Source organism: Oncorhynchus nerka, linkage group LG6 (assembly GCF_034236695.1).
Source record: "Oncorhynchus nerka isolate Pitt River linkage group LG6, Oner_Uvic_2.0, whole genome shotgun sequence".
In the NCBI taxonomy this organism is placed as follows: domain Eukaryota; kingdom Metazoa; phylum Chordata; class Actinopteri; order Salmoniformes; family Salmonidae; genus Oncorhynchus; species Oncorhynchus nerka.
Window position 1 is genome coordinate 13,756,854 of NC_088401.1, and position 72,089 is coordinate 13,828,942.

General features: G+C 46.0%; 1 protein-coding gene across 2 annotated transcripts; it reads left to right on the forward strand.

Moving 5' to 3' along the window:
• The first annotated feature begins 2,643 nt into the window (after positions 1-2,643).
• On the forward strand, positions 2,644-37,734 carry LOC115123535 (aristaless-related homeobox protein-like). 2 transcript variants are annotated; one of them, XM_065019113.1, is made up of 6 exons: positions 2,644-2,989; positions 3,445-4,021; positions 6,991-7,036; positions 10,913-11,226; positions 34,720-34,937; positions 35,893-36,020. In XM_065019113.1, the coding sequence occupies exons 1-6, from the start codon at positions 2,803-2,805 to the stop codon at positions 35,916-35,918; spliced, it is 1,368 nt and encodes a 455-aa protein (XP_064875185.1). In that variant the 5' UTR covers positions 2,644-2,802; the 3' UTR covers positions 35,919-36,020. The 2 variants fall into 2 exon arrangements, with proteins under 2 accessions (XP_064875185.1, XP_064875184.1); XM_065019112.1 differs by lacking the exon at positions 34,720-34,937 and having other exon boundaries at positions 35,893-37,734.
• The last annotated feature ends 34,355 nt before the right edge of the window (positions 37,735-72,089 follow it).

The window sequence follows — 72,089 nt, forward strand, 5'->3', positions numbered from 1 at the left end:
AGAGGTATGGAAAAAGGCCCACGGGAGTTTATAGAGGTATGGAAAAGGCCCACTGAGGTTTATAGAGGTATGGAAAAGGCCCACTGAGGTTTACAGAGGTATGGAAAAGGCCCACTGAGGTTTACAGAGGTATGGAAAAGGCCCACTGAGGTTTACAGAGGTATGGAAAAGGCCCACTGAGGTTTACAGAGGTATGGAAAAGGCCCACTGAGGTTTACAGAGGTATGGAAAAGGCCCACTGAGGTTTACAGAGGTATGGAAAAGGCCCACTGAGGTTTACAGAGGTATGGAAAAGGCCCACTGGAGTTTATAGAGGTATGGAAAAGGCCCACTGAGGTTTACAGAGGTATGGAAAAGGCCCACTGGAGTTTATAGAGGTATGGAAAAAGGCCCACTGGAGTTTATAGAGGTATGGAAAAAGGCCCACTGGAGTTTATAGAGGTATGGAAAAAGGCCCACTGGAGTTTATAGAGGTATGGAAAAGGCCCACTGGAGTTTATAGAGGTATGGAAAAGGCCCACTGGAGTTTATAGAGGTATGGAAAAGGCCCACTGAGGTTTATAGAGGTATGGAAAAAGGCCCACTGGAGTTTATAGAGGTATGGAAAAGGCCCACTGGAGTTTATAGAGGTATGGAAAAAGGCCCACTGGAGTTTATAGAGGTATGGAAAAGGCCCACTGGAGTTTATAGAGGTATGGAAAAGGCCCACTGGAGTTTATAGAGGTATGGAAAAAGGCCCACTGGAGTTTATAGAGGTATGGAAAAAGGCCCACTGGAGTTTATAGAGGTATGGAAAAAGGCCCACTGGAGTTTATAGAGGTATGGAAAAAGGCCCACTGGAGTTTATAGAGGTATGGAAAAGGCCCACTGGAGTTTATAGAGGTATGGAAAAAGGCCCACTGGAGTTTATAGAGGTATGGAAAAAGGCCCACTGGAGTTTATAGAGGTATGGAAAAAGGCCCACTGGAGTTTATAGAGGTATGGAAAAAGGCCCACTGGAGTTTATAGAGGTATGGAAAAAGGCCCACTGGAGTTTATAGAGGTATGGAAAAAGGCCCACTGGAGTTTATAGAGGTATGGAAAAAGGCCCACTGGAGTTTATAGAGGTATGGAAAAAGGCCCACTGGAGTTTATAGAGGTATGGAAAAGGCCCACTGGAGTTTATAGAGGTATGGAAAAGGCCCACTGGAGTTTATAGAGGTATGGAAAAGGCCCACTGGAGTTTATAGAGGTATGGAAAAGGCCCACTGAGGTTTATAGAGGTATGGAAAAAGGCCCACTGGAGTTTATAGAGGTATGGAAAAGGCCCACTGGAGTTTATAGAGGTATGGAAAAAGGCCCACTGGAGTTTATAGAGGTATGGAAAAGTTTATAGGCCCACTGGAGTTTATAGAGGTATGGAAAAAGGCCCACTGGAGTTTATAGAGGTATGGAAAAAGGCCCACTGGAGTTTATAGAGGTATGGAAAAGGCCCACTGGAGTTTATAGAGGTATGGAAAAAGGCCCACTGGAGTTTATAGAGGAAAAAGGCCCACTGGAGTTTATAGAGGTATGGAAAAGGCCCACTGGAGTTTATAGAGGTATGGAAAAGGCCCACTGGAGTTTATAGAGGTATGGAAAAAGGCCCACTGGAGTTTATAGAGGTATGGAAAAGGCCCACTGGAGTTTATAGAGGTATGGAAAAAGGCCCACTGGAGTTTATAGAGGTATGGAAAAAGGCCCACTGGAGTTTATAGAGGTATGGAAAAAGGCCCACTGGAGTTTATAGAGGTATGGAAAAAGGCCCACTGGAGTTTATAGAGGTATGGAAAAAGGCCCACTGGAGTTTATAGAGGTATGGAAAAAGGCCCACTGGAGTTTATAGAGGTATGGAAAAGGCCCACTGGAGTTTATAGAGGTATGGAAAAAGGCCCACTGGAGTTTATAGAGGTATGGAAAAAGGCCCACTGGAGTTTATAGAGGTATGGAAAAAGGCCCACTGGAGTTTATAGAGGTATGGAAAAAGGCCCACTGGAGTTTATAGAGGTATGGAAAAAGGCCCACTGGAGTTTATAGAGGTATGGAAAAAGGCCCACTGGAGTTTATAGAGGTATGGAAAAAGGCCCACTGGAGTTTATAGAGGTATGGAAAAAGGCCCACTGGAGTTTATAGAGGTATGGAAAAAGGCCCACTGTAAACTAAGGACTAGATTTAACATCGCCAAACGGGTTCCACTTAACTGAAGGGCTGAATTGTGATACGTGATTATTTAACTCAACAGGATAATACATATTTCAAAAGAAGATATGTATTATTATGCATATTATTATTACACTAATATTAATATTATGAATATTATGACTATTGTTATTAATATTGTTATTAATATTACTTTTATGATCATTATTAGCAGCCAATCATTAATTGTAGTTAAACAGTATGGGCCACACCTGCATAGAGTCAAATATGAGTTCAGTCCATGGGAGCAGGGTTTCATCGCGAGCTTTCCCCCGTTTCTCCAAAATTACCTTAATATACAAAAATACATAAAGCTGCTCTTTCCCCTACACATGAACCAATCAGGGACGATATAACACACGTCAATGTGAGCAAGCATATAGCGGAGCTAGAGAGCCAGCCAACCGTGTCTTTAATTAAAGGTTGGGTAGGGAGAGAGAGAGTGAGAGTGAGAGAGAGGAACGATCTCGGAGCGACAGACAGAGAGAAGAAAAGATAGAGCGAGAGAGCGAGAGTGAGTGAATGAGTAAGTGAGAAATACATTTAGGCTACTTCCAACTAAGCGTTTCACTAAACGGATCAAAAATGACTAGTCAATTCGAAGAAGATATCCACGACCGGGGAGACAGTAAGAGTAAACCGCTCACTCTGCTCTCCTCCTACTGCATCGACAGTATTCTGGGCCGACGGAGCCCCTGTAAAGTCAGGCTGATAGGGGCGCAAAGTTTGACAGCTCTACCCGGGAGACAGGAGGACGACAAGCAGATCGAAGGTAAGACAACCACCGCTAAACGTTCATGAAAACATGCATGGCTTTCCATCTGGGGAAAGGTTTGCTACATGTTCCGGGAAAACATTTTTGGTGTTGAATATAGGCAATACGGTGTGTGTCTTTAACATGTTAATAAACCATCGACAGCATTTGGGTCCATCAGAACCGAGAGTGTCTGAGGTTGTGTGACTGTGTTGAAAATATTATATTTGTCACTTTTAAGCACTTTTTCAGAGACCAAAAGTAAACTTTATCGTCGATACGATATACATACTCTAAGGTGCATGAAACTGTAGACAGAAATAATACATGTTCAAGTCTATTCGAACATTATCAATGACATTATCAATGACATTATCAATGATGCCTTGAGCGAAGCTTTGCGTTGAACAATGCGCAGGCCTGTTGACATATGTCGCTTCAACCTATCCATACTTCTGTCACCCTCCCCATAGGCTCAACTAAAGACCACCTATCAACAGACACAGACATGCACCTTCCACCAAAGCTGCGCCGACTCTACGGACCAGGCGGGAAGTACCTGGACCACGGACGGGTTTTAGTTCACGACCTCGATGAGAAATTGGATAGGGAAAGGCTTCTGGTGGACCAATCCTGCGAGAGTCTCAAAATCAACCAGGCTCCACAGGTGAGCATTAGCCGGAGCAAGTCATACCGGGAGAACGCGTCCCTAAGCCGGGGAGAGGGAGGTCAGAGCCCCGCTGGTGTGCCGGAGGATGGACCCGGGCTGAGACTAGGGCTTATGAAGTTCGAGGACGCGGGGAAAGAAGAGGAGAGCTGTGGGGAGGCGATGGGTCTCTCCCCGAAGGACGAGGAGAGGGAGAGCATCCACGCCGGGGATGGAGACGTGAGGGACGGCGAGGACAGCGTGTGTCTGTCGGCAGGCAGTGACTCGGACGAAGGGATGCTAAAACGCAAGCAAAGAAGATACAGGACGACATTCACCAGCTATCAGCTGGAGGAGCTGGAGAAGGCTTTCCGGAAGACACACTACCCCGACGTCTTCACCAGGTACAGTCACAGTCCAATAGCTGTTTGGTGTTTTTGCCTACTCGGTTGTCATTGTCAAGCCAAAAACGTGTAGGAGTGGGCAAGAGAACAGTAACACACTGTCACCCAGGCTACAGCACAAACTCAATTATTCATATGAAACGTGTCTCATATGAACGAAATCATTTATTCAACGTACATACAACAATGTAACCCAACAAAGTCTCATAACATTTTTTTAAATACACGATTTGGATAGACGTTTCTATTTCACCTTACAATTGATCGTGTAGGCTACATCAACGAACAGCAAGTAGCAGTAGGCTGTTATAATAATGAGAACAATAATAATAGTAATTAAGGAATAATTAAAGTTGGTAATAAAATAACATTGTTTTATCTTTACAGGGCCTGAGATACAAATACCAGAGGCAAACATATATCTCCGAAAATTGTGAAAGAATTTCACAAAGCTGGTGTATCTTACAGTTTTTACATATTTGCACGAACTGAGTGTGAGATTGGGTTGGACATGAGATCAATTCATGCATAAACCTGGCCTGCAAGTTATCATTTCTGATCCATATTTTAATCTAGATATGTCTGGGGTAACGACATTAAAACCCTTTATCATCATACCCTGAACAGGCAGTTAACCCACTGTTCCCAGGCCGTCATTGAAAATAAGAATTTGTTCTAGTTATAATTTGCCTAGTTATAATAAAGGTAAAATAAATAAATAAATAAATAAATAAATACAATTTATATTATTATTATTATTATTATTATTATATTTTTGTTTGTTTGTAATTTGACACTGGCGCATTGACAGGTATACTGTCCAGCCGAACCCGGGCCTTACTTATAAGGCCCAAAGTGGGAACACCAAAACCGTTTTGTCACATTTACCTCGTCTCTTTGTATGGATATTATTCTCGAAGGGAAAATAAACTGGTTTCAGCTCGATTTACCGTGTGCGTAATGCTGTTCTATTCAACGCAAATTACGTTTCTGGGCCTGCCCAAGCGCAAGGGTACAACACGCACGCACACACACACAAACACACACGCACGCACACGCACACGCACACGCACACACACACACACACACACACACACACACACACACACACACACACACACACACACACACACACACACACACACGTGATGCGCACCTCAACTCCGTTGTGTCACCTCAACTCCGTTGTGTCCCTCCATTAGCTGGTGCAGGCTACGCATCTAGAGGGAAAACACATACAATTCGAGCAAGTCTACACAAATCCACCTGTTACTGACTTTCACGCAAAGGCAAATCAGTTTTTCGAATGAAGCTTCATGAAGAACGGTGAGTGAGTCACTGCTTAGGCTGGTCTAGATGAGTGAGTCACTGCTTAGGCTGGTCTAGATGAGTGAGTCACTGCTTAGGCTGGTCTAGATGAGTGTTTTTTTTGTGGACATAAATGAGTTGGTGCTATTTATTTTTTGATGCAATTAAATGTATAGAGGTGAATTTCAAATATATCAAAAAAAAATTCTGCCAAACATGAAAGCCTAATATTGTTCTATAAAACAAATATATTTAACTAACCTATGTGTTTTCAGGACCCCATGAACATGTCGCTTTGAATATTTAGATTTGAGATGGCATTTATCTTATTATAGTTGTATACTATTACATAATGTAATATTACTATTCAGTGGTGCATTTACAACAGGATTCAGAATGTCAGACAAAATTAATTCCCATCCACATATATATATATATATATATCAGACAGGCAGGTGGATATATATATATCAGACAGGCAGGTGGATATATATATATCAGACAGGCAGGTGGATATATATATATATATATCAGACAGGCAGGTGGATATATATATCAGACAGGCAGGTGGATATATATATATATCAGACAGGCAGGTGGATATATATATCAGACAGGCAGGTGGATATATATATATATCAGACAGGCAGGTGGATATATATATATATATCAGACAGGCAGGTGGATATATATATATATATCAGACAGGCAGGTGGATATATATATATATATCAGACAGGCAGGTGGATATATATATATATATCAGACAGGCAGGTGGATATATATATATATATATCAGACAGGCAGGTGGATATATATATATCAGACAGGCAGGTGGATATATATATATATATCAGACAGGCAGGTGGATATATATATATATCAGACAGGCAGGTGGATATATATATATCAGACAGGCAGGTGGATATATATATCAGACAGGCAGGTGGATATATATATATATATATATCAGACAGGCAGGTGGATATATATATATCAGACAGGCAGGTGGATATATATATATCAGACAGGCAGGTGGATATATATATCAGACAGGCAGGTGGATATATATATCAGACAGGCAGGTGGATATATATATCAGGCAGGCAGGTGGATTCTGTTAGCCAATCGCTTTCAGCAAGGTAAATCATCTATAGGACACATTTAAGATGGTGAATGAAACATGTGACGTTTTAAACAATGGAGTAATCAATTTAAAAAAATATTATTTTAACACTGGCATCATGAAGCAAATAATACATAGGTTATTTGTGATCCATGTTTCTGTTTCTATGTGCGTTCATTGTTTTTAAGGCGAAATTGTGGTAATCAATGTGTGCAGCCTATAAAATTCTCTTTCAGCCAAGCACTCGATGTCTTTGTAAAAGTTTGGATAGCAGTATTTCCATTGACTAAAGAAACCCCGTTGTATAAGGGAGCTATTATGGCGAAGAAAAGACAGATTACAATACAATCAACCCGACAATTTCTCTCAAACCTTCGCAGGGAAAATAGCACAAAGGACCTTCATTTCGCTGTGGGTTTTCCATGTCTGAAAAATAACTATTTTCTTGTATTGTTACCAGTGGGGCTAGGACAGAAGAAGAAAAAACAGCCTAGTTCTTGGTCACAAAAGGTAACCTATTTTCCTGCCTTTTCAGAGAGGAGCTTGCGATGCGGCTGGATCTGACCGAGGCGCGCGTGCAAGTAAGTGGCCTTTTAACGTTTTATTGCTGCAATTATGGCTGTCTGTCGCTTTCAACTAAAACGCCTTAACACTTACACATTTCAAATGGGTAATTGAAATATATAGGCTACCACATTAGAAACGAATTTAAAGAACAGTACCACTTAGAATAAGATGAAATAATACCCTCTTTATTATTAGGCTGTTCTAGTTTATGTTATAATAATTAAAATAAAACATCCGATGCATATTTATACAATGTAGGCCTATAGCGTAATTTAAAAGCATATTCAGATTTACACACCTTCATAGACTATAGAATAATACTTTTACAAAGTCTATAATTATTTTTTATTTCCAATATGCTTACATTATTATGTATATATTTTTGTTGAAATGATGCATACACCAGGCTACAATTCAGACCTTTTTAGAAATGTTTTTTTACCTTTATTTAACTGGGCAAGTCAGTTAAAGAACAAATTATTATTTACAATGACGGCCTAGGAACAGTGAGTTAACTGCCTTGTTCAGGGCAGAACAACAGATTTGTACCTTGTCAGCTCTTGCAACAAGTCCAACGCTCTAACCATTAGGCTACCTGCCGCCTCACCTTACCAGACAGTAGCCGGAGAAAAGTCTTTATGAGAGTCTGAGTGATTTATTAACCCAAAATGTGTTAAATGACCCCAATCGCTGCGTAGCGAAGCTCCTTCCTGTTATTGGAAGTTATTACATGCGCCAAGGGACGTTTTAACGGCAATTAAGCGGATACTGACGATTTATAAAAGCGCACTTAGCGTGAGAGCAAACATGGGCTATTCTCGGGGAGAAAATTGTGTTTGAATTACCATTGCGGGAATGAGATAGGGGAGAGGGAGAGTGACAGAGAGTGAGAGAGAGACTATTTGCACACCATTACAACACTGTATATACACATAATATGACATTTGAAATGTCTTTATTCTTTTGGAACTTTTGTTAGTGTAATGTTAACTGTTATTTTTTTATTGTTTATTTCACTTTTGTTTATTATCTATTTCATTTGCTTTGACAATAAAGCACTTTACAATAAATTGAAATTGAGAGAGAGAGAGAGAGAAAGAGAGAGAGAGAGACAGAGAGAGAGAGAGAGAGAGAAAGGTATACGAGGTGGAGAGGGAGTGAGAGAGGGAGGGGGAGATGGAGATGGAGAGAGACAGACAGGGAGAGAGAAAGAGAGAGACAGAGAGAGAGAGACAGAGAGAGAAAGAGACAGAGAGAGAAAGAGACAGAGAGAGAGCGAGAGAGAGAGAGAAAGGTATAAGAGGTGGAGAGGGAGGGAGTGAGTGAGAGGGAGATGGAGATGGAGATGGAGAGAGACAGAGAGAGAGCGAGAGAGAGAGAAAGGTATAAGAGGTGGAGAGGGAGTGAGTGAGAGAGAGAGAGAGAGCGAGAGAGAGAGAGAGAGGGAGAGAGAGAGGGAGTGAGTGAGAGAGAGGGAGATGGAGAGAGACAGAGAGGGGTAGAAGGGTGGCTGGGATAATGTTATTTGATTTCCCATTTTGTGATTGCAATAGAGACTCATTGAACCGATGCTTTGCACTTGGAGCCAATGAGAGAGACCATTAAAGGTGTTTGCTCTCCCTTACCCCTACCCCTTTTCTCTCCCCTCCTATCCCATCTATCCATTGAGAGCGTGGCTTGGCCCGGGGCTCATAACCAAAGAGACAGTTCAAACACGGCGATGCTCCGTCTGGGGTTATAGCCGGTATAAAACAACAGATGTCCCCTCGCAGAACTGTCGGTGAACAAGGCACTTAACGGGCGCATCGGGAGGTGATAAAAACTCATAAATTCCCGAGGGGCCATGTAATGCTAAACACTTGTGTGTGTGTGTGTGTGTGTGTGTGTGTGTGTGTGTGTGTGTGTGTGTGTGCGTGCGTGCGTGCGTGCGTGTGTGTGTGCGTGTGTGTGTGTGTGCAGGGCTAATATCGTTCACTTTCTCTTACTGTTGACATTTGTAGACTCCTGTCTCAAACTAGGAAAGGGGGGGGCGTGGGAAAGGGGGAGGGGCGTGGGAAAGGGGGAGGGGCGTGGGAAAGTTAAATATTCTTTGAGTATGACTTGTTCCACATTTTGAAGAATTTAATTTAAAGCGCATTAGTCTAATTGCTATTGCACTCTGTTCAGCCGTTATTCTCCCCACCTTTTGTGAACACAATTCTTAATTACCGTGTGCCACACCGATCTCAGTCTCTCAGTTAGAGGGGAACTGATTTTAATGAGTTCACTTTAAACTAACTGACCGAGAGGGCGCGCGGGTTTTAGTGCACGTGTAATTACCGCTGACTTTCCGCCTGTTTGTTACCTCATCGACTGGGAGATGGGATCTTCCGTTTACACAGGAACTTCCGCCTGATCAGGGTCAATGTGTCAGAGGGTTTCCCTGGATTCCAAACAAATTTATGTCACCACGTACACTACATGGCCAAACGTATGTGGGCACGTGGTCGTCGAACATCCCATTCCCAAAATCATGGGCATTAATATGAAGTTTATCTCGCCTTTGCTGCTATAACAACCACAACTTTTCTGGGAAGGCTTTCCACTAGATGTTGGAACATTGCTGCCGGGACTTTCTTCATTTCAGCCACAAGAGCATGAGGGAGGTCAGCTAGCTAGCTAATGTTACCTAGTTAACGTTAGCTAGCTGATGTTGACACAAGCCATTTCGGTCTGCTCTAAATTGCTCGTAAATGTCTTGCAGTGAGACAGAAAAACATCACCCTGAAAATAATTGACAGGTATGTTTTCACCATTACTACAGACAAGTGTCTTGATTCTATCAGTTCAAAAGATATGACCCATATATTACCATATAGTAACATATATCACACTTTACACATATCTCTAAAATAAATTGTGGGCCGTACTCATGAGCCTCTAAACCTAAGGAGAATGCCAGTGCACCGGTGTAGTATCAAGCTGCCTTCATGCTGCCAACAGCCTGTCCCATGTCATCCCATTATGCTCTATTGGGTTGAGGTCTGGGGACTGACCAGGCCACTCAAGTAAACTGAACTCACTGTCATGATCCAGGTGATGTTTTTCCACTCCTCAGTTGTCCAGTGTTGGTGATCGTGTGCCCTCTGGAGCCGCTTCTTCTTGTTTTTAGCTGATAGAAGTGGAACCCGGTGTGGGCGTCTACTGCAAGAACCCATCCGTGAACTAGGATTGAGGAGTTGTGCTTTCCGTGATGCCGTTCTGCACACCACTGTTGTACAGCGCCGCTATTTGTCTGTTTGTAGCCCGCCTGTTAGCTTGCACGACTCTTGCCATTCTCCTTCGAACCTCTCTCATCAACCAGCTGTTCTCGCTCACAGGACTGCCGCTGACTTGATGTTTTTTGTTTGTCGCACCGTTCTCAGTAAATCCTAGACACTGTTGTGCGTGAAAAGCTCAGGAAGCCGGCCGTTTCTGAGATACTGGATCCGGCGTGCCTGGCGACGACGATCATACCGCGCTCAACGTCTCTTAGGTCACTGGTTTTGCCCATTCTAATAGTCAATGAAACAGTAACTGAATGCCTCGATGCCTGTCTGTCTGCTTAAAATAACAATACACAGCCAAGGGACTGTCGGAAGCGACCCATTCTAGTGAACAGGGTGGTGTACCTAATAAATACAAATGTCCAATAATCTGCACGGTGAGTGTATGTTACTGCATCTCTGCTGTAAAGAAAAATGACAGATTTAAGCTGGCAACTCTGGTGCCGGTATAATACTGTACATTTTAACAGGGTAAAGATTTACAGAGTATTCTATGCTCAATCTACAGAAACTAAACCTACATAATTACATGAGGCCTATATGTTCTAGCTAACCTCTGACCTCACTCCCACTCTCTTTCCACAGGTGTGGTTTCAGAATCGTCGTGCCAAGTGGCGTAAGCGTGAGAAGTCAGGTGTCCAGACATACCCCCCTGGCCACCCTTTCCCCGGGCCCCTGTCTGCCACGCACCCCCTCAGCCACTACCTGGATGGGGGTCCCTTCTCCACGCACCACCACCCCGCCCTGGAGTCTGCCTGGACCGCCGCGTTTCCTGGTCTAGCTCCTCACCATAGCAACCACTCGGCCCAGCACCAAGGGACTCCGCTGGGCCTTGGAACATTCCTGGGTGCAGCTGCCATGTTCCGTCACCCCACCTTCATCGGGCCCACCTTCGGCAGGTGAGATAATAGGTACCTCTACCTACGTAACCCTGTTTACCCATAGATATAGACAGAGGACTCAAGATATCAAAAACAAATAATAGCACGGGCAGCGTCATTGAGGATTTGAACTGTTTACAACAATAATAATTGGGTGGGGCTTCCTATGTGTTAAGGAAGGATCACATAATGCCATCCAGGTCAACAGGAGGAATCTGCCAATGAATTATATTCTACCTATAATACCACCTCACACCTGTACTGTCCTCTATAACACCACCTCACACCTGTACTGTCCTCTTCAACACCACATCACACCTGTACTGTCCTCTATAACACCACCTCACACCTGTACTGTCCTCTATAACACCACCTCACACCTGTACTGTCCTCTTCAACACCACATCACACCTGTACTGTCCTCTATAACACCACATCACACCTGTACTGTCCTCTATAACACCACCTCACACCTGTACTGTCCTCTTCAACACCACATCACACCTGTACTGTCCTCTTCAACACCACATCACACCTGTACTGTCCTCTATAACACCACCTCACACCTGTACTGTCCTCTATAACACCACCTCACACCTGTACTGTCCTCTTCAACACCACCTCACACCTGTACTGTCCTCTATAACACCACCTCACACCTGTACTGTCCTCTATAACACCACCTCACACCTGTACTGTCCTCTTCAACACCACCTCACACCTGTACTGTCCTCTTCAACACCACCTCACACCTGTACTGTCCTCTATAACACCACCTCACACCTGTACTGTCCTCTTCAACACCACATCACACCTGTACTGTCCTCTATAACACCACATCACACCTGTACTGTCCTCTTCAACACCACATCACACCTGTACTGTCCTCTATAACACCACATCACACCTGTACTGTCCTCTATAACACCACCTCACACCTGTACTGTCCTCTATAACACCACCTCACACCTGTACTGTCCTCTTCAACACCACATCACACCTGTACTGTCCTCTATAACACCACATCACACCTGTACTGTCCTCTATAACACCACCTCACACCTGTACTGTCCTCTATAACACCACCTCACACCTGTACTGTCCTCTTCAACACCACATCACACCTGTACTGTCCTCTATAACACCACATCACACCTGTACTGTCGTCTATAACACCACCTCACACCTGTACTGTCCTCTATAACACCACCTCACACCTGTACTGTCCTCTTCAACACCACATCACACCTGTACTGTCCTCTATAACACCACATCACACCTGTACTGTCCTCTATAACACCACATCACACCTGTACTGTCCTCTATAACACCACCTTACACCTGTACTGTCCTCTATAACACCACCTTACACCTATACTGTCCTCTATAACACCACATCACACCTGTACTGTCCTCTATAACACCACCTCACACCTGTACTGTCCTCTATAACACCACCTTACACCCGTACTGTCCTCTACCTGTAACACCATCTCACACCTGTACTGTCCTCTACCTATAACACCACCTCACACCTGTACTGTCCTCTATAACACCACCTTACACCCGTACTGTCCTCTACCTGTAACACCACCTCACACCTGTACTGTCCTCTATAACACCACCTCACACCTGTACTGTCCTCTACCTGTAACACCACCTCACACCTGTACTGTCCTATATAACACCACCTTACACCCGTACTGTCCTCTACCTGTGACACCACCTCACACCTGTACTGTCCTCTATAACACCACCTTACACACGCACTGTCCTCTACCTGTAACACCACCTCACACCTGTACTGTCCTCTACCTATAACTCCACCTCACACCTGTACTGTCCTCTATTACACCACCTCACACCTGTACTGTCCTCTACCTGTAACACCACCTCACACCTGTACTGTCCTCTATAACACCACCTCACACCTGTACTGTCCTCTATAACACCACCTCACACCTGTACTGTCCTCTATAACACCACCTCACACCTGTACTGTCCTCTACCTGTAACACCACCTCACACCTGTACTGTCCTCTATAACACCACCTTACACCCGTACTGTCCTCTACCTGTAACACCACCTCACACCTGTACTGTCCTCTACCTGTAACACCACCTCACACCTGTACTGTCCTCTATAACACCACCTCACACCTGTACTGTCTTCTTCAACACCACCTCACACCTGAACTGTCCTCTACCTATAATACCACCTCACACCTGTACTGTCCTCTATAACACCACCTGACACCTGCATTGTCCTCAATAACACCACCCCACACCTGTACTGTCCTCTATAACACCACCTGACACCTGCATTGTCCTCAATAACACCACCTCACACCTGTACTGTCTTCTAAACACCAACTCACACATGTACTGTCCACTATAACACCACCTCACACCTGTACTGTCCTCTATAACACCACCTCACACCTGTACTGTCCTCTACCTATAACACCACCTCACACCTGTAATGTCCTCAATAACAACACCTCACACATGTACTGTCCTCAATAACAACACCTCACACCTGTACTGTCCTCTTCAACACCACATCACACCTGTACTGTCCTCTATAACACCACATCACACCTGTACTGTCCTCTATAACACCACATCACACCTGTACTGTCCTCTATAACACCACCTTACACCTGTACTGTCCTCGACCTATAATACCACTTGAAACCTGTACTGTCCTCTACTTATGATACCACCTCACACCTGTACTGTCCTCTATAACACCACCTTACACCTATACTGTCCTCTATAACACCACCTTACACCCGTACTGTCCTCTACCTGTAACACCATCTCACACCTGTACTGTCCTCTACCTATAACACCACCTCACACCTGTACTGTCCTCTATAACACCACCTCACACCTGTACTGTCCTCTACCTGTAACACCACCTCACACCTGTACTGTCCTCTACCTGTAACACCACCTCACACCTGTACTGTCCTCTATAACACCACCTCACACCTGAACTGTCCTCTACCTATATTACCACCTCACACCTGTACTGTCCTCTATAACACCACCTGACACCTGCATTGTCCTCAATAACACCACCTCACACCTGTACTGTCTTCTAAACACCAACTCACACCTGTACTGTCCTCTACCTATAACACCACCTCACACCTGTAATGTCCTCAATAACAACACCTCACACATGTACTGTCCTCAATAACAACACCTCACACCTGTACTGTCCTCTATAACACCACCTCACACCTGTACTGTCCTCTTCAACACCACATCACACCTGTACTGTCCTCTATAACACCACATCACACCTGTACTGTCGTCTATAACACCACCTCACACCTGTACTGTCCTCTATAACACCACCTCACACCTGTACTGTCCTCTTCAACACCACATCACACCTGTACTGTCCTCTATAACACCACATCACACCTGTACTGTCCTCTATAACACCACATCACACCTGTACTGTCCTCTATAACACCACCTTACACCTGTACTGTCCTCGACCTATAATACCACTTCACACCTGTACTGTCCCCTACTTATGATACCACCTCACACCTGTACTGTCCTCTATAACACCACCTTACACCTGTACTGTCCTCTACCGTTAACACAACCTCAAACTTGTACTGTCCTCGACCTATAATACCACTTCACACCTGTACTGTCCTCTACTTATGATACCACCTCACACCTGTACTGTCCTCTATAACACCACCTCACACCTGTACTGTCCTCTATAACACCACCTCACACCTGTACTGTCCTCTATAACACCACCTCACACCTGTACTGTCCTCTACCTGTAACACCACCTCACACCTGTACTGTCCTCTATAACACCACCTTACACCCGTACTGTCCTCTACCTGTGACACCACCTCACACCTGTACTGTCCTCTATAACACCACCTTACACACGTACTGTCCTCTACCTGTAACACCATCTCACACCTGTACTGTCCTCTACCTATAACACCACCTCACACCTGTACTGTCCTCTATAACACCACCTCACACCTGTACTGTCCTCTACCTGTAACACCACCTCACACCTGTACTGTCCTCTATAACACCACCTCACACCTGTACTGTCCTCTATAACACCACCTCACACCTGTACTGTCCTCTATAACACCACCTCACACCTGTACTGTCCTCTACCTGTAACACCACCTCACACCTGTACTGTCCTCTATAACACCACCTCACACCTGTACTGTCCTCTACCTATAACACCACCTCACACCTGTACTGTCCTCTATAACACCACCTCACACCTGTACTGTCCTCTATAACACCACCTCACACCTGTACTGTCCTCTATAACACCACCTCACACCTGTACTGTCCTCTACCTGTAACACCACCTCACACCTGTACTGTCCTCTATAACACCACCTCACACCCGTACTGTCCTCTACCTGTAACACCACCTCACACCTGTACTGTCCTCTATAACACCACCTTACACCCGTACTGTCCTCTACCTGTAACACCATCTCACACCTGTACTGTCCTCTACCTATAACACCACCTCACACCTGTACTGTCCTCTATAACACCACCTCACACCTGTACTGTCCTCTACCTGTAACACCACCTCACACCTGTACTGTCCTCTACCTGTAACACCACCTCACACCTGTACTGTCCTCTACCTATAATACCACCTCACACCTGTACTGTCTTCTTCAACACCACCTCACACCTGAACTGTCCTCTACCTATAATACCACCTCACACCTGTACTGTCCTATATAACACCACCTGACACCTGCATTGTCCTCAATAACACCACCCCACACCTGTACTGTCCTCTATAACACCACATGACACCTGCATTGACCTCAATAACACCACCTCACACCTGTACTGTCTTCTAAACACCAACTCACACATGTACTGTCCACTATAACACCACCTCACACCTGTACTGTCCTCTATAACACCACATCACACCTGTACTGTCCTCTATAACACCACCTCACACCTGTACTGTCCTCTATAACACCACCTCACACCTGTACTGTCCTCTTCAACACCACATCACACCTGTACTGTCCTCTATAACACCACATCACACCTGTACTGTCCTCTATAACACCACATCACACCTGTACTGTCGTCTATAACACCACCTCACACCTGTACTGTCCTCTATAACACCACCTCACACCTGTACTGTCCTCTTCAACACCACATCACACCTGTACTGTCCTCTATAACACCACATCACACCTGTACTGTCCTCTATAACACCACATCACACCTGTACTGTCCTCTATAACACCACCTTACACCTGTACTGTCCTCTATAACACCACCTTACACCTATACTGTCCTCTATAACACCACATCACACCTGTACTGTCCTCTATAACACCACCTCACACCTGTACTGTCCTCTATAACACCACCTTACACCCGTACTGTCCTCTACCTGTAACACCATCTCACACCTGTACTGTCCTCTACCTATAACACCACCTCAGACCTGTACTGTCCTCTATAACACCACCTTACACCCGTACTGTCCTCTACCTGTAACACCACCTCACACCTGTACAGTCCTCTATAACACCACCTCACACCTGTACTGTCCTCTACCTGTAACACCACCTCACACCTGTACTGTCCTATATAACACCACCTTACACCCGTACTGTCCTCTACCTGTGACATCACCTCACACCTGTACTGTCCTCTATAACACCACCTTACACACGCACTGTCCTCTACCTGTAACACCACCTCACACCTGTACTGTCCTCTATAACACCACCTCACACCTGTACTGTCCTCTATAACACCACCTCACACCTGTACTGTCCTCTATAACACCACCTCACACCTGTACTGTCCTCTACCTGTAACACCACCTCACACCTGTACTGTCCTCTATAACACCACCTTACACCCGTACTGTCCTCTACCTGTAACACCACCTCACACCTGTACTGTCCTCTATAACACCACCTTACACCCGTACTGTCCTCTACCTGTAACACCATCTCACACCTGTACTGTCCTCTACCTATAACACCACCTCACACCTGTACTGTCCTCTATAACACCACCTCACACCTGTACTGTCCTCTACCTGTAACACCACCTCACACCTGTACTGTCCTCTACCTGTAACACCACCTCACACCTGTACTGTCCTCTACCTATAATACCACCTCACACCTGTACTGTCTTCTTCAACACCACCTCACACCTGAACTGTCCTCTACCTATAATACCACCTCACACCTGTACTGTCCTATATAACACCACCTGACACCTGCATTGTCCTCAATAACACCACCCCACACCTGTACTGTCCTCTATAACACCACCTGACACCTGCATTGTCCTCAATAACACCACCTCACACCTGTACTGTCTTCTAAACACCAACTCACACATGTACTGTCCACTATAACACCACCTCACACCTGTACTGTCCTCTATAACACCACCTCACACCTGTACTGTCCTCTACCTATAATACCACCTCACACCTGTACTGTCCTCTACCTATAACACCACCTCACACCTGTACTGTCCTCTATAACACCACCTCACACCTGTACTGTCCTCTATAACACCACCTCACACCTGTACTGTCCTCTATAACACCACCTCACACCTGTACTGTCCTCTATAACACCACCTTACACCTGTACTGTCCTCTATAACACCACCTCACACATGTACTGTCCTCTATAACACCACCTCACACCTGTACTGTCCTCTATAACACCACCTTACACCTGTACTGTCCTCTACCTATAATACCACCTCACACCTGTACTGTCCTCTTCAACACCACCTCACACCTGTACTGTCCTCTATAACACCACCTGACACCTGTATTGTCCTCACAATACCACCTCACACCTGTACTGTTCTCTATAACACCACCTCACACCTGTACTGTCCTCTACCTATAATACCACCTCACACCTGTACTGTCCTCTATAACACCACCTCACACCTGTACTGTCCTCTATAACACCACCTCACACCTGTACTGTCCTCTATAACACCACCTCACACCTGTACTGTCTTCTAAACACCAACTCACACCTGTACTGTCCTCTATAACACCACCTCACACCTGTACTGTCTTCTAAACACCAACTCACACCTATACTGTCTTCTAAACAACACCTCACACCTGTACTCTCCTCTATAACACCACCTCACACCTGTACTGTCCTCTATAACACCACCTCACACCTGTACTGTCCTCTACCTATAATAGCACCTCACACCTGTACTGTCCTCTACCTATAATACCACCTCACACCTGTACTGTCCTCTACCTATAACACCACCTCACACCTGTACTGTCCTCTACCTATAACACCACCTCACACCTGTACTGTCCTCTATAACACCACCTCACACCTGTACTGTCCTCTATAACACCACCTCACACCTGTACTGTCCTCTATAACACCACCTCACACCTGTACTGTCCTCTACCTGTAACACCACCTCACACCTGTACTGTCCTCTATAACACCACCTTACACCCGTACTGTCCTCTACCTGTAACACCACCTCACACCTGTACTGTCCTCTATAACACCACCTTACACCCGTACTGTCCTCTACCTGTAACACCATCTCACACCTGTACTGTCCTCTACCTATAACACCACCTCACACCTGTACTGTCCTCTATAACACCACCTCACACCTGTACTGTCCTCTACCTGTAACACCACCTCACACCTGTACTGTCCTCTACCTGTAACACCACCTCACACCTGTACTGTCCTCTACCTATAATACCACCTCACACCTGTACTGTCTTCTTCAACACCACCTCACACCTGAACTGTCCTCTACCTATAATACCACCTCACACCTGTACTGTCCTATATAACACCACCTGACACCTGCATTGTCCCTATAACACCACCCCACACCTGTACTGTCCTCTATAACACCACCTGACACCTGCATTGTCCTCAATAACACCACCTCACACCTGTACTGTCTTCTAAACACCAACTCACACATGTACTGTCCACTATAACACCACCTCACACCTGTACTGTCCTCTATAACACCACCTCACACCTGTACTGTCCTCTACCTATAATACCACCTCACACCTGTACTGTCCTCTACCTATAACACCACCTCACACCTGTACTGTCCTCTATAACACCACCTCACACCTGTACTGTCCTCTATAACACCACCTCACACCTGTACTGTCCTCTATAACACCACCTCACACCTGTACTGTCCTCTATAACACCACCTTACACCTGTACTGTCCTCTATAACACCACCTCACACATGTACTGTCCTCTATAACACCACCTCACACCTGTACTGTCCTCTATAACACCACCTTACACCTGTACTGTCCTCTACCTATAATACCACCACACCTGTACTGTCCTCTTCAACACCACCTCACACCTGTACTGTCCTCTATAACACCACCTGACACCTGTATTGTCCTCAATAATACCACCTCACACCTGTACTGTTCTCTATAACACCACCTCACACCTGTACTGTCCTCTACCTATAATACCACCTCACACCTGTACTGTCCTCTATAACACCACCTCACACCTGTACTGTCCTCTATAACACCACCTCACACCTGTACTGTCCTCTATAACACCACCTCACACCTGTACTGTCTTCTAAACACCAACTCACACCTGTACTGTCCTCTATAACACCACCTCACACCTGTACTGTCTTCTAAACACCAACTCACACCTATACTGTCTTCTAAACAACACCTCACACCTGTACTCTCCTCTATAACACCACCTCACACCTGTACTGTCCTCTATAACACCACCTCACACCTGTACTGTCCTCTACCTATAATAGCACCTCACACCTGTACTGTCCTCTACCTATAATACCACCTCACACCTGTACTGTCCTCTACCTATAACACCACCTCACACCTGTACTGTCCTCTACCTATAACACCACCTCACACCTGTACTGTCCTCTATAACACCACCTCACACCTGTACTGTCCTCTATAACACCACCTCACACCTGTACTGTCCTCTATAATAACACCACCTCACACCTGTTCTGTCCTCTATAACACCACCTCACACCTGTAATGTCCTCAATAACACCACCTCACACCTGTAATGTCCTCAATAACACACCTCACACCTGTAATGTCCTCAATAACAACACCTCAAACATGTACTGTCCTCTACCTGTAACACCACCTCACACCCGTACTGTCCTCTACCTATAACACCACCTCACACCTGTACTGTCCACTATAACACCACCTCACACCTGTTCTGTCCTCTATAACACCACTTCACACCTGTACTGTCCTCTATAACACCACCTCACACCTGTACTGTCCTCTACCTATAATGCCACCTCACATCTGTACTGTCCTTTATAACACCACTTCACACCTGTTCTGTCCTCTATAACACCACCTCACACCTGTACTGTCCTCTATAACACCACCTCACACCTGTACTGTCCTCTACCTATAATACCATCTCACACCTGTACTGTCCTCTACCTATAACACCACCTCACACCAGTACTGTCATCAATAACAACACCTCACACATGTACTGTCCTCTATAACACCACCTCACACCTGTACTGTCCTCTATAACACCACCTCACACCCGTACTGTCCTCTATAACACCACCTCACACCTGTACTGTCCTCTATAACACCACCTCACACCTGTACTGTCCTCTACCTATAATACCACCTCACACCTGTACTGTCCTCAATAACACCACTTCACACCTGTCCTGTCCTCTATAACACCACTTCACACCTGTACTGTCCTCTATAACACCACCTCACACCCGTACTGTCCTCTATAACACCACCTCACACCTGTACTGTCCTCTATAACACCACTTCACACCTGTCCTGTCCTCTATAACACCACCTCACACCTGTACAGTCCTCTACCTATAATACCACCTCACACCTGTACTGTCCTCTATAACACCACTTCACACCTGTCCTGTCCTCTATAACACCACCTCACACCTGTACTGTCCTCAATAACAACACCTCACACCTGTACTGTCCTCAATAACAACACCTCACACCTGTAATGTCCTCAATAACAACACCTCACACCTGTACTGTCCTCAATAACAACACCTCACACCTGTACTGTCCTCTATAACACCACCTCACACCTGTACTGTCCTCTACCTATAATACCACCTCACACCTGTACTGTCCTCTATAACACCACCTCACACATGTACTGTCCTCAATAACAACACCTCACACATGTACTGTCCACTATAACACCACCTCACACCTCTACTGTCCTCTATAACACCACCTCACACCTGTACTGTCCTCTATAACACCACCTCACACCTGTACTGTCCTCTACCTATAATACCACCTCACACCTGTACTGTCCTCACAACAACACCTCACACCTGTACTGTCCTCTATAACACCACCTCACACCTGTAGTGTCCTCTATAACACCACCTCACACCTGTACTGTCCTCTATAACACCAACTCACACCTGTACTGTCCTCTACCTATAATACCACCTCACACCTGTACTGTCCTCAATAACAACACCTCACACATGTACTGTCCTCTACCTATAATACCATCTCACACCTGTACTGTCCTCTATAACACCACCTCACACCTGTACTGTCCTCTATAACACCACCTCACACCTGTACTGTCCTCTACCTATAATACCACCTCACACCTGTACTGTCCTCTACCTATAATACCACCTCTCACACCTGTACTGTCCTCTACCTGTAACACCATCTCACACCTGTACTGTCCTCTACCTATAACACCACCTCAGACCTGTACTGTCCTCTATAACACCACCTTACACCCGTACTGTCCTCTACCTGTAACACCACCTCACACCTGTACAGTCCTCTATAACACCACCTCACACCTGTACTGTCCTCTACCTGTAACACCACCTCACACCTGTACTGTCCTATATAACACCACCTTACACCCGTACTGTCCTCTACCTGTGACATCACCTCACACCTGTACTGTCCTCTATAACACCACCTTACACACGCACTGTCCTCTACCTGTAACACCACCTCACACCTGTACTGTCCTCTATAACACCACCTCACACCTGTACTGTCCTCTATAACACCACCTCACACCTGTACTGTCCTCTATAACACCACCCTCACACCTGTACTGTCCTCTACCTGTAACACCACCTCACACCTGTACTGTCCTCTATAACACCACCTACACCCGTACTGTCCTCTACCTGTAACACCACCTCACACCTGTACTGTCCTCTATAACACCACCTTTACACCCGTACTGTCCTCTACCTGTAACACCATCTCACACCTGTACTGTCCTCTACCTATAACACCACCTCACACCTGTACTGTCCTCTATAACACCACCTCACACCTGTACTGTCCTCTACCTGTAACACCACCTCACACCTGTACTGTCCTCTACCTGTAACACCACCTCACACCTGTACTGTCCTCTACCTATAATACCACCTCACACCTGTACTGTCTTCTTCAACACCACCTCACACCTGAACTGTCCTCTACCTATAATACCACCTCACACCTGTACTGTCCTCAATAACACCACCTGACACCTGCATTGTCCTCTCAATAACACCACCCCACACCTGTACTGTCCTCTATAACACCACCTGACACCTGTATTGTCCTCAATAACACCACCTCACACCTGTACTGTCTTCTAAACACCAACTCACACATGTACTGTCCACTATAACACCACCTCACACCTGTACTGTCCTCTATAACACCACCTCACACCTGTACTGTCCTCTACCTATAATACCACCTCACACCTGTACTGTCCTCTACCTATAACACCACCTCACACCTGTACTGTCCTCTATAACACCACCTCACACCTGTACTGTCCTCTATAACACCACCTCACACCTGTACTGTCCTCTATAACACCACCTCACACCTGTACTGTCCTCTATAACACCACCTACACCTGTACTGTCCTCTATAACACCACCTCACACCTGTACTGTCCTCTATAACACCACCTCACACCTGTACTGTCCTCTATAACACCACCTCACACCTGTACTGTCCTCTACCTATAATACCACCTCACACCTGTACTGTCCTCTTCAACACCACCTCACACCTGTACTGTCCTCTATAACACCACCTGACACCTGTATTGTCCTCAATAATACCACCTCACACCTGTACTGTTCTCTATAACACCACCTCACACCTGTACTGTCCTCTACCTATAATACCACCTCACACCTGTACTGTCCTCTATAACACCACCTCACACCTGTACTGTCCTCTATAACACCACCTCACACCTGTACTGTCCTCTATAACACCACCTCACACCTGTACTGTCTTCTAAACACCAACTCACACCTGTACTGTCCTCTATAACACCACCTCACACCTGTATTGTCTTCTAAACACCAACTCACACCTATACTGTCTTCTAAACAACACCTCACACCTGTACTCTCCTCTATAACACCACCTCACACCTGTACTGTCCTCTATAACACCACCTCACACCTGTACTGTCCTCTACCTATAATAGCACCTCACACCTGTACTGTCCTCTACCTATAATACCACCTCACACCTGTACTGTCCTCTACCTATAACACCACCTCACACCTGTACTGTCCTCTACCTATAACACCACCTCACACCTGTACTGTCCTCTATAACACCACCTCACACCTGTACTGTCCTCTATAACACCACCTCACACCTGTACTGTCCTCTATAACACCACCTCACACCTGTACTGTCCTCTACCTGTAACACCACCTCACACCTGTACTGTCCTCTATAACACCACCTTACACCCGTACTGTCCTCTACCTGTAACACCACCTCACACCTGTACTGTCCTCTATAACACCACCTTACACCCGTACTGTCCTCTACCTGTAACACCATCTCACACCTGTACTGTCCTCTACCTATAACACCACCTCACACCTGTACTGTCCTCTATAACACCACCTCACACCTGTACTGTCCTCTACCTGTAACACCACCTCACACCTGTACTGTCCTCTACCTGTAACACCACCTCACACCTGTACTGTCCTCTACCTATAATACCACCTCACACCTGTACTGTCTTCTTCAACACCACCTCACACCTGAACTGTCCTCTACCTATAATACCACCTCACACCTGTACTGTCCTATATAACACCACCTGACACCTGCATTGTCCTCAATAACACCACCCCACACCTGTACTGTCCTCTATAACACCACCTGACACCTGCATTGTCCTCAATAACACCACCTCACACCTGTACTGTCTTCTAAACACCAACTCACACATGTACTGTCCACTATAACACCACCTCACACCTGTACTGTCCTCTATAACACCACCTCACACCTGTACTGTCCTCTACCTATAATACCACCTCACACCTGTACTGTCCTCTACCTATAACACCACCTCACACCTGTACTGTCCTCTATAACACCACCTCACACCTGTACTGTCCTCTATAACACCACCTCACACCTGTACTGTCCTCTACCTATAATACCACCTCACACCTGTACTGTCCTCAATAACAACACCTCACACCTGTACTGTCCTCTATAACACCACCTCACACCTGTAGTGTCCTCTATAACACCACCTCACACCTGTACTGTCCTCTATAACACCAACTCACACCTGTACCGTCCTCTACCTATAATACCACCTCACACCTGTACTGTCCTCAATAACAACACCTCACACATGTACTGTCCTCTACCTATAATACCATCTCACACCTGTACTGTCCTCTATAACACCACCTCACACCTGTACTGTCCTCTATAACACCACCTCACACCTGTACTGTCCTCTACCTATAATACCACCTCACACCTGTACTGTCCTCTACCTATAATACCACCTCACACCTGTACTGTCCTCTACCTGTAACACCATCTCACACCTGTACTGTCCTCTACCTATAACACCACCTCAGACCTGTACTGTCCTCTATAACACCACCTTACACCCGTACTGTCCTCTACCTGTAACACCACCTCACACCTGTACAGTCCTCTATAACACCACCTCACACCTGTACTGTCCTCTACCTGTAACACCACCTCACACCTGTACTGTCCTATATAACACCACCTTACACCCGTACTGTCCTCTACCTGTGACATCACCTCACACCTGTACTGTCCTCTATAACACCACCTTACACACGCACTGTCCTCTACCTGTAACACCACCTCACACCTGTACTGTCCTCTATAACACCACCTCACACCTGTACTGTCCTCTATAACACCACCTCACACCTGTACTGTCCTCTATAACACCACCTCACACCTGTACTGTCCTCTACCTGTAACACCACCTCACACCTGTACTGTCCTCTATAACACCACCTTACACCCGTACTGTCCTCTACCTGTAACACCACCTCACACCTGTACTGTCCTCTATAACACCACCTTACACCCGTACTGTCCTCTACCTGTAACACCATCTCACACCTGTACTGTCCTCTACCTATAACACCACCTCACACCTGTACTGTCCTCTATAACACCACCTCACACCTGTACTGTCCTCTACCTGTAACACCACCTCACACCTGTACTGTCCTCTACCTGTAACACCACCTCACACCTGTACTGTCCTCTACCTATAATACCACCTCACACCTGTACTGTCTTCTTCAACACCACCTCACACCTGAACTGTCCTCTACCTATAATACCACCTCACACCTGTACTGTCCTATATAACACCACCTGACACCTGCATTGTCCTCAATAACACCACCCCACACCTGTACTGTCCTCTATAACACCACCTGACACCTGCATTGTCCTCAATAACACCACCTCACACCTGTACTGTCTTCTAAACACCAACTCACACATGTACTGTCCACTATAACACCACCTCACACCTGTACTGTCCTCTATAACACCACCTCACACCTGTACTGTCCTCTACCTATAATACCACCTCACACCTGTACTGTCCTCTACCTATAACACCACCTCACACCTGTACTGTCCTCTATAACACCACCTCACACCTGTACTGTCCTCTATAACACCACCTCACACCTGTACTGTCCTCTATAACACCACCTCACACCTGTACTGTCCTCTATAACACCACCTTACACCTGTACTGTCCTCTATAACACCACCTCACACATGTACTGTCCTCTATAACACCACCTCACACCTGTACTGTCCTCTATAACACCACCTTACACCTGTACTGTCCTCTACCTATAATACCACCTCACACCTGTACTGTCCTCTTCAACACCACCTCACACCTGTACTGTCCTCTATAACACCACCTGACACCTGTATTGTCCTCAATAATACCACCTCACACCTGTACTGTTCTCTATAACACCACCTCACACCTGTACTGTCCTCTACCTATAATACCACCTCACACCTGTACTGTCCTCTATAACACCACCTCACACCTGTACTGTCCTCTATAACACCACCTCACACCTGTACTGTCCTCTATAACACCACCTCACACCTGTACTGTCTTCTAAACACCAACTCACACCTGTACTGTCCTCTATAACACCACCTCACACCTGTATTGTCTTCTAAACACCAACTCACACCTATACTGTCTTCTAAACAACACCTCACACCTGTACTCTCCTCTATAACACCACCTCACACCTGTACTGTCCTCTATAACACCACCTCACACCTGTACTGTCCTCTACCTATAATAGCACCTCACACCTGTACTGTCCTCTACCTATAATACCACCTCACACCTGTACTGTCCTCTACCTATAACACCACCTCACACCTGTACTGTCCTCTACCTATAACACCACCTCACACCTGTACTGTCCTCTATAACACCACCTCACACCTGTACTGTCCTCTATAACACCACCTCACACCTGTACTGTCCTCTATAACACCACCTCACACCTGTACTGTCCTCTACCTGTAACACCACCTCACACCTGTACTGTCCTCTATAACACCACCTTACACCCGTACTGTCCTCTACCTGTAACACCACCTCACACCTGTACTGTCCTCTATAACACCACCTTACACCCGTACTGTCCTCTACCTGTAACACCATCTCACACCTGTACTGTCCTCTACCTATAACACCACCTCACACCTGTACTGTCCTCTATAACACCACCTCACACCTGTACTGTCCTCTACCTGTAACACCACCTCACACCTGTACTGTCCTCTACCTGTAACACCACCTCACACCTGTACTGTCCTCTACCTATAATACCACCTCACACCTGTACTGTCTTCTTCAACACCACCTCACACCTGAACTGTCCTCTACCTATAATACCACCTCACACCTGTACTGTCCTATATAACACCACCTGACACCTGCATTGTCCTCAATAACACCACCCCACACCTGTACTGTCCTCTATAACACCACCTGACACCTGCATTGTCCTCAATAACACCACCTCACACCTGTACTGTCTTCTAAACACCAACTCACACATGTACTGTCCACTATAACACCACCTCACACCTGTACTGTCCTCTATAACACCACCTCACACCTGTACTGTCCTCTACCTATAATACCACCTCACACCTGTACTGTCCTCTACCTATAACACCACCTCACACCTGTACTGTCCTCTATAACACCACCTCACACCTGTACTGTCCTCTATAACACCACCTCACACCTGTACTGTCCTCTATAACACCACCTCACACCTGTACTGTCCTCTATAACACCACCTTACACCTGTACTGTCCTCTATAACACCACCTCACACATGTACTGTCCTCTATAACACCACCTCACACCTGTACTGTCCTCTATAACACCACCTTACACCTGTACTGTCCTCTACCTATAATACCACCTCACACCTGTACTGTCCTCTTCAACACCACCTCACACCTGTACTGTCCTCTATAACACCACCTGACACCTGTATTGTCCTCAATAATACCACCTCACACCTGTACTGTTCTCTATAACACCACCTCACACCTGTACTGTCCTCTACCTATAATACCACCTCACACCTGTACTGTCCTCTATAACACCACCTCACACCTGTACTGTCCTCTATAACACCACCTCACACCTGTACTGTCCTCTATAACACCACCTCACACCTGTACTGTCTTCTAAACACCAACTCACACCTGTACTGTCCTCTATAACACCACCTCACACCTGTACTGTCTTCTAAACACCAACTCACACCTATACTGTCTTCTAAACAACACCTCACACCTGTACTCTCCTCTATAACACCACCTCACACCTGTACTGTCCTCTATAACACCACCTCACACCTGTACTGTCCTCTACCTATAATAGCACCTCACACCTGTACTGTCCTCTACCTATAATACCACCTCACACCTGTACTGTCCTCTACCTATAACACCACCTCACACCTGTACTGTCCTCTACCTATAACACCACCTCACACCTGTACTGTCCTCTATAACACCACCTCACACCTGTACTGTCCTCTATAACACCACCTCACACCTGTACTGTCCTCTATAATAACACCACCTCACACCTGTTCTGTCCTCTATAACACCACCTCACACCTGTAATGTCCTCAATAACACCACCTCACACCTGTAATGTCCTCAATAACAACACCTCACACCTGTAATGTCCTCAATAACAACACCTCAAACATGTACTGTCCTCTACCTGTAACACCACCTCACACCCGTACTGTCCTCTACCTATAACACCACCTCACACCTGTACTGTCCACTATAACACCACCTCACACCTGTTCTGTCCTCTATAACACCACTTCACACCTGTACTGTCCTCTATAACACCACCTCACACCTGTACTGTCCTCTACCTATAATGCCACCTCACATCTGTACTGTCCTTTATAACACCACTTCACACCTGTTCTGTCCTCTATAACACCACCTCACACCTGTACTGTCCTCTATAACACCACCTCACACCTGTACTGTCCTCTACCTATAATACCATCTCACACCTGTACTGTCCTCTACCTATAACACCACCTCACACCAGTACTGTCATCAATAACAACACCTCACACATGTACTGTCCTCTATAACACCACCTCACACCTGTACTGTCCTCTATAACACCACCTCACACCCGTACTGTCCTCTATAACACCACCTCACACCTGTACTGTCCTCTATAACACCACCTCACACCTGTACTGTCCTCTACCTATAATACCACCTCACACCTGTACTGTCCTCAATAACACCACTTCACACCTGTCCTGTCCTCTATAACACCACTTCACACCTGTACTGTCCTCTATAACACCACCTCACACCCGTACTGTCCTCTATAACACCACCTCACACCTGTACTGTCCTCTATAACACCACTTCACACCTGTCCTGTCCTCTATAACACCACCTCACACCTGTACAGTCCTCTACCTATAATACCACCTCACACCTGTACTGTCCTCTATAACACCACTTCACACCTGTCCTGTCCTCTATAACACCACCTCACACCTGTACTGTCCTCAATAACAACACCTCACACCTGTACTGTCCTCAATAACAACACCTCACACCTGTAATGTCCTCAATAACAACACCTCACACCTGTACTGTCCTCAATAACAACACCTCACACCTGTACTGTCCTCTATAACACCACCTCACACCTGTACTGTCCTCTACCTATAATACCACCTCACACCTGTACTGTCCTCTATAACACCACCTCACACATGTACTGTCCTCAATAACAACACCTCACACATGTACTGTCCACTATAACACCACCTCACACCTCTACTGTCCTCTATAACACCACCTCACACCTGTACTGTCCTCTATAACACCACCTCACACCTGTACTGTCCTCTACCTATAATACCACCTCACACCTGTACTGTCCTCAATAACAACACCTCACACCTGTACTGTCCTCTATAACACCACCTCACACCTGTAGTGTCCTCTATAACACCACCTCACACCTGTACTGTCCTCTATAACACCAACTCACACCTGTACCGTCCTCTACCTATAATACCACCTCACACCTGTACTGTCCTCAATAACAACACCTCACACATGTACTGTCCTCTACCTATAATACCATCTCACACCTGTACTGTCCTCTATAACACCACCTCACACCTGTACTGTCCTCTATAACACCACCTCACACCTGTACTGTCCTCTACCTATAATACCACCTCACACCTGTACTGTCCTCTACCTATAATACCACCTCACACCTGTACTGTCCTCTACCTATAATACCATCTCACACCTGTACTGTCCTCTATAACACCACTTCACACCTGTCCTGTCCTCAATAACAACACCTCACACCTGTACTGTCCTCTACCTATAATACCACCTCACACCTGTACTGTCCTCTATAACACCACCTCACACCTGTACTGTCCTCTACCTATAATACCACCTCACACCTGTACTGTCCTCTACCTATAATACCATCTCACACCTGTACTGTCCTCTATAACACCACTTCACACCTGTCCTGTCCTCAATAACAACACCTCACACCTGTACTGTCCTCTACCTATAATACCATCTCACACCTGTACTGTCCTCTATAACACCACCTCACACCTGTACTGTCCTCTATAACACCACCTCACACCTGTACTGTCCTCTACCTATAATACCACCTCACACCTGTACTGTCCTCTATAACACCACCTCACACCTGTACTGTCCTCTATAACACCACCTCACACCTGTATTGTCCTCTATAACACCACCTCACACCTGTAATGTCCTCAATAACACCACCTCACACCTGTACTGTCCTCTACCTATAATACCATCTCAGACCTGTACTGTCTTCTAAACACCACATCACACCTGTACTGTCCTCTATAATACCACCTCACACCTGTACTGTCCTCTACCTATAACACCACCTCACACCTGTTCTGTCCTCTATAACACCACCTCACACCTGTACTGTCCTCTATAATACCACCTCACACCTGTACTGTCCTCTACCTATAATATTACCTCACACCGGTACTGTCCTCTATAACTTCACCTCACACTAGTGACCGTCATCATCCATAATCATCCTTACTTCCACTTTGTGGAAAACAACATTGAGCCAGTGACGTGGCCCCCCTCTGCTCACAAGGACTGTCTACCTGTGTAAGAACGCTTTTCATCGACTACAGCTCAGCCCTCAACACCAGAGTGCCATCCAAGCTCATCACTAAGCTCAGGGCCCTGTGTCTGATCCCCGCCCTATGTACCTTGGTCCTAGACTTTCTGATGTTCCAATCCCAGATGTTGAAGGTAGGCAACAACAGATCCTCAACACAGGGTCCCCACAAAGGTCCGTGCTCAGCATCGCATGTCTCCAACTCAATCATTAAGTTTGCTGTTGACACAACAGTGGTAGGCCTGAATACCAACAACGACGAGACAGCCTACAGGGAGGTGAAAGCACTGGCGGAGTGGTGCAAGGAAAATAACCTCAATGTCAACAATATACAGGAGCTGATAGTGGACTACAGGAGACAGCAGAGAGAGCATCGACGTGGATGGGGCTGACAGTCGCAACTCCACAATTATATTGGTGGTATTTGCCAAGCGCACTGTCCAAATTGCGGGCCCTTCTGACTGTAGGCAATGAGACTTAAAACAATCCCAAATTCATCCTCTGTCACCAAATCATGCTTTCTGATGTAGTAGCTTATTTTTTATTGACTTTATTTATTTCTGTATGGACAAGAGGCTATTATTACCATCATCATTTAACATTAGCATTATCATCAGCATCATCATTATCATCAGCATCATCATTAGCATTATCATCAGCATCATCATTAGCATTAGCATCATCATTAGCATTAGTATCATCATTAGCATCATCATTAGCATTAGCATCATCATTAGCATCAGCATCATCATAATCATTAGCATCATCATTAGCATTATCATCAGCATCATCATTAGCATTAGTGGCGCTAAAGGCTACATAAAGACATATAGCTCATATAGGTTGTTTCCTCTTCAGAATGTTTGTTGATTTTTGGTCAATTGCACATTACTGTTTGAATAAATCATGATAGGAAAAATGTAAAGAAAATCGGCAAACAAACGTCACCAGGTAAAACAATTTCATTGGTAACCTTGCAACCAAATTAAAAATGCAAATCCAAATCAAACAGTCGCAAAAGAAAAAGTACCCTGCTCTGAAACTTAGTTACTGTTACTAGCCGGTTCCCACACGGTACTCTACCCTGCACCTTAGTTACTGTTACTAGCCGGTTACCACACGGTACTCTACCCTGCACCTTAGTTACTGTTACTAGCCGGTTTCCACACAGTACTCTACCCTGCACCTTAGTTACTGTTACTAGCCGGTTACCACACGGTACTCTACCCTGCACCTTAGTTACTGTTACTAGCCGGTTACCACACGGTACTCTACCCTGCACCTTAGTTACTGTTACTAGCCGGTTACCACACGGTACTCTACCCTGCACCTTAGTTACTGTTACTAGCCGGTTACCACACGGTACTCTACCCTGCACCTTAGTTACTGTTACTAGCCGGTTACCACACGGTACTCTACCCTGCACCTTAGTTACTGTTACTAGCCGGTTACCACACGGTACTCTACCCTGCACCTTAGTTACTGTTACTAGCCGGTTAGTGTTCGCTGCTCTGGCCCCCCAATGGTGGAACAAACTCCCTCACGACGCCAGGACAGTGGAGTCAATCACCACCTTCCGGAGACACCTGAAACCCCACCTCTTTAAGGAATACCTAGGATAGGATAAAGTAATCCTTCTCACCCCCCCCCCCCCCCCCCTTAAAAGATTTAGATGCACTATTGTAAAGTGGCTGTTCCACTGGATGTCATAAGGTGAACGCACCAATTTGTAAGTCGCTCTGGATAAGAGCGTCTGCTAAATGACTTAAATGTAATGTAAATGTACCACACGGTACTCTACCCTGCACCTTAGAGACTTCTGCCCTATGTACAGTGCGGAGAACAATACACTGCCGATTTTGCAGGTTTTCCTACTTACAAAGCATGTAGAGGTCTGTAATTTTTATCATAGGTACACTTCAACTATGAGAGACGGAATCTAAGATAAAAATTACAGACCTCTACATGCTTTGTAAGTAGGAAAACCTGCAAAATCGGCAGTGTATCAAATACTTGTTGACCCCACTGTACATAGTCATTGAACACTGTTCACTTTAATAATGTTTACTGTTTTACCCAGTTTATATGTACAGTGCCTTCAAGAAAGTATTCATACTCCTTGACATTTTGTTGTTATAGCTTGAATTCAAAATAGATTAAATATATTTTTCTTCTCACCCATCTACACACAATACCCCATAATGACAAAGTTGAAACATGTTTTTAACATTTTTGCAAATGTATTGAAACTTAAATACAGAAACATCTCATTTACATAAATATTCAAACCCGATACTTTGTAGAAGCATCTTTGTCAGTGATTGCAGCTGTGAGTCTTTCTGGGTAAATCTCCAAAAGCTTTCCCCACCCGGAGTGTGCAACATTTGCCCATTATTCTTTTCAAAATCCTTCAAGCTCTGTCAAATTGGTTGTTGATCATTGCCAGACAACCATTTTCAGGTCTTGCCATAGATTTACAAGTAGATTTAATTCAAAACTGTAACGCGGCCACTCAGGAACATTCACTGTCTTCTTGGTAAGCAACTCCAGTGTAGATTTGGCTTAGTATTTTAGGTTATTGCCCTGCTGAAAGGTTAATTAATCTCATAGTGTATGGTGGAAAGAAGACTAAACCAAGTTTTCCTCTAGGTTTTTGCCTGTGCTTAGCTCCATTCTGTTTCTTTTTATCCTGAAAAAGTCCTTAACGATTACAAGCATACCCATAACATGATGCAGTCACCACTATTCTTGAAGCGGTACTCAGTAATGTGTTTCATTGGATTTGCCCCAAACATAATACTTTGTATTCAGGACAAAAAGTGAATTGCTTTGCCACATTTTTTGCAGTATTACTTTCGTGTCTTGTTGCAAACAGGATCCATGTTTTTAAATATTTGTATCTGTACAGGCTTCCTTCTTTTCACTCTGTCAGTTAGGTTAGTATTGTGGAGTAACTACACAGTTTTCTTCTATCACAGCCATTAAACTCTGTAAATGTTTTAAATTCACCATTGGCCTTGTGGTGAAATCCCTAAGTGGTTTCCTTCCTCTCCGGCAACTGAGTTAGGAAGGATGCCTGTATTGATACACCATCCATTTATTTAGAATTTAAGGCCCACTTAACCAGCATGGCTACCACAGCATTCTGCAGCGATACGCCATCCATTTATTTAGAATTTAAGGCCCACTTAACCAGCATGGCTACCACAGCATTCTGTAGCGATACGCCATCCCATCTGGTTTGCACTTAGTGGGACTATCATTTGTTTTTCAACAGGACAATGACCCAAAACACATCCAGGCTGTGTAAGGGCTATTTTACCAAGAAGGAGAGTGATGGAGTGCTGCATCAGATGACCTGGCCTCCACAATTACCCGACCTCAACTCAATTGAGATGGTTTGGGATGAGTTGGACCGCAGAGTGAAGGAAAAGCAGCCAACAAGTGCTCAGCATATGTGGGAACTCCTTCAAGACCATTGGAAAAGCATTCCAGGTGAAGCTGGTTGAAAGAATGCCAAGGGTGTGCAAAGCAGTCATCAAGGCAAAGGGTGGCTACTTTGAAGAATCTCAAATATAAAATATATTTTGATTTGTTTAACACTTTTTCGGTTACTACATGATTCCGTATGTGTTATTTCATAATTTTGACGTCTTCACTATTATTCTACAATATAGAAAATAGTAAAAATACAGGACACTGACATGGCTCGTTCTGATATTTATTAACTTTGTAAATGTTTAACTTTTTTCATTATGTGTGTATTGTATTGCTAGGTATTACTACACTGTTGGAGCTAGAAACAAGAGCATTTCCCTGCACCTGCAAATCTGTGTACAAGACCAATACATTTGTATTTTATTTTATTTGACAGGCACCACCGACATCTACCTTTGTTGGTTTCAGTAAGATGGAAGTGTGCTAGTTTACAGCCCTTAATGTGGCTCATGAGACTGTGTGTGTGTTTTATTTATTTTATCTTTATTTAACTAGGCAAGTCAGTTAAGAACAAATTCTTATTTTCAATGACGGCCTAGGAACAGTGGGTTAACTGGCTGTTCAGGGGCAGAACAACAGATTTGTACCTTGTCAGCTCGGGGGTTTGAACTTGCGACCTTCCAGTTACTAGTCCAACGCTCTAACCACTAGGCTACCCTGCCGCCTCTACACTCTAACAACTAGGCTACCCTGCCGTGTACATGGCATCAGACACATTATCACTCTGCCTTGTCAGTATTGACAGTAATTAGCTGAGTGTGATGTTGATACACAAGCTGTTACCTGAAGTGCCAAAACAGACATACACACTCGAAACAAGAGTATCTCAATAGTTTAAGGTGCCTCCTCTCCTTATCGCCTTTTTTTATTCATTTGCGCTGGTGTAAAAATGCTGGTGATCACAATCTGCTCTAACAGTCTTCTCCCTCACCCCCCCCTCACTCTCTCTCAGGATCTTCTCCAGTATGGGCCCTCTGACCAGTGCATCCACCGTTGCTGCACTCCTCAGCCAGCCTGCCCCGTCCATCAAGACTCCCTCCATCCCTCCCCCGGTCCTCTCTGACCCTTCCTCCTCCCCATCGCCCTCCTCCTCGGCTGCAGCAGACCGCAGAGCATCCAGTATTGCAGCTCTAAGGCTGAAGGCTAAAGAGCACTCTGCCCAGATCACCCAGATCCACATCCTGCCCAGCAGAGCTCCTGGGAAGGAGGTGTGCTGAACAGCTGTTATCCCAACCTTTTCTCTCTCTCCTGGGCTTTTGTCCCTCACCTGTCCCCCTCTTACCTCTCATACCTCTGGAGTGGTGTGGTGGGTGGATCCAACCCTTATCTCTAACCTCTGATCTTCTAACTTCCCCACCCCTTCCCCATAATTCTTAGCCCCAAACAAAAAGCACAACCAAATTCAAAGAGCACTGGCAAACCGGAGCGCTGTGTGTGTGTGTGTGTGTGTGTGTGTGTGTGTGTGTGTGTGTGTGTGTGTGTGTGTGTGTGTGTGTGTGTGTGTGTGTGTGCGTGCGTACGTTAATGCGTGTGTGTGTGCATTCATGCGTGTGTTTGTGTGTGAGAGAGCATCATCATCATCATCACCCCTCCAGGTCTCCTGATTGAACGTATTCCTTAGCTATAGATCCATTTCACCAAGACTCCCCCTGACACACAAACACCAACGAACCTCCATACTGCGTTAACCCCTTCTCTAGCTCATGCTTCCTGTTTCACTAAGTCAACTCAGGGGGGTCAACTCCATGACACCTGCTGCTTGGACATGGACACACACACACACACACACACACCAACGAACCTCCATACTGCGTTAACCCCTTCTCTAGCTCATGCTTCCTGTTTCACTAAGTCTACTTTTTTGTGACAAATTAAAAACTATGAACTCAGGGGGGTCAACTCCATGACACCTGCTGCTTGGACATGGACACACACACACACACACGCACACACGCACACACATGCTTTCTCGAGTCCAGAGAAAGAGCAAGAACCAGAACTAAAAACAGTTGATTCAGTAGACCACGTGAACCCAGTGCCAAAGCAGAGTCTGAGGTCTCCATCCAAGCCAAAGCAACCTGTCCACAGACATTCCTGTCCTACTCTGCAACCCAACCTGAACCTACTGGCTCAATCTAACCTGCATCAAGTTTGTTCTTCTGTCTTCCTTTTCAGTTCCCAACATCATTAAGCAGCACACGATTGATCATTTTGGAGTAAACAAAATATCATTTTCAGGCTTTCAGCAAATTGAGTTTTAATTTATGGACAAATTACGTACATTTTAGATTCTATCCAGTGTCTCTTATGGCTGAACTGAGAAAGAAAAGTAAACTGGTGTAAATATATTAAAAAATGAGGGGGGAAAACTAACAAAAACATAATTTTCAAAACATAGCCTTGCATATTTGAAAAGAGACCATGCTTGAGAAGTTGCACTTGGTGTAAAGTTGTATGGATTTAGCCGTGGCCCTGAGAGGTCCCCCATGGTTATGAGCCATCAGAGGTTTTTACATGATAATTTATGTCAAAACTGTTCCCCAACAGATTGAGTGCAGGGTGTCATGGAAAGATGTTCCCAATAGGGCAGGAGTTTTTTCTATTGTTAAAGTGATTGTACATTTCCTGGTTTAATAATAGATAGAAAACAAACATAATTTAATAAATGAGTGGTGAAATTAAATATTGCTTAGATTATTATTTCAATCCATTTTAGAACTGACAAAAGCCAGCAATTTTAAACATGTGAAATAGAATTATAGAACTATTAATAAAATTGTTATGAAGAAACTGACGTTTTAAGTATTGCATATATTTAGAAATGATATAGATAGACCTAGGTTTATGAATGCTTCAAATCAAAATAATTGTATGATTCCATTCTGTAAATTCATGAATGTTAATATTATTTAACATTCATGTGAAATTTGAAAAGTCGTTTGGAATTATGTCAAAAATGCATGTTAATTGTTTTCCAAATTAATTGAAAAAAAAGAGAGGCTCACCAGAGGAGAAAATAATGAAGTTGTGAATGTGAGGAACTGAGAACGGGAGTATAGCGCTGCCGGTCTCATTTGTATGGTGGCCGGCCACACTGGACAGGCCAACTGAAAGTCTCTCCAGCCGAGTTGACAAAATACAGACCCATATATTCATGAGCAGAATCCCCACATGTGAAACGGGCGACAAAGGCGAGGGGTTTTCAATTAGATCGCCCACTTTATCCGGGTCCCTCTTTACAAAACGCGCTTTAAAAACGTTTAAAGGCGCTAAATTAGTGTTGACATCTGTAATGCCATGTCGATGGAAGCGAGTCCCTTTGTCATTAATGAAGTAACAAATCACTTAATCATAAAGACTTGCTCCCCTCCCTGCTTCCATCCATCCATCCACGACTTAATTCCCCAAATCCTTATAAAGGGTTCTATTAGGGGCCATCAATGCGCTTCCTTTCACCGAAGCCATTCTCACCCGTTTTACCCGTCCATGGTATCGGACCAAAGCGCGTGAAATTACCTCGGATTCATTTGGTCCTCTTTTATAGTCTCGCACTACACCTGCTAATCCGAGACAGAATGACATCATATCACATGGGCGGGAATAATAAAGCAATTAAATGTGGAGATGGTGTGTGAGAGAGAGAGAGGGGGGGCAGAGGGAGGGAAGGAGAGGGAGGGAGGGAGGGGGAGTGAGGGAAAGAGAGAGAGAGTGAGAGAAAGAGAGTGGGGGAAGAGAGAGTGAGAGTGAGAGCTAGAGAGGGAAAGAGAGAGAAATTATCTCAACTTTCTCCAGCTGGATCAGTCCTAATTCGACACTTAATATTCCCATACAGCGCGCTAAGGACTCCCCTTGGCACCCGCCTCGAACCCGCTTTACGCGCCGTCTCACTTGCCAAGCACGCATGACAACCTCACACTCGTTCTCTGCGTTCAAAGGGGCATTATGCAAAAGAATGACTGAAATAAACGAAGAAACCAATTTTCTCCTGTGTGCCCAAAACCCCCCCTTCTACGTGGACTCTTGAGTGTTTTGAAAATTCTCCTGAAATAGGATGTTATATGAGATTGTCCGGGGCGCTTTAATCTTATTGTGCACATTACTAATGAATGGCAAACCATCTTAAAATATCATTTTCATTATTCGATTTAAAGACCTAACCTTTGGCCAATTCAAAGTCGTTTGAATCTCCCCTAATATCTGGGGAATGCCTGGGGCTTCGCATTAGGCGGGTGACCCACTGCGCTCGAGGCTTTCACTTTCTTTTCAGAGCGACAAGACTGAAATGAGTTGTCCTAGCCACGGGCGCGCGCCTCCTGGGTCCGAAGAATTTTCACTTGTTGTTGGGTGCGCGCACAATAGGCTGTAGCCTTGGCATAGCCTGATGGCCTGTAGATTGGATATAGGGCATAGCCTGATGGCCTGTAGATTGGATATAGGGCATAGCCTGATGGCCTGTAGATTGGATATAGGGCATAGCCTGATGGCCTGTAGATTGGATATAGGGCATAGCCTGATGGCCTGTAGATTGGATATAGGGCATAGCCTGATGGCCTGTAGATTGGATATAGGGCATAGCCTGATGGCCTGTAGATTGGATATAGGGCATAGCCTGATGGCCTGTAGATTGGATATAGGGCATAGGCTGATGGCCTGTAGATTGGATATAGGGCATAGCCTGATGGCCTGTAGATTGGATATAGGGCATAGCCTGATGGCCTGTAGATTGGATATAGGGCATAGGCTGATGGCCTGTAGATTGGATATAGGGCATAGCCTGATGGCCTGTAGATTGGATATAGGGCATAGGCTGATGGCCTGTAGATTGGATATAGGGCATAGCCTGATGGCCTGTAGATTGGATATAGGGCATAGCCTGATGGCCTGTAGATTGGATATAGGGCATAGGCTGATGGCCTGTAGATTGGATATAGGGCATAGCCTGATGGCCTGTAGATTGGCCTGTATATAGGGCATAGCCTGATGGCCTGTAGATTGGATATAGGACATAGCCTGATGGCCTGTAGATTGGATATAGGGCATAGCCTGATGGCCTGTAGATTGGATATAGGGCATAGCCTGATGGCCTGTAGATTGGATATAGGGCATAGCCTGATGGCCTGTAGATTGATATAGGGCATAGGCTGATGGCCTGTAGATTGGATATAGGGCATAGCCTGATGGCCTGTAGATTGATATAGGGCATAGCCTGATGGCCTGTAGATTGGATATAGGGCATAGGCTGATGGCCTGTAGATTGGATATAGGGCATAGCCTGATGGCCTGTAGATTGATATAGGGCATAGCCTGATGGCCTGTAGATTTGATATAGGGCATAGCCTGATGGCCTGTAGATTGGATATAGGGCATAGCCTGATGGCCTGTAGATTGATATAGGGCATAGGCTGATGGCCTGTAGATTGGATATAGGGCATAGCCTGATGGCCTGTAGATTGATATAGGGCATAGGCTGATGGCCTGTAGATTGGATATAGGCATAGCCTGATGGCCTGTAGATTGATATAGGGCATAGGCTGATGGCCTGTAGATTGGATATAGGACATAGCCTGATGGCCTGTAGATTGGATATAGGGCATAGCCTGATGGCCTGTAGATTGGATATAGGGCATAGCCTGATGGCCTGTAGATTGGATATAGGGCATAGCCTGATGGCCTGTAGATTGGATATAGGGCATAGCCTGATGGCCTGTAGATTGATATAGGGCATAGGCTGATGGCCTGTAGATTGATATAGGGCATAGCCTGATGGCCTGTAGATTGGATATAGGGCATAGCCTGATGGCCTGTAGATTGGATATAGGGCATAGGCTGATGGCCTGTAGATTGGATATAGGGCATAGCCTGATGGCCTGTAGATTGATATAGGGCATAGCCTGATGGCCTGTAGATTGGATATAGGGCATAGCCTGATGGCCTGTAGATTGATATAGGGCATAGCCTGATGGCCTGTAGATTGGATATAGGGCATAGCCTGATGGCCTGTAGATTGGATATAGGGCATAGCCTGATGGCCTGTAGATTGGATATAGGGCATAGCCTGATGGCCTGTAGATTGATATAGGGCATAGCCTGATGGCCTGTAGATTGATATAGGGCATAGCCTGATGGCCTGTAGATTGATATAGGGCATAGCCTGATGGCCTGTAGATTGGATATAGGACATAGCCTGATGGCCTGTAGATTGATATAGGGCATAGGCTGATGGCCTGTAGATTGGATATAGGGCATAGCCTGATGGCCTGTAGATTGGATATAGGGCATAGCCTGATGGCCTGTAGATTGGATATAGGGCATAGCCTGATGGCCTGTAGATTGGATATAGGGCATAGCCTGATGGCCTGTAGATTGGATATAGGGCATAGCCTGATGGCCTGTAGATTGGATATAGGGCATAGCCTGATGGCCTGTAGATTGGATATAGGGCATAGCCTGATGGCCTGTAGATTGGATATAGGGCATAGCCTGATGGCCTGTAGATTGGATATAGGGCATAGCCTGATGGCCTGTAGATTGGATATAGGGCATAGCCTGATGGCCTGTAGATTGGATATAGGGCATAGGCTGATGGCCTGTAGATTGGATATAGGGCATAGGCTGATGGCCTGTAGATTGGATATAGGGCATAGGCTGATGGCCTGTAGATTGGATATAGGGCATAGGCTGATGGCCTGTAGATTGGATATAGGGCATAGCCTGATGGCCTGTAGATTGGATATAGGGCATAGGCTGATGGCCTGTAGATTGGATATAGGGCATAGCCTGATGGCCTGTAGATTGGATATAGGGCATAGCCTGATGGCCTGTAGATTGGATATAGGGCATAGCCTGATGGCCTGTAGATTGGATATAGGGCATAGCCTGATGGCCTGTAGATTGGATATAGGCATAGCCTGATGGCCTGTAGATTGGATATAGGGCATAGCCTGATGGCCTGTAGATTGGATATAGGACATAGCCTGATGGCCTGTAGATTGGATATAGGGCATAGGCTGATGGCCTGTAGATTGGATATAGGGCATAGCCTGATGGCCTGTAGATTGGATATAGGGCATAGCCTGATGGCCTGTAGATTGATATAGGGCATAGCCTGATGGCCTGTAGATTGGATATAGGGCATAGCCTGATGGCCTGTAGATTGGATATAGGGCATAGCCTGATGGCCTGTAGATTGGATATAGGGCATAGCCTGATGGCCTGTAGATTGGATATAGGGCATAGCCTGATGGCCTGTAGATTGGATATAGGGCATAGCCTGATGGCCTGTAGATTGGATATAGGGCATAGCCTGATGGCCTGTAGATTGGATATAGGGCATAGCCTGATGGCCTGTAGATTGGATATAGGGCATAGGCTGATGGCCTGTAGATTGGATATAGGGCATAGGCTGATGGCCTGTAGATTGGATATAGGGCATAGGCTGATGGCCTGTAGATTGGATATAGGACATAGCCTGATGGCCTGTAGATTGGATATAGGGCATAGCCTGATGGCCTGTAGATTGGATATAGGACATAGCCTGATGGCCTGTAGATTGGATATAGGACATAGGCTATAGGCTCTGAGATTCAAACGACTTTGAATTGGCCAAAGGTTAGGTCTTTAAATCGAATAATGAAAATTCTATTTTAAGATAGGCCTATGAATAGTGTCTGAATACAATCAAATTACATTTTCAAATAGAAAAAAAGAGACTATGGACACGACCACACTCTTCTTATAAAGGTTGCCTATTAGATGTTTAAAATTGCTTTCCACAATGACCCACCCATTTTCATCATCTCCATCCCTGGTCTCTCTGCAGGACTGATTTGACCGCTGATTTCCCGCTTCTCCAGGACCCCCATCTCCCAGCGAGCCTTTCCGAGAGAATAGCTCCAATCAGTCCTCTCCTCACCCGGCTCACTCCTCACCCCGTCCCCGGGAGAGGCTCTCTAAAGGCCCTTTGATGAAGCCACCTCGACTCCCCCTCGGTCTATCGACGCGGACTGATGAGAGGAGTTTGGGAGAGAGATGAGATGGAGGTGAATTAAAGGAGTGAATAGCGAGGCCTCTGGCACCGGTTCTTTTCCCCGTAATTCCCTCCGCTCTCCTTCGCTCTCATCCAATTAGCTGGCTGTATTAAGCGGTTTATCATCTCATAGCGGCCCTTTCAGGCCGAACAAGGGGGACACTCTGCAATAATACCGGCTCTCCTTTTGACACCCTTCCTGGTACTTACATGTTCCACCGCGCTATGAATGATAGGGACAGAATAGGCCGCTAATTCCCTCATCAAAGACGGCCTTATGCGACGCTTTGCTCAACGCCGCCAATAAAGCTTAACATCACACACACAATGGCCTACAACGTCTCGCTCGCTCTTTATTAGCTTATGACGAGGTCGAATTAAAACGCAGCTCGTTCGCAAGGGGATTTGGGAATCAAGGCCTTATTGAAAAACCCAGGACTTTTCTCACGAACAGTCCCAGATAGACGTGCACGTCGCTGCCGCTGAAGACGCGGTGATGCTGTGAGCCCCCCCCCCCCCTCATCCTCCTGTCCTAAAGCTCTCTTATTCTGTCATCCCTTCTTTCTCTCTCCTCTCCCAGGTTCTACTCAGCCTCCTGTCCTAAAGCTCTCTTATTCTGTCATCCCTTCTTCCTCTCTCCTCTCCCAGGTTCTACTCATCCTCCTGTCCTAAATCACTCTTATTCTGTCATCCCTTCTTTCTCTCTCCTCTCCCAGGTTCTACTCATCCTCCTGTCCTAAAGCTCTCTTATTCTGTCATCCCTTCTTTCTCTCTCCTCTCCCAGGTTCTACTCATCCTCCTGTCCTAAAGCTCTCTTATTCTGTCATCCCTTCTTTCTCTCTCCTCTCCCAGGTTCTACTCATCCTCCTGTCCTAAAGCTCTCTTATTCTGTCATCCCTTCTTTCACTCTCCTCTCCCAGGTTCTACTCATCCTCCTGTCCTAAAGCTCTCTTATTCTATCATCCCTTCTTTGTCTCTCCTCTCCCAGGTTCTACTCACCCTCCTGTCCTAAAGCTCTCTTATTCTGTCATCCCTTCTTTCTCTCTCCTCTCCCAGGTTCTACTCATCCTCCTGTCCTAAAGCTCTCTTATTCTATCATCCCTTCTTTGTCTCTCCTCTCCCAGGTTCTACTCACCCTCCTGTCCTAAAGCTCTCTTATTCTGTCATCCCTTCTTTCTCTCTCCTCTCCCAGGTTCAACTCATCCTCCTGTCCTAAAGCTCTCTTATTCTGTCATCCCTTCTTTCTCTCTCCTCTCCCAGGTTCTACTCATCCTCCTGTCCTAAAGCTCTCTTATTCTGTCATCCCTTCTTTCACTCTCCTCTCCCAGGTTCTACTCATCCTCCTGTCCTAAAGCTCTCTTATTCTGTCATCCCTTCTTTCTCTCTCCTCTCCCAGGTTCTACTCATCCTCCTGTCCTAAAGCACTCTTATTCTGTCATCCCTTCTTTCTCTCTCCTCTCCTAGGTTCTACTCATCCTCCTGTCCTAAAGCACTCTTATTCTGTCATCCCTTCTTTCACTCTCCTCTCCCAGGTTCTACTCATCCTCCTGTCCTAAAGCTCTCTTATTCTGTCATCCCTTCTTTCTCTCTCTTGTTGTTTTCTCTGTGTGGTGAATAAATACATAGGGAACAAAGGTTACACTTAAACACACACACACGTTGTTGTGGCGGACCCAGCCACCACCAGCAACCATTACTAGATCATCTTCACCTCAGAGAGGGGGAGGAAGGTAAGGAGAGAGGGAGGGAGGGAGGGAGGGAGGGAGGGAGGAAGGAGAGAGGGAGGGAGAGAGAGAGGGAGGGAGAGAGGGGGAAGGGAAGGAGAGAGAGAGGGAGAGAGGGGGAAGGGAAGGAGAGAGGGAGAGAGGGAGGAAGGGAGGGAGAGAGGGAGGAAGGGAAGGAGAGAGGGAGGGAGGGAGATAGGGGGAAGGGAAGGAGAGAGGGAGGGAGGGAGAGAGGGGGAAGGGAAGGAGAGAGGGAGGGAGAGAGGGGGAAGGGAAGGAGAGAGGGAGGGGAGAGAGAAGGGGGAAGGGAAGGAGAGAGGGAGGGAGAGAGGGGGGAAGGTAAGGAGAGAGGGAGGGAGGGGGAAGGGAAGGAGAGAGGGAGGGAGAGAGGGAGGAAGGGAAGGAGAGAGGGAGAGAGGGGGAAGGAGAGAGGGAGAGAGGGAGGGAGGGGGAAGGGAAGTAGAGAGGGAGGGAGAGAGGGAGGAAGGGAAGGAGAGAGGGAGAGAGGGAGAGAGGGACGGAGAGAGGGAGAGAGGGAGAGAGGGGGAAGGGAAGGAGAGAGGGAGAGAGGGAGGAAGGGAAGGAGAGAGGGAGGGAGATAGGGGGAAGGGAAGGAGAGAGGGAGGGAGAGAGGGGGAAGGGAAGGAGAGAGAGAGAGAGGGGGAAGGGAAGGAGAGAGGGAGAGAGGGGGAAGGGAAGGAGAGAGGGAAGGAGAGAGGGAGGAAGGGAAGGAGAGAGGGAAGGAGAGAGGGAGGAAGGGAAGGAGAGAGGGGGAAGGGAAGGAGAGGGGAGGGAGGAGAGAGGGGGAAGGGAAGGAGAGAGAGGGAGGGAGAGAGGGGGAAGGGAAGGGGAGAGGGAGGGAGAGAGGGGGAAGGGAAGGAGAGAGGGAGGGAGGGAGAGAGGGGGGAAGGGAAGGAGAGAGGGAGGGAGGGAGGGAGGGAGGGAGAGAGGGAGGGAGAGAGGGGGGAAGGGAAGGAGAGAGGGAGGGAGAGAAGGGGGAAGGGAAGGAGAGAGGGAGGGAGAGAGGGGGAAAGGGAAGGAGAGAGGGAGGGAGAGAGGGGGAATGGAAGGAGAGAGGGGGAGAGAGGGGGAAGGGAAGGAGAGAGGGAGGGAGAGAGGGGGAATGGAAGGAGAGAGGGGGAGAGAGGGGGAAGGGAAGGAGAGAGGGAGGGAGAGAGGGGGAAGGGAATGAGAGAGGGAGGGAGAGAGGGGGAAGGGAAGGAGAGAGGGAGGGAGAGAGGGGGAAGGGAAGGAGAGAGGGAGAGAGGGGGAAGGGAAGGAGAGAGGGAGGGAGAGAGGGGGAAGGGAAGGAGAGAGGGAGGGAGGGAGAGAGGGGGAAGGGAAGGGGAGAGGGAGGGAGAGAGGGGGAAGGGAAGGAGAGAGGGAGGGAAGGAGAGAGGGGGAAGGGAAGGAGAGAGGGGGAGGGAGGGAGAGAGGGGGAAGGGAATGAGAGAGGGAGGGAGGGAGAGAGGGGGGAAGGGAAGAAGAGAGGGAGGGAGAGAAGGGGGAAGGGAAGGAGAGAGGGAGGGAGAGAAGGGGGAAGGGAAGGAGAGAGGGAGGGAGAGAGGGGGAAGGGAAGGAGAGAGGGAGGGAGAGAGGGGGAAGGGAAGGAGAGAGGGGAGGGAAGGAGAGAGGGGGAAGGGAAGGAGAGAGGGAGGGAAGGAGAGAGGGGGAAGGGAAGGAGAGAGGGAGGGAGGGAGAGAGGGGGAAGGGAATGAGAGAGGGAGGGAGGGGGAAGGGAAGGAGAGAGGGAGGGAGAGAGGGGGAAGGGAAGGAGAGAGGGAGGGAGAGAGGGGGAAGGGAAGGAGAGAGGGAAGGGAGAGAGGGGGGAAGGGAAGGAGAGAGGGAGGGAGAAAGGGGGAAGGGAAGGAGAGAGGGAGGGAGAGAGGGGGAAGGGAAGGAGAGAGGGAGGGAGAGAGGGGGGAAGGGAAGGAGAGAGGGAGGGAGAGAGGGAGGAAGGAGAGAGGGAGGGAGAGAGGGGGAAGGGAAGGAGAGAGGGAGGGAGAGAGGGGGAAGGGAAGGAGAGAGGGAGGGAGAGAGGGAGGAAGGAGAGAGGGAGGGAGAGAGGGGAAGGGAAGGAGAGAGGGAGGTAGAGAGGGGGGAAGGGAAGGAGAGAGGGAGGGAGAGAGGTGGGAAGGGAAGGAGAGAGGAGGGAGGGAAGGGGGATGGAAAAAGACAGAAGGGGTATAAAGGAAAAGCAGAATGGTAGAGGTGGGAATAGAGAGGAGAGGAGGAGAGAGGAAAGGAATAGAGAGGAGAGGAGGAGAGAGGAAAGGAATAGAGAGGAGAGGAGGAATGGAGAGGAGAGTTGAGAGGAATAGAAAGGAGAGGAATAGAGAGGAGATAAGGAGAGAGGAAAGGAATAGAGAGGAGAGGAGGAATGGAGAGGAGAGATGAGAGAGGAGAGGAGTAGAGAGGAGAGGAGGAATGGAGAGGAGAGATGAGAGGAATAGAAAGGAGAGGAATAGAGAGGATATAAGGAGAGAGGAAAGGAATAGAGAGGAGAGGAGGAGAGAGGAAAGGAATAGAGAGGAGAGGAGGAGAGAGGAAAGGAATAGAGAGGAGAGGAGGAATGGAGAGGAGAGATGAGAGGAATAGAAATGAGAGGAATAGAGAGGAGATAAGGAGAGAGGAAAGGAATAGAGAGGAGAGAAGGAGAGAGGAAAGGAATAGAGAGGAGATAAGGAGAGATGAGAGGGATAGCGAGGAGAAGATGAGAGAGGATAGGAATAAAGAAGAGAGGAATAGAAAGGGGGGAAGAGAGAGGAGATTAATAGAGAGGAGAGATTAGAGGAGGAGAGAGTCGAGGAATAGAAAGGAGAGGATGAGAGAGTTGAAGAATAGAGAGGAGAGGAGGAAAGAGGAGAGGAATAGAAAGGAGAGAGGAGAGGAATAGAAAGGAGAGAGGAGAGGAATGGAGAGGAATAGAGAGGAGAGAGGAGAGGAGTAGAGAGGAGGCGAGAGGAGAGGAATAGAGAGGAGAGGAGAGAGGAGAGAGGAGAGGAATATAGAGAGGAGAGAGGAGAGGAATAGAAAGGAGAGGGGAGAGGAATAGAGAGGAGAGGAGTAGAGAGGAGATGAGTAGAGAGGAGAGAGGAGAGGAATAGAGAGGAGAGAGGAGAGAGGAGAGGAATAGAGAGGAGAGAGGAGAGGAGTAGAGAGGAATAGAGAGGAGAGGAATAGAGAGGAGAGGAATAGAATGGAGATGAATAGAGAGGAGAGGAATAGAGAGAAGTGGAATAGAGAGAGGGGGGATAGAGAGAAGAGGAATAGAGAGAAGAGGAATAGAGAGGAGAAGAGGAATAGAGAGGAGAGGAGGAGAGATGATAGGAATAGAGAGAAGAGGAATAGAGAGAAGAGAAATAGAGAGAAGAGGAATAGAGAGGAGAGGAATAGAGAGGGGGAATATAGAGAAGAGGAATAGAGAGGGGGAATAGAGAGGAGAGGAATAGAGAAAAGAGGAATAGAGAGAAGAGGAATAGAGATAAGAGGAATTGTCACGAATCCCGCTTCCTCAGTCTGTGTTTGCCTGTGTTTCTGTCCTGGAGTGTGTTTCCGGTGTCCTGGAACGCACCCTGTCTGGTTGCCGGGCGAATTAGCTTGTTGGGAGATCGATGTTCACCCGCACCTGTATCCCATCAGTAATCTGCACACCTGTCCTGATCATCACCTCTCCCCTTCAAAAGCTCTGACCTGACATCCATTCCCTGCCGGATCATTAGCCATGAACAGTATGTTGTGCCATAGTATCAGCCTCAAGTTGGATAGAATTTGTTTTGTTGTTTTTTTACGTATTGCTTGCCTTAAACTTACCTCCGTTTGTTCTGTCTTCAGTTACTCACCCGGATCATTTACCCCATTCCCGCCTGGTCGTCGGAGGATTCCGCTACCCCATTGGATCCACCTATTTACTCCCATCAACTCACCACCGCTGCCCGCTACGCCACCTGGATATATCTACCCATTCACATTCACTTGTAAATAAATACTCACCTTCTTCCTACTCTCCTTGTCCTGGTCTGCTTCTGGGTTCGATTTTGAAAGAACGTGACAGGAATAGAGAGAAGATTAATAGAGATAAGAGGAATAGAGAGGGGGAATAGAGAGAAGAGGAATAGAGAGGGGGAATAGAGAGAAGATGAATAGAGAGGGGGAATAGAGAGAAGAGGAATAGAGAGAAGATGATGCATGATCAAGATAAACCTCCTGCTGTATTTCTTCATTCGTTCCCCCTTAACCACTGGAATGTATAAAATAACGACTTAAGAGGAGAGGGAAGGAAGGAGGGAGAGAAATATACAGAGCCCAGTGCTCAGTAGGGACTTCAGTTTAAATAAATATCCTCCCTCCAAGAGAGGGAGTGAGGGGAAGGAGAGATGGAGGGAGAGAGGGGGTGAGGGGAAGGAGAGATGGAGGGAGAGAGGGGGTGAGGGGAAGGAGAGAGGGAGGGAGAGAGGGGGTGAGGGGAAGGAGAGATGGAGGGAGAGAGGGGTGAGGGGAAGGAGAGATGGAGGGAGAGATGGAGGGAAGGAGAGATGGAGGGAGAGATGGAGAGATGGAGAGAGGGAGGGAGAGAGGGGGTGAGGGGAAGGAGAGATGGAGGGAGAGATGGGGGAAGGAGAGATGGAGGGAGAGATGGAGAGATGGAGAGAGGGGGGGGAGAGAGGGAGTGAGGGGAAGGAGAGATGGAGGGAGAGATGGAGGGGAAGGAGAGATGGAGGGAGAGATGGAGAGATGGAGAGAGGGAGGGAGAGAGGGGGTGAGGGGAAGGAGAGATGGAGGGAGAGATGGAGGGGAAGGAGAGATGGAGGGAGAGATGGAGAGATGGAGAGAGGGAGGGAGAGAGGGGGTGAGGGGAAGGAGAGATGGAGGGAGAGAGGGGGTGAGGGGAAGGAGAGATGGAGGGAGAGATGGAGGGGAAGGAGAGATGGAGAGAGGGAGGGAGAGAGGGGGTGAGGGGAAGGAGAGATGGAGGGAGAGATGGAGGGAAGGAGAGATGGAGGGAGAGATGGAGAGATGGAGAGAGGGAGGGAGAGAGGGGGTGAGGGGAAGGAGAGATGGAGGGAGAGATGGAGGGGAAGGAGAGATGGAGGGAGAGATGGAGAGATGGAGAGAGGGAGGGAGAGAGGGGTGAGGGAAGGAGAGATGGAGGGAGAGAGGGGGTGAGGGGAAGGAGAGATGGAGGGAGAGATGGGGGGAAGGAGAGATGGAGAGAGGGAGGGAGAGAGGGGTGAGGGGAAGGAGAGATGGAGGGAGAGAGGGGGTGAGGGGAAGGAGAGAGGGAGGGAGAGAGGGGGTGAGGGGAAGGAAGGAGGGAGAGAAATATACAGAGCCCAGTGCTCAGTAGGGACTTCAGTTTAAATAAACGTCCTCCCTCCAAGAGAGGGAGTGAGGGAAGGAGAGATGGAGGGAGAGATGGAGGGGAAGGAGAGATGGAGAGAGGGAGGGAGAGAGGGGGTGAGGGGAAGGAGAGATGGAGGGAGAGAGGGGTGAGGGGAAGGAGAGAGGGAGGGAGAGAGGGGGGTGAGGGGAAGGAAGGAGGGAGAGAAATATACAGAGCCCAGTGCTCAGTAGGGACTTCAGTTTAAATAAACATCCTCCCTCCAAGAGAGGGAGTGAGGGGAAGGAGAGATGGAGGGAGAGATGGGGGAAGGAGAGATGGAGGGAGAGAGGGGTGAGGGGAAGGAGAGAGGGAGGGAGAGAGGGGGTGAGGGGAAGGAGAGAGGGAGGGAGAGAGGGGGTGAGGGGAAGGAGAGAGGGAGGGAGAGATGGAGGGGAAGGAGAGATGGAGGGAGAGATGGGGTGAGGGAAGGAGAAAAATAAAGAAAGAGAGGAATGGAAGAGAAAGCAAAAGGAGAAACGGAATGAAAAAAAGACAGGAACAGTCAGGAGAAAGAGACCCCCCCCACAGCCGGCCTGTCTGCAGTTATCAGGGCCGTGCGCTGCGCCGGTCTAACTAGGTGTAAATACAATAACAAGGGTATAATTAAGTGTGTGTGATGAAGTTAATGCAGCCGGGCCATAGCGATCACCAACGCTAACATGAATAATATTCTATTATTGGATGGCTGTTAGCAGCTAGCGTAGCGGGCAGCTGGGACAGCAGTTAATTGAATCACCCGTCAGAGCATGGTGGAGCACGGTTAGGAAGGGGGAACTTCTTTGTGCGAGGGTAATTGCACAGAAAGAATAATTGATTTGACAATCACACACAGATTTACTGTCCTTATGTGGACTGGTGTGGAGGGAGGGATAATGGACAGATACCCCAATGGACAAAAATATATGGAAATGTTTGCAAAACGCAAAAATGGAGGCTGCAAGTGTAACGGGGAGAAGGTAGGGAACTTGTTTGTCTGTCCTTAATTAAAGACCAAAATTGTTAATAAATATATGACGTACATCAGTTTAACTTCAGGACAAAGTGTTGAGCGTGGTGTCAGACAGGTACATCAGTTTAACTTCAGGACAAAGTGTTGAGCGTGGTGTCAGACAGGTACATCAGTTTAACTTCAGGACAAAGTGTTGAGCGTGGTGTCAGACAGGTACATCAGTTTAACTTCAGGACAAAGTGTTGAGCGTGGTGTCAAACAGGTTGAGCGTGGTGTCAGACAGGTTGAAAATAGTTGCAAAGAGATTTTTGATATGCTGATTCCGTGGCACGTGTTTTTTTTTTCAATTTAAATGATTATACACAATTCTTGCAGTAAACAGAATGTTATGTATATGGGGCGTAGAACCATCACAGCTCTGCAGACTTGGCTACAAACAGACAGAATCACTTATTTTGGTATTGCTCCTAATGTAGCTCGTTTCTGGTCACAAGTTCAGGGAATGGCTGAAAAATCACATCTCAAATTAACCCAACAAATAGCAGTGTTGGGAGACTTGGAAAGCCAGAGTCAACCAATTAACAGTAATAATAATACTTTTAGTATAAAATATCTTTAACTCGCAATCTATACAGACTCTACGATTAGAAAGGTTCAGAACTGGTGTGAAACAGCACAGTTGAAAAAATATATGACACAAGGAAATCATGAGGGCAGTTTACGGAGATAATTAAAAATATATAGCTGGTTTATACATTTATCAACGTATCTAGTTGATCCAACGTTAGACGTGACCCATGATGCTCTTCTCACATTGTACGCATGAGCAGTGTCTCTGAACTTTGAACCCGGATGGACTGAGAGTAGCTGAGGGGTGGGGTTAAGGTGGGATGGACTGAGAGTAGCTGAGGGGTGGGGTTAAGGTGGGATGGACTGAGAGTAGCTGAGGGGTGGGGTTAAGGTGATAGGTGGGATGGACTGAGAGTAGCTGGGGGGTGGGGTTAAGGTGATAGGTGGGATGGACTGAGAGTAGCTGGGGGGTGGGGTTAAGGTGATAGGTGGGATGGACTGAGAGTAGCTGAGGGGTGGGGTTAAGGTGATAGGTGGGATGGACTGAGAGTAGCTGAGGGGTGGGGTTAAGGTGGTAGGTGGGATGGACTGAGAGTAGCTGAGGGGTGGGGTTAAGGTGATAGGTGGGATGGACTGAGAGTAGCTGAGGGGTGGGGTTAAGGTGGTAGGTGGGATGGACTGAGAGTAGCTGAGGGGTGGGGTTAAGGTGGTAGTTGGGATGGACTGAGAGTAGCTGAGGGGTGGGGTTAAGGTGATAGGTGGGATGGACTGAGAGTAGCTGAGGGGTGGGGTTAAGGTGATAGGTGGGATGGACTGAGTAGCTGAGGGGTGGGGTTAAGGTGATAGGTGGGATGGACTGAGTAGCTGAGGGGTGGGGTTAAGGTGATAGGTGGGATGGACTGAGTAGTTGAGGGTTGGGGTTAAGGTGGGATGGACTGAGAGTTGCTGAGGGGTGGGGTTAAGGTGGTAGGTGAGATGGACTGAGAGTAGCTGAGGGGTGGGGTTAAGGTGATAGGTGGGATGGACTGAGAGTAGCTGAGGGGTGGGGTTAAGGTGATAGGTAAGGTGGACTGAGAGTAGCTGAGGGGTGGGGTTAAGGTGATAGGTAAGATGGACTGAGAGTATCTGAGGGGTGGGGTGAAGGTGGTAGCTGGGATGGACTGAGAGTAGCTGAGGGGTGGGGTTAAGGTGATAGGTGGGATGGACTGAGAGTAGCTGAGGGGTGGGGTTAAGGTGATAGGTGGGATGGACTGAGAGTAGCTGAGGGGTGGGGTTAAAGTGATAGGTGGGATGGACTGAGAGTAGCTGAGGGGTGGGGTTAAGGTGATAGGTGAGATGGACTGAGAGTAGCTGAGGGGTGGGGTTAAGGTGATAGGTGAGATGGACTGAGTGTAGCTGAGGGGTGGGGTTAAGGTGGTAGTTGGGATGGACTGAGAGTAGCTGAGGGGTGGGGTTAAGGTGATAGGGGGTGGGATGGACTGAGAGTAGCTGAGGGGTGGGGTTAAGGGGGTGGGACGGACTGAGTAGCTGAGGGGTGGGCTTAAAGTGATAGGCGGGATGGACTGAGAGTAGCTGAGGGGTGGGGTTAAGGTGATAGGTGGGATGGACTGAGTAGCTGAGGGGTGGGGTTAAGGTGGGATGGACTGAGAGTAGCTGAGGGGTGGGGTTAAGGTGGTAGGTGGGATGGACTGAGAGTAGCTGAGGGTGGGGTTAAGGTGGGATGGACTGAGAGTAGCTGAGGGTGGGGTTAAGGTGGGATGGACTGAGAGTAGCTGAGGGTGGGGTTAAGGTGGGATGGACTGAGAGTAGGGTGGGGTTAGGGGTGGGGTTAAGGTGATTAGGTGATGGACTGAGAGTAGCTGAGGGGTGGGGTTAAGGTGATCGTGGGATGGACTGAGTAGCTGAGGGGTGGGCTTAAAGTGATAGGCGGGATGGACTGAGAGTAGCTGAGGTGGGGTTAAGGTGATAGGTGGGATGGACTGAGTAGCTGAGGGGTGGGTTAAGGTGGGATGGACTGAGAGTAGCTGAGGGGTGGGGTTAAGGTGATAGGTGGGATGGACTGAGAGTAGCTGAGGGGTGGGGTTAAGGTGATAGGTGGGATGGACTGAGAGTAGCTGAGGGGTGGGGTCAAGGTGGGATGGACTGAGAGTAGCTGAGGGGTGGGGTTAGGTGGGATGGACTGAGAGTAGCTGAGGGGTGGGGTTAAGGTGATAGGTGGGATGGACTGAGAGTAGCTGAGGGGTGGGGTTAAGGTGGGGATAGGTAGGATGGACTGAGAGCTGAGGGGTAGGTGATAGGTGGGATGGACTGAGGGGCTGAAGGGGGGTTAAGGTGGGTGGGAAGGACTGAGAGGTGGGAAGGTGATAGGTGGGACTGAGAGTAGCTGAGGGGTGGGGTTAAGGTGATAGGTGGGATGGACTGAGAGTAGCTGAGGGGTGGGGTTAAGGTGATAGGTGGATGGACTGAGAGTAGCTGAGGGGTGGGGTTAAGGTGATAGGTGGGGACTGAGTGTAGCTGAGGGGTGGGTTAAGGTGGTAGTTGGGATGGACTGAGAGTAGCTGAGGGTGGGGTTAAGGTGATAGGTGGGATGGACTGAGAGTAGCTGAGGGGTGGGGTTAAGGTGATAGGATGGACTGAGAGCTGAGCTGAGGGGTGGGGTTAAGGTGGTAGGTGGGATGGACTGAGAGTAGCTGAGGTGGGGTTAAGGTGGGATGGACTGAGAGTAGCTGAAGGGTGGGGTTAAGGTGATAGGTGGGAAGGACTGAGAGTAGCTGAGGGGTGGGGTTAAGGTGATAGGTGGGAAGGACTGAGAGTAGCTGAGGGGTGGGGTTAAGGTGATAGGTGGGATGGACTGAGAGTATCTGAGGGGTGGGGTTAAGGTGATAGGTGGGATGGACTGAGTGTAGCTGAGGGGTGGGGTTCAAAGCTCATATTCTATAATAGTTAAGACTGAAAACAGGATGTATAATGTATAAGTATTATCTATCCAGATGTAATGTACATCAAATTACTTCATTCTATCTCTGTAACTACTGTAGTAAAACAAAAGCTGTGTATGTAAAATGTGTAGAAATAAATCTGACAAACAAAAAGCTGTAAAAGCTCATTTTATTTGTGTCGTCTGAAGAGGATAAATAAATGAATGAGATAATGGACCTATATATATTTTTTTGTAATATAATCTTTGAGAACTATCAATCACCGAAATAAAATATTGACAGTCAGGAAACTTCCCAAAACAATGAATTTAGCAGTATATATTTTTTTATTATGTTTGAGCAAAAGAACACAGTATTAGCCATTGCAAAATGCATAGAATTGCTGGAAATTAGCTTTAAAACGCCAAAATGTTCTCTCAGCTCTATGGCAGAATATGTAGAATCACATAACTTGCTTTAAAACTGCAGCATTTTCTCTCAACTGCGTGGCAAAATGTGTAGAGTATTAGTTCACTAAGACAGTCCCACCTACAGTTATCCCAGTCTGAGTGAAGCGAGGGTATGTGTATGAGAGACCTCCCAGTTCACTAATACAGTCCCACCTACAGTTATCCCAGTCTGAGTGAAGTGAGGGTCTGTGTATGAGAGACCTCCCAGTTCACTAATACAGTCCCACCTACAGTTATCCCAGTCTGAGTGAAGCGAGGGTCTGTGTATGAGAGACCTCCCAGTTCACTAATACAGTCCCACCTACAGTTATCCCAGTCTGAGTGAAGCGAGGGTCTGTGTATGAGAGACCTCCCAGTTCACTAATACAGTCCCACCTACAGTTATCCCAGTCTGAGTGAAGCGAGGGTCTGTGTATGAGAGACCTCCCAGTTCACTAATACAGTCTGAGTGAAGCGCGGGTCTGTGTATGAGAGACCTCCCAGTTCACTAATACAGTCTGAGTGAAGCCAGGGTCTGTGTATGAGAGACCTCCCAGTTCACAAAATACAGTCTGAGTGAAGCCAGGGTCTGTGTATGAGAGACCTCCCAGTTCACTAATACAGTCTGAGTGAAGCGAGGGTCTGTGTATGAGAGACCTCCCAGTTCACTAATACAGTCCCACCTACAGTTATCCCAGTCTGAGTGAAGCGAGGGTCTGTGTATGAGAGACCTCCTAGTTCACTAATACAGTCTGAGTGAAGCGAGGGTCTGTTTATGAGAGACCTCCCAGTTCACTAATACAGTCCCACCTACAGTTATCCCAGTCTGAGTCTGAACTAATACAGTCCCACCTACAGTTATCCCAGTCTGAGTGAAGCGAGGGTCTGTGTATGAGAGACCTCCCAGTTCACTAATACAGTCCCACCTACAGTTATCCCAGTCTGAGTGAAGCGAGGGTCTGTGTATGAGAGACCTCCCAGTTCACTAATACAGTCCCACCTACAGTTATCCCAGTCTGAGTGAAGCGAGGGTCTGTGTATGAGAGACCTCCCAGTTCACTAATACAGTCTGAGTGAAGCGAGGGTCTGTGTATGAGAGACCTCCCAGTTCACTAATACAGTCCCACCTACAGTTATCCAAGTCTGAGTGAAGCGAGGGTCTGTGTATGAGAGACCTCCCAGTTCACTAATACAGTGCCACCTACAGTTATCCCAGTCTGAGTGAAGCGAGGGTCTGTGTATGAGAGGCCTCCCAGTTCACTAATACAGTCCCACCTACAGTTATCCCAGTCAGAGTGAAGTGAGGGTCTGTGTATGAGAGACCCCCCAGTTCACTAATACAGTCCCACCCACAGTTATCCCAGTCTGAGTGAAGCGAGCGTCTGTGTATGAGAGACTTCCCAGTTCACTAATACAGTCCCACCTACAGTTATCCAAGTCTGAGTGAAGCGAGGGTCTGTGTATGAGAGACCTCCCAGTTCACTAATACAGTCCCACCTACAGTTATCCCAGTCTGAGTGAAGCGAGGGTCTGTGTATGAGAGACCTCCCAGTTCACTAATACAGTCTGAGTGAAGCGAGGGTCTGTGTATGAGAGACCTCCCAGTTCACTAATACAGTCTGAGTGAAGCGAGGGTCGGTGTATGAGAGACCTCCCAGTTCACTAATACAGTCCCACCTACAGTTATCCAAGTCTGAGTGAAGCGAGGGTCTGTGTATGAGAGACCTCCCAGTTCACTAATACAGTCCCACCTACAGTTATCCCAGTCTGAGTGAAGCGAGGATCTGTGTATGAGAGACCTCCCAGTTCACTAATACAGTCCCACCTACAGTTATCCCAGTCAGAGTGAAGTGAGGGTCTGTGTATGAGAGACCTCCCAGTTCACTAATACAGTCCCACCTACAGTTATCCCAGTCTGAGTGAAGCGAGGGTCTGTGTATGAGAGACCTTCCAGTTCACTAATACAGTCCCACCTACAGTTATCCCAGTCAGAGTGAAGTGAGGGTCTGTGTATGAGAGACCCCCAGTTCACTAATACAGTCCCACCTACAGTTATCCCAGTCTGAGTGAAGCGAGGGTCTGTGTATGAGGGACCTCCCAGTTCACTAATACAGTCCCACCTACAGTTATCCCGGTCTGAGTGAAGCGAGGGTCTGTGTATGAGAGACCTCCCAGTTCACTAATACAGTCTGAGTGAAGCGAGGGTCTGTGTATGAGAGACCTCCCAGTTCACTAATACAGTCTGAGTGAAGCGAGGGTCGGTGTATGAGAGACCTCCCAGTTCACTAATACAGTCCCACCTACAGTTATCCAAGTCTGAGTGAAGCGAGGGTCTGTGTATGAGATACCTCCCAGTTCACTAATACAGTCCCACCTACAGTTATCCCAGTCTGAGTGAAGCGAGGATCTGTGTATGAGAGACCTCCCAGTTCACTAATACAGTCCCACCTACAGTTATCCCAGTCAGAGTGAAGTGAGGGTCTGTGTATGAGAGACCTCCCAGTTCACTAATACAGTCCCATCTACAGTTATCCCAGTCTGAGTGAAGCGAGGGTCTGTGTATGAGAGACCTCCCAGTTCACTAATACAGTCCCACCTACAGTTATCCCAGTCAGAGTGAAGTGAGGGTCTGTGTATGAGAGACCCCCAGTTCACTAATACAGTCCCACCTACAGTTATCCCAGTCTGAGTGAAGCGAGCGTCTGTGTATGAGGGACCTCCCAGTTCACTAATACAGTCCCACCTACAGTTATCCCAGTCTGAGTGAAGCGAGGGTCTGTGTATGAGGGACCTCCCAGTTCACTAATACAGTCCAACCTACAGTTATCCCAGTCTGAGTGAAGCGAGGGTCTGTGTATGAGAGACCTCCCAGTTCACTAATACAGTCTGAGTGAAGCGAGGGTCTGTGTATGAGAGACCAGTTCACTAATACAGTCCCACCTACACAGGGGTGTAAAATACTTTAAAGTACTACATACTACATACTACAAGTATTTTTTTGGGGGTATCTGTTCTTTGCTATTTATATTTTTGACAACTTTTACTTTTATTTCACTACATCCCTAAAGAAAATGATGTACTTTTTACTCCATACATTTTCCCAAAAGTACTCGTTACATTCTGAATGCTTAGCAGGACAGAAAATGGTCCAATTCGCACACTTATCAAGAGAACATCAATAATAATGTCTGAGTGTTGAACTCTGACCCTGGCTATCTGTAAATAATGTCTGAGTGTTGAACTGTGACCCTGGCTATCTGTAAATAATGTCTGAGTGTTGGACTGTGACCCTGGCTATCTGTAAATAATGTCTGTTGTGTTGGACTGTAAATAATGTCTGAGACCCTGGCTATCTGTAAATAATGTCTGAGTGTTGGACTGTGACCCTGGCTATCTGTAAATAATGTCTGAGTGTTGGTGACCCTGTGACCCTGTCTGAGTGTTGGACTATCTGTAAATAATGTCTGAGTGTTGGACTGTGACCCTGGCTATCTGTAAATCATGTCTGAGTGTTGGTCTGTGACCCTGGCTATCTGTAAATAATGTCTGAGTGTTGGACTGTGACCCTGGCTATCTGTAAATACTGTCTGAGTGTTGAACTCTGACCCTGGCTATCTGTAAATAATGTCTGAGTGTTGGACTGTGACCCTGGCTATCTGTAAATCATGTCTGAGTGTTGGTCTGTGACCCTGGCTATCTGTAAATAATGTCTGAGTGTTGGACTGTGACCCTGGCTATCTGTAAATAATGTCTGAGTGTTGGACTGTGACCCTGGCTATCTGTAAATAATGTCTGAGTGTTGGACTGTGACCCTGGCTATCTGTAAATAATGTCTGAGTGTTGGACTGTGACCCTGGCCATCTGTAAATAATGTCTGAGTGTTAGACTGTGACCCTGGCTATCTGTAAATAATGTCTGCGTGTTGGACTGTGACCCTGGCTATCTGTAAATCATGTCTGAGTGTTGGACTGTGACCCTGGCTATCTGTAAATAATGTCTGAGTGTTGAACTGTGACCCTGGCTATCTGTAAATAATGTCTGAGTGTTGAACTGTGACCCTGGCCATCTGTAAATAATGTCTGAGTGTTGGACTGTGACCCTGGCTATCTGTAAATAATGTCTGAGTGTTGGACTGTGACCCTGGCTATCTGTAAATAATGTCTGAGTGTTGGACTGTGACCCTGGCTATCTGTAAATAATGTCTGAGTGTTGGACTGTGACCCTGGCTATCTGTAAATACTGTCTGAGTGTTGGACTGTGACCCTGGCTATCTGTAAATACTGTCTGAGTGTTGGACTGTGACCCTGGCTATCTGTAAATAATGTCTGAGTGTTGGACTGTGACCCTGGCTATCTGTAAATAATGTCTGAGTGTTGGACTGTGACCCCCTGGCTATCTGTAAATAATGTCTGAGTGTTGGACTGTGACCCTGGCTGTCTGATGTTGAACTGTAAATAATGTCTGAGTGTTGGACTGTGACCCTGACTATCTGTAAATAATGTCTGAGTGTTGGACTGTGACCCTGGCTATCTGTAAATAATGTCTGAGTGTTGGACTGTGACCCTGACTATCTGTGTTGAAATAATATCTGTCTCTGAGTGTTGGACTGTGACCCTGGCTATCTGTAAATAATGTCTATCTGAAATAATGTGTTGGACTGTGACCTGTGACCCTGACTATCTGTAAATAATGTCTGAGTGTTGGACTGTGACCCTGACTATCTGTAAATAATGTCTGAGTGTTGGACTGTGACCCTGGCTATCTGTAAATAATGTCTGAGTGTTGGACTGTGACCCTGACTATCTGTAAATAATGTCTGAGTGTTGAACTGTGACCCTGACTATCTGTAAATAATGTCTGAGTGTTGGAACTTGAACTATCTGTGACCCTGACTATCTGTAAATAATGTCTGAGTGTTGGACTGTGACCCTGGCTATCTGTAAATAATGTCTGAGTGTTGGACTGTGACCCTGGCTATCTGTAAATAATGTCTGAGTGTTGAACTGTGACCCTGACTATCTGTAAATAATGTCTGAGTGTTGAACTGTGACCCTGGCTATCTGTAAATAATGTCTGAGTGTTGAACTGTGACCCTGACTATCTGTAAATAATGTCTGAGTGTTGAACTGTGACCCTGACTATCTGTAAATAATGTCTGAGTGTTGGACTGTGACCCTGGCTATCTGTAAATCAGTGTTGAACTGTGACCCTGGCTATCTGTAAATAATGTTGGTGTTGGACTGTGACCCTGGCTATCTGTAAATAATGTCTGAGTGTTGGACTGTGACCCTGGCTATCTGTAAATCATGTCTGAGTGTTGGACTGTGACCCTGGCTATCTGTAAATAATGTCTGAGTGTTGAACTCTGACCCTGGCTATCTGTAAATAATGTCTGAGTGTTGAACTGTGACCCTGGCTATCTGTAAATAATGTCTGAGTGTTGAACTGTGACCCTGGCTATCTGTAAATAATGTCTGAGTGTTGAACTGTGACCCTGACTATCCATTAATAAAAATAAAAAACAAGTCAACAGTGCCGTCTGGTTTGCTTAAATATTCATACTTTTGCATTTACTTTTGATACAGAAGTATATTTAAAGCCAAATCATTTGAGATCTTTAGGGTGTATAGATCTTTAGGGTGTATAGGATGTATAGAATGTATTGAATGTATCGGGTGTATAGAATGTATATGGTGTATAGAATATATAGGGTGTATAGGATGCATAGTGACTTTAGGGTGTATAGAATGTATAGGGTGCATAGAATGTATAGGGTGTATAGAATGTGTAGGGTGTATAGGATTATATAATGTATAGAATGTAAAGGGTGTATAGAATGTATAGGGTGTATAGAATGTATAGGGTGTATGGGTGTATAGAATGTATAGGGTGTATAGGATTATAGAATGTATAGAATGTAAAGGGTGTATAGAATGTATAGGGTGTATGGGTGTATAGAATGTGTAGGGTGTATAGGTGTATAGAATGTGTAGGGTGTATGGAATGTATAGGGTGTATAGAATGTATATGGTGTATAGAATGTATAGGGTGTATAGGATGTATAAAAGGTATAGAATGTATAGGGTGTATAGTATGTATAGAATGTATAGGGTGTATATAATGTATAGGGTGTACATGGTGCATAGTGTCTTTAGGGTGTATAGAATGTATAGGGTGTATAGAATGTATAAGGTGTATAGAATGTATAGAATGTATAGAATGTATAAAATGTATAAAATGTGTATAGAATGTATAGGGTGTATAGAATGTATAGGTGTATAGAATGTATAGAATGTATAGGGTGTATAGTTTTGTTGCCAACCTATTTTGCTACCTGACAACTTTACGGTTTTCACTTTTTAATTACCGTTCATATATTTATTTATTTTTTCCTCAACTTTTTCACTCCGGACGCTTTATCTGGACACGATTCGTCAGGACCTCCAACAGCCGACGCTAAGTAGTAACATTAACATGATGCCTTCTAATTGCAGCCGCTGTGCTCGCCTTACGGCGAGGATAGCTGTACTGCAAGCCCAGCTTCAGACGCAATCGTTAGGCAAGGGTAATTTTAGTGTAGGAAAGGATGAAACAGCGTCTGTGCCACCAGTAAGTACAGATAGTAGTATAAATCCCCTGGCACAGTCCCCGCAGCCGGACAATTTTCTCACGGTTTCTGGAAGGAAATGCTGTAGGAACGCTCAACCGGTGTCGCTCATTCAGCCGACAGAAACTTTCAACCGGTTTTCCCCATTAAGCAGCGGGTCGGTGTCAGAGGCCGAGTCTTCTCTGGTCTCTACTCCTCCCGTTACGGGGTCTGAGACGCCGAAGCTTCCCACCATTAGCTCTGACAAATTGAAAACTCTAGTCATTGGCGACTCCATTACCCGCAGTATTAGACTTAAAGCGAATCATCCAGCGATCATACACTGTTTACCCGGGGGCAGGGCTACCGACGTTAAGGCTAATCTAAAGATGGTGCTGGCTAAAGCTAAAACTGGCGAGTGTAGAGTATAGAGATATTGTTATCCACGTCGGCACCAACGATGTTAGGATGAAACAGTCAGATATCACCAAGCGCAACATAGCTTCTGCGTGCATATCAGCTAGAAAGATGTGTCGGCATCGAGTAATTGTCTCTGGCCCCCTCCCAGTTAGGGGAGTGATGAGCTCTACAGCAGAGTCTCACAACTCAATCGCTGGTTGAAAACTGTTTTCTGCCCCTCCCAAAAGATAGAATTTGTAGATAATTGGCCCTCTTTCTGGGACTCACCCACAAACAGGACCAAGCCTGACCTGCTGAGGAGTGACGGACTCCATCCTAGCTGGAGGGGTGCTCTCATCTTATCTACCAACATAGACAGGGCTCTAACTCCTCTAGCTCCACAATGAAATAGGGTGCAGGCCAGGCAGCAGGCTATTAGCCAGCCTGCCAGCATAGTGGAGTCTGCCACTAGCATAATCAGTGTAGTCAGCTCAGCTATCACCGTTGAGACAGTGTCTGTGCCTCGACCTAGGTTGGGCAAAACTAAACATGGCGGTGTTCGCCTTAGCAATCTCACTAGGATAAAGACCACCTCCATTCCTGTCATTACTGAAAGAGATCATGATACCTCACTTCTCAAAATAGGGCTACTTAATGTTAGATCCCTTACTTCAAAGGCAATTATAGTCAATGAACTAATCACTGATCATAATCTTGATGTGATTGGCCTGACTGAAACATGGCTTAAGCCTGATGAATTTACTGTGTTAAATGAGGCCTCACCTCCTGGCTACACTAGTGACCATATCCCCCGTGCATCCCGCAAAGGCGGAGGTGTTGCTAACATTTACGATAGCAAATTTCAATTTAAAAAAAAAAAAAAAAAATGACGTTTTCGTCTTTTGAGCTTCTAGTCATGAAATCTATGCAGCCTACTCAATCACTTTTTATAGCTACTGTTTACAGGCCTCCTGGGCCATATACAGCGTTTCTCACTGAGTTCCCTGAATTCCTATCGGACCTTGTAGTCATTGCAGATAATATTCTAATCTTTGGTGACTTTAATATTCACATGGAAAAGTCCACAGACCCACTCAAAAGGCTTTCGGAGCCATCATCGACTCAGTGGGTTTTGTCCAACATGTCTCTGGACCCACTCACTGTCACAGTCATACGCTGGACCTAGTTTTGTCCCATGGAATAAATGTTGTGGATCTTAATGTTTTTCCTCATAATCCTGGACTATCGGACCACCATTTTATTACGTTTGCAATTGCAACAAATAATCTGCTCAGACCCCAACCAAGGAACATCAAAAGTCGTGCTATAAATTCACAGACAACACAAAGATTCCTTGATGCCCTTCCAGACTCCCTCTGCCTACCCAAGGACGCCAGAGGACAAAAATCCGTTAACCACCTAACTGAGTATCTCAATTTAACCTTGCGCAATACCCTAGATGCAGTTGCACCCTAAAAACTAAAAAAATGTCTCATAAGAAACTAGCTCCCTGGTACACAGAAAATACCCGAGCTCTGAAGCAAGCTTCCAGAAAATTGGAACGGAAATGGCGCCACACCAAACTGGAAGTCTTCCGACTAGCTTGGAAGGACGGTACCGTGCAGTACCGAAGAGCCCTTACTGCTGCTCGATCATCCTATTTTTCTAACTTAATTGAGGAAAATAAGAACAATCCGAAATTCCTTTTTGATACTGTCGCAAAGCTAACTAAAAGCAGCATTCCCCAAGAGAGGATGACTTTCACTTTAGCAGTGATAAATTCATGAACTTCTTTGAGGAAAAGATTATGATTATTAGAAAGCAAATTACGGACTCCTCTTTAAACCTGCGTATTCCTCCAAACCTCAGTTGTCCTGAGTCTGCACAACTCTGCCAGGACCTAGGATCAAGAGAGACGCTCAAGTCTTTTAGTACTATATCTCTTGACACAATGATGAAAATAATCATGGCCTCTAAACCTTCAAGCTGCATACTGGACCCTATTCCAACTAAACTACTGAAAGAGCTGCTTCCTGTGCTTGGCCCTCCTATGTTGAACATAATAAACGGCTCTCTATCCACTGGATGTGTACCAAACTCACTAAAAGTGGCAGTAATAAAGCCTCTCTTGAAAAAGCCAAACCTTGACTCAGAAAATATAAAAACTATCGGCCTATATCGAATCTTCCATTCCTCTCAAAATTTTAGAGAAGGCTGTTGCGCAGCAACTCACTGCCTTCCTGAAGACAAACAATGTATACGAAATGCTTCAGTCTGGTTTTAGACCCCATCATAGCACTGAGACGGCACTTGTGAAGGTGGTAAATGACATTTTAATGGCAACGGACCGAGGCTCTGCATCTGTCCTCGTGCTCCTAGACCTTAGTGCTGCTTTTGATACCATCGATCACCACATTCTTTTGGAGAGATTGGAAACCCAAATTGGTCTACACGGACATGTTCTGGCCTGGTTTAGATCTTATCTGTCGGAAAGATATCAGTTTGTCTCTGTGAATGGTTTGTCCTCTGACAAATCAACTGTAAATTTCTTTGTTCCTCAAGGTTCTGTTTTAGGACCACTATTGTTTTCACTATATATTTTACCTCTTGGGGATGTTATTCGAAAACATAATGTTAACTTTCACTGCTATGCGGATGACACACAGCTGTACATTTCAATGAAACATGGTGAAGCCCCAAAATTGCCCTCGCTAGAAGCATGTGTTTCAGACATAAGGAAGTGGATGGCTGCAAACTTTCTACTATTAAACTCGGACAAAACAGAGATGCTTGTTCTAGGTCCCAAGAAACAAAGAGATCTTCTGTTGAATCTGACAATTAATCTTAATGGTTGTACAGTCGTCTCAAATAAAACTGTGAAGGACCTCGGCGTTACTCTGGACCCTGATCTCTCTTTTGAAGAACATATCAAGACCATTTCGAGGACAGCTTTTTTCCATCTACGTAACATTGCAAAAATCAGAAACTTTCTGTCCAAAAATGATGCAGAAAAATTAATCCATGCTTTTGTCACTTCTAGGTTAGACTACTGCAATGCTCTATTTTCCGGCTACCCGGATAAAGCACTAAATAAACTTCAGTTAGTGCTGAATACGGCTGCTAGAATCCTGACTAGAACCAAAAATTTGATCATATTACTCCAGTGCTAGCCTCTCTACACTGGCTTCCTGTCAAAGCAAGGGCTGATTTCAAGGTTTTACTGCTAACCTACAAAGCATTACATGGGCTTGCTCCTACCTATCTCTCTGATTTGGTCCTGCCGTACATACCTACACGTACGCTACGGTCACAAGACGCAGGCCTCCTAATTGTCCCTAGAATTTCTAAGCAAACAGCTGGAGGCAGGGCTTTCTCCTATAGAGCTCCATTTTTATGGAACGGTCTGCCTACCCATCTCAGAGACGCAAACTCGGTCTCAACCTTTAAGTCTTTACTGAAGACTCATCTCTTCAGTGGGTCATATGATTGAGTGTAGTCTGGCCCAGGAGTGGGAAGGTGAACGGAAAGGCTCTGGAGCAACAAACCGCCCTTGCTGTCTCTGCCTGGCCGATTCCCCTCTTTCCACTGGGATTCTCTGCCTCTACCCTGTTACGGGGCTGAGTCACTGGCTTACTGGGGCTCTCTCATGCCGTCCCTGGGGGGGTGCGTCACCTGGGTGGGTTGATTCACTGTTGTGGTCGGCCTGTCTGGGTTGGCGCCCCCCTTGGGTTGTGCCGTGGCGGAGATCTTTGTGGGCTATACTCGGCCTTGTCTCAGGATGGTAAGTTGGTGGTTGAAGATATCCCTCTAGTGGTGTGGGGGCTGTGCTTTGGCAAAGTGGGTGGGGTTATATCCTTCCTGTTTGGCCCTGTCCGGGGTGTCCTCGGATGGGGCCACAGTGTCTCCTGACCCCTCCTGTCTCAGCCTCCAGTATTTATGCTGCATTAGTTTATGTGTCGGGGGGCTAGGGTCAGTTTGTTATATCTGGAGTACTTCTCCTGTCCTATTCGGTGTCCTGTGTGAATCTAAGTGTGCGTTCTCTAATTCTCTCCTTCTCTCTTTCTTTCTCTCTCTCGGAGGACCTGAGCCCTGGGACCATGCCCCAGGACTACCTGACATGATGACTCCTTGCTGTCCCCAGTCCACCTGGCCATGCTGCTGCTCCAGTTTCAACTGGCCTGGGCCCTAGGACCATGTCCCAGGACTACCTGACATGATGACTCCTTGCTGTCCCCAGTCCACCTGGCCATGCTGCTGCTCCAGTTTCAACTGTTCTGCCTTACTATTATTCAACCATGCTGGTCATTTATGAACATTTGAACATCTTGGCCACGTTCTGTTATAATCTCCACCCGGCACAGCCAGAAGAGGACTGGCCACCCCACATATGCTCTCTCTAATTCTCTCTTTCTTTCTCTCTCTCGGAGGACCTGAGCCCTAGGACCGTGCCCCAGGACTACCTGACATGATGACTCCTTGCTGTCCCCAGTCCACCTGACTGTGCTGCTGCTCCAGTTTCAACTGTTCTGCCTTATTATTATTCGACCATGCTGGTCATTTATGAACATTTGAACATCTTGGTCATGTTCTGTTATAATCTCTACCCGGCACAGCCAGAAGAGGACTGGCCACCCCACATAGCCTGGTTCCTCTCTAGGTTTCTTCCTAGGTTTTGGCCTTTCTAGGGAGTTTTTCCTAGCCACCGTGCTTTTACACCTGCATTGTTTGCTGTTTGGGGTTTTAGGCTGGGTTTCTGTACAGCACTTTGAGATATCAGCTGATGTACGAAGGGCTATATAAATACATTTGATTTGATTTGATTTGATTTGTATAGGATGTATAGAGTGTATAGGATGTAAAGGGTGTATAGAATGTATAGGGTGTACATGGTGCATAGTGTCTTTAGGGTGAATAGAATGTATATGATGTATATGATGTATAGAATATAAAGGGTGTATAGAATGTATAGGGTGTACATGGTGCATAGTGTCTTTAGGGTGTATAGAATGTATAGGGTTTATAGAATGTATAGAATATAAAGGGTGTATAGAATGTATAGGGTGTATAGAATGCATATAATGTATAGGGTGTATATAATGTATAGGGTGTATAGAATGTATAGGGTGTATAGAATGCATATAATGTATAGGGTGTATATAATGTATAGGGTGTATAGAATGAATAAGGTGTTTAGGATGTATAGAATGTATAGAATGTATAGTGTGTATAGAATATGTAGGGTGTATAGGATGTATAGAATGTATAGGGTGTATAGAATGTATAGAATGTATAGAATATAAATGGTGTATAGAATGTATAGGGTGTATAGAATGTATATAATGTATAGGGTGTATAGAATGTATAGGGTGTATAGAATGAATAGGGTGTATAGAATGTATAGGGTGTACATGGTGCATAGTGTCTTTAGGGTGTATAGAATGTATCGGGTGTATGGAATGCATATTGTGTATAGGATGTATAGAATGTTTAGAATGTAAAGGGTGTATAGAATGTATAGGGTGTATAGAATGTATAGAATGTAAAGGGTGTATAGAAAGTTTATGGTGTATAGAATGTATAGGGTGTATAGTATGTATAGAATGTATATAATGTATAGGGTGTATAGAATGTATAGGGTGTATAGAATGTATAGGGTGACATGGTGCATAGTGTCTTTAGGGTGTATAGAATGTATAGAATGTAAAGGGTGTATAGAAAGTTTATGGTGTATAGTATGTATAGAATGTATATAATGTATAGGGTGTATAGTATGTATAGAATGTATAGGGTGTATAGAATGTATAGGGTGACATGGTGCATAGTGTCTAGGGTGTATAGAATGTATAGGGTGTATAGAATGTATAGGGTGTATAGGATGTATAGAATGTTTAGAATGTAAAGGGTGTATAGAATGTATAGGGTGTATAGAATGTAAAGGGTGTATAGAATGCATAGGGTGTATAGGATGCATAGTGTCATTGGGGTGAATAGAAAGTACATGGTGTATAGGGTGTATAGGATGTATAGGGTGTATAGAAAGTATAGAATGTAAAGGGTGTATAGAATGCATAGGGTGTATAGGATGCATAGTGTCATTGGGGTGAATAGAATGTATAGGGTGTATAGAATGTATAGGGTGCATAGAATGTATAGAATGTAAAGAGTGTATAGATAATATATGGTGTATAGAATGTTTGGGGTGTACAGTGTGTACACGGCGTATATAAAATATAGGGTGTATAGAAAGTAGGATGTATATAATGTATAGGGTGCACAGGGTGTGTAGAAAACCTAGGGTGAATAGGGTGTACAGGGTGTGTAGGGTGTATAAGGTTTATAGGGTGGACAGGGTGAAAAGGATGTACATGGTGTATAGGGTGTATTGAGTATATAGAGTGTATAAGGTGAATAGAATGTATAATGTGTATAGGGTGTTTTGGCAGTATAGAATGTATAGGGTGTACAGGGTGTACAGGGTGTATGAGTGTTTAGGGTGTATAGAAATTATATTGGGTGTATAGGGTGTATTGAATGTATAGGGTGCACAGGGTTAATAGAAAGTACATGGTGTATAGAATGCATAGGGTGTATATAATTGATAGGGTGTATAGAATGTATAAGGTGTATAGGGTGTATAGAATGAATAGGGTGTACAGGGTGTACAGGGTGTATAGAAAGTACATGGTGTATAGGGTGTATAGAATGTATAGGGTGTACAGGGTGTATAGAAAGTACATGGTGTATAGGGTGTATAGAATGTATAGGGTGTATAGAATGTACAGGGTGTATAGACTGTATAGGGTGTATAAGGTGTATAGGGTGTGTAGAATGTATAGGGCGTATAGAATGTATAGGGTGTATAAGGTGTATAGGGTGTGTAGAATGAATAGGGTGTATAGAATGTATAGGGTGTATAGAATGTATAGGGTGTATAGAATGTATAGGGTGTATAAGGTGTACAGGGTGTATAGAATGTATAGAATGTATAGAATGTATAGGGTGTATAGAATGTATAGGGTGTATAGAATGTATAGAATGTATAGGGTGTATAGAATGTATAGGGTGTATAGAATGTATAGAATGTATAAGGTGTATAGAATGTATAGGGTGTATAGAATGTATAGGGTGCATAAGGTGTATAGGGTGTATACAATGTATAGAATGTATAGGGTGTATAAAATGTATAGGGTGTATAGAATGTATAGGGTGTATAGAATGTATAGAATGTATAGGGTGTATAGAATGTATAGGGTGTATAGAATGAATAGGGTGTATAGAATGTATAGGGTGTATAGAATGTATAGGGTGTATAGAATGTATAGAATGTATAGAATGTATAGGGTGTACAGGGTGTATAGAATGTATAGGGTGTATAGAATTGATAGGGTGTATAGAATGTATAGGGTGTACAGGGTGTATAGAAAGTACATGGTGTATAGAATTTATAGGGTGTATAGAATGTACAGGGTGTATAGAATGTATAGGGTGTATAGAATGTATAGGGTGTATAGGGTGTACAGGGTGTATAGAATGTACAGGGTGTATAGAATTTATAGGGTGTATAGAATGTACAGGGTGTATAGAATGTATAGGGTGTATAGGGTGTACAGGGTGTATAGAATGTACAGGGTGTATAGAATTTATAGGGTGTATAGAATGTACAGGGTGTATAGAATGTATAGGGTGTATAGAATTTATAGGGTGTATAGAATGTACAGGGTGTATAGAATGTATAGGGTGTATAGAATTTATAGGGTGTATAGAATGTACAGGGTGTATAGAATGTATAGGGTGTATAGAATTTATAGGGTGTATAGGGTGTTCAGGGTGTATAGGGTGTATAGAATGTACAGGGTGCATTGAAAGTACAGGATTTATAGGTTGTATAGGGTGTACATGGTGCATGGGGTGTCAGCGTATGGGTTGTGTCTTCATTGTCTATTAATGGATGTGTGTAGTGTTTGGTGTGTGTGTGTTCGTGTGTGTGTGTGTGCGTGTGTGTGTGTAATTGCCCTCTACTCCCATGCGATGCCCACAGCTGTGTGGTCTGGTCAACTACCAAAAACGCATCCCTCGGCTAACAGTGCCAACGCAGCACACATACACGACTTGACTGACAGGTGTCAAAGAGGTGTGGCTAAAGGTGTCACAGGTAGTTATTGAATTTACAGTGCTCACACACTTTCCCACACACTCCCATTATCATTCGGCTCAGTGCTTTGTTCCTGTACTGACACAATTTCAATTTGCACCACAAATCTGCTGCTTTTTCAGCCTGGCTGCCTAAAGAGCAAACCAGCTGTGAAATTGCCTCTCTGGGAGCGAACAACCCCCCTGCCACCCACCCAATCCCCCCCCCCCCCTGCTAACTAACCCCCTCACCAGATCTGCACCACACCACCATAGTATAGATGCACTTCCCTCTGCTCTGCAAGTGAACATGACAAGTATGATGTGTGTGTGAGAGAGAGAGAGAACTATGGGAGCAAAGTGAGAGTGAGGAGGTGGAGACAGGAGAGTGAAAAAGGATGAAAGAGAGAGAAAGACAAAAAATGGGTCTAAACCACTAAACCACAGCCAACAGTCTAAACCACAGCCAACATTCTAAACCACAGCCAACAGTCTAAACAACAGCCAACAGTCTAAACCACAGCCAACAGTCTAAACCACAGCCAACATTCTAAACCACAGCCAACAGTCTAAACCACAGCCAACAGTCTAAACCACAGCCAACATTCTAAACCACAGCCAACATTCTAAACCACAGCCAACATTCTAAACCACAGCCAACATTCTAAACCACAGCCAACAGTCTAAACCACAGTCAACAGTCTAAACCACAGTCAACAGTCTAAACCACAGCCAACATTCTAAACCACAGCCAACAGTCTAAACCACAGCCAACATTCTAAACCACAGCCAACAGTCTAAACCACAGCCAACATTCTAAACCACAGCCAACAGTCTAAACCACAGCCAACATTCTAAACCACAGCCAACAGTCTAAACCACAGCCAACAGTCTAAACCACAGCCAACAGTCTAAACCACAGCCAACATTCCTAACCACAGCCAACAGTCTAAACCACAGCCAACATTCTAAACCACAGCCAACAGTCTAAACCACAGCCAACATTCTAAACCACAGCCAACAGTCTAAACCACAGCCAACAGTCTAAACCACAGCCAACATTCTAAACCACAGCCAACAGTCTAAACCACAGCCAACATTCTAAACCACAGTCAACATTCTAAACCACAGCCAACATTCTAAACCACAGCCAACATTCTAAACCACAGCCAACAGTCTAAACCACAGCCAACAGTCTAAACCACAGCCAACATTCTAAACCACAACCAACATTCTAAACCACAGCCAACATTCTAAACCACAGCCAACATTCTAAACCACAGCCAACATTCTAATCCACAGCCAACAGTCTAAACCACAGTCAACAGTCTAAACCACAGCCAACAGTCTAAACCACAGCCAACATTCTAAACCACAGCCAACAGTCTAAACCACAGACAACATTCTAAACCACAGCCAACAGTCTAAACCACAGCCAACATTCTAAACCACAGCCAACAGTCTAAACCACAGCCAACAGTCTAAACCACAGCCAACATTCTAAACCACAGTCAACATTCTAAACTACAGCCAACATTCTAAACCACAGCCAACATTCTAAACCACAGCCAACAGTCTAAACCACAGCCAACATTCTAAACCACAGCCAACAGTCTAAACCACAGCCAACAGTCTAAACCACAGCCAACAGTCTAAACCACAGCCAACATTCTAAACCACAGCCAACAGTCTAAACCACAGCCAACAGTCTAAACCACAGCCAACATTCTAAACCACAGCCAACAGTCTAAACCACAGCCAACAGTCTAAACCACAGCCAACAGTCTAAACCACAGCCAACATTCTAAACCACAGCCAACATTCTAAACCACAGCCAACATTCTAAACCACAGCCAACATTCTAAACCACAGCCAACATTCTAAACCACAGCCAGCAGTCTAAACCACAGCCAACAGTCTAAACCACTAAACCACAGTCAACAGTCTAAACCACTAAACCACAGCCAACAGTCTAAATCACTAAACCACAGCCAACAGTCTAAATCACTAAACCA

Bases quoted from the DNA above. Each gene is read 5' to 3' on its own strand.
- LOC115123535 (XM_065019112.1), top strand. From the start codon at position 2,803: ATGACTAGTCAATTCGAAGAAGATATCCACGACCGGGGAGACAGTAAG. The intron at 2,990-3,444 runs GTAAGACAACCA...CCCTCCCCATAG, and splicing joins GGACGACAAGCAGATCGAAG to GCTCAACTAAAGACCACCTA. The intron at 4,022-6,990 runs GTACAGTCACAG...CTGCCTTTTCAG, and splicing joins TACCCCGACGTCTTCACCAG to AGAGGAGCTTGCGATGCGGC.